At 32.3% G+C, this 72089-nt stretch overlaps 2 protein-coding genes and 4 long non-coding RNA genes across 7 annotated transcripts in view; 1 reads left to right on the forward strand and 5 right to left on the reverse strand.

Annotated features, from left to right (window-relative positions):
- Positions 1–2576: 2576 nt before the first annotated feature.
- LOC127704361 (uncharacterized) lies at positions 2577–9948 on the reverse strand. The gene is made up of 2 exons (XR_007983241.1): positions 9344–9948; positions 2577–3174 (listed from the first exon to the last, which is right to left on the reverse strand). It is a non-coding gene; the product is annotated as an uncharacterized LOC127704361 (long non-coding RNA).
- A 7705-nt stretch (positions 9949–17653) lies between these two features.
- On the reverse strand, positions 17654–21825 carry LOC127704925 (uncharacterized). Its single transcript, XR_007983582.1, has 3 exons — positions 21764–21825; positions 21019–21075; positions 17654–19777 (listed from the first exon to the last, which is right to left on the reverse strand). It is a non-coding gene; the product is annotated as an uncharacterized LOC127704925 (long non-coding RNA).
- A 2387-nt stretch (positions 21826–24212) lies between these two features.
- Positions 24213–30904, reverse strand: LOC127705661 (uncharacterized). The gene is made up of 3 exons (XR_007983926.1): positions 30599–30904; positions 28718–29089; positions 24213–25772 (listed from the first exon to the last, which is right to left on the reverse strand). It is a non-coding gene; the product is annotated as an uncharacterized LOC127705661 (long non-coding RNA).
- An 8292-nt stretch (positions 30905–39196) lies between these two features.
- LOC127706171 (uncharacterized) lies at positions 39197–42483 on the reverse strand. Its single transcript, XR_007984279.1, has 3 exons — positions 42315–42483; positions 40269–40373; positions 39197–39558 (listed from the first exon to the last, which is right to left on the reverse strand). It is a non-coding gene; the product is annotated as an uncharacterized LOC127706171 (long non-coding RNA).
- Positions 42484–52871: 10388 nt separating this feature from the next.
- Positions 52872–63342, reverse strand: LOC127704866 (kelch-like protein 21). 2 transcript variants are annotated; one of them, XM_052209094.1, is made up of 3 exons: positions 63288–63342; positions 61650–61818; positions 52872–54470 (listed from the first exon to the last, which is right to left on the reverse strand). In XM_052209094.1, the coding sequence occupies exons 2-3, from the start codon at positions 61815–61817 to the stop codon at positions 52920–52922; spliced, it is 1719 nt and encodes a 572-aa protein (XP_052065054.1). In that variant the 5' UTR covers position 61818; positions 63288–63342; the 3' UTR covers positions 52872–52919. The 2 variants fall into 2 exon arrangements, with proteins under 2 accessions (XP_052065054.1, XP_052065055.1); XM_052209095.1 differs by having other exon boundaries at positions 63281–63342.
- Positions 63343–63608: 266 nt separating this feature from the next.
- Positions 63609–72089, forward strand: part of LOC127704620 (isocitrate dehydrogenase [NADP] cytoplasmic-like) — an 11863-nt gene continuing 3382 nt past the window's right edge. The window contains exons 1-10 of the mRNA XM_052208738.1: positions 63609–63702; positions 63800–63839; positions 64894–65000; positions 65580–65666; positions 66040–66200; positions 67442–67588; positions 68701–68768; positions 69352–69420; positions 70642–70793; positions 71608–71748. Coding sequence (XP_052064698.1) covers positions 63687–63702; positions 63800–63839; positions 64894–65000; positions 65580–65666; positions 66040–66200; positions 67442–67588; positions 68701–68768; positions 69352–69420; positions 70642–70793; positions 71608–71748 — 988 coding nt within the window. The 5' untranslated portion in view covers positions 63609–63686. The remainder of the gene's footprint in view (positions 63703–63799; positions 63840–64893; positions 65001–65579; positions 65667–66039; positions 66201–67441; positions 67589–68700; positions 68769–69351; positions 69421–70641; positions 70794–71607; positions 71749–72089) is intronic.

The raw sequence follows: 72089 nt of genomic DNA on the forward strand, positions 1-72089 counted from the left end.
GTCAAGGTCATATAAACCAAACAAGAAATACATATACACCTTACAATCATTCAATACACTAAATATAGTTGACCTATTGTTTATAGTTTCTAAGATACAGACTTAACCAAGAAAACTAAACATTGACCAATGAACCAAGAAAATGAGGTCAAGGTCAGATGAACAATGCCAGGCAGACATGTACTACAGCTTGCAATCCTTCCATACAACAAATATAGTTGTCCTATTGCTTATAGTATTAGAAAAACAGACCAAAACACAAAAACTTAACACTGAGCAATGAACCGTGAAAATAAGGTCAAGGTCAAATAAAACCTGCAAGACTGACAGGTACATCATAAAATATTTCCATACACCAAATATAGATGACCTATTGCATAAAGTATTAGAAAAAAAGACCAAAACTCAAAAACTTAACTTTGAACACTGAACCATGAAAATGAGGTCAAGGTCAGAAGACACCTGCCCGCTAGACATGTACACCTTACAATCATTCCATACACCAAATATAGTAGACCTATGGCATACAGTATAAGAAAAACAGACCAAAACACAAAAACTAAACTATAACCACTGAACCATGAAAATAAGGTCAAGGTCAGATGACACCTGCCAGTTGGACATGTACACCTTACAGTCCTTCCATACACCGAATATACTAGACCTATTGCTTATAGTATCTGAGATATGGACTTGACCACCAAAACTTAACCTTGTTCATTGATCCATGAAATGAGGTCGAGGTCAAGTGAAAACTGTGTGACGGGCATGAGGACCTTGCAAGGTACGCACATACCAAATATAGTTGAACTATTGCATATAGTATTAAAAAAAAAGACCAAAACACAAAAACTTAACTATAACCACTGAACCATGAAAATGAGGTCAAAGTCAGATGACACCTGCCAGTTGGACATGTACACCTTACAGTCCTTCCATACACCGAATATACTAGACCTATTGCTTATAGTATCTGAGATATGGACTTGACCACCAAAACTTAACCTTGTTCACTGATCCATGAAATGAGGTCGAGGTCAAGTGAAAACTGTCTGACGAGCATGAGGACCTTGCAAGGTACGCACATACCAAATATAGTTATCCTATTACTTATAAGAGAGAATCTAACATTACAAAAAATCTTAACTTTTTTTTCAAGTAGTCACTGAACCATGAAAATGAGGTCAAGGACATTGGACATGTGACTGACAGAAACTTCGTAACATGAGGCATCCATATACAAAGTATGAAGCATCCAGACCTTCCACCTTCTAAAATATAAAGCTTTTAAGAAGTTAGCTAACGCCGCCGCCGCCGCCGCCGCCGGATCACTATCCCTATGTCGAGCTTTCTGCGACAAAAGTCGCAGGCTCGACAAAAATTGAATAATAATCTTTGTCCCCCAATTTTTTTTAATTTTTTTTTTCAATTCAATTTTTGATTAAATGTTTTAATTTCAACTTCTGACTAATATCTTCATATATAATGATCATGATGATGATGATGGTAATGAATTAGTCTTTAATGTCAAGCGGCAAATATTACATGCATATCGGGATAGGAACATGTTAAGATGATATGAATATGAACCCTGCTTTGTAAGAAGAGATTGATTTTATAAGTGCTTTACAGAAGGTAATTGTCCACAGAGACATTTCACTTTACTTGGACAAATTATTATGACTCTGAGCCGACCAGTCTTTGCTCTTACTCCTATATGCAGCGGATTAATTAGAGCAGTAAATACTAATTTTCAGTTCTTGTTTAAATCTGGCCGGGGATCAAACTAGCATCATCTTGCTTATTATGTTATCACAAGAAAAACCGAGGCAATTGTCGTCTTTGAAAAACATGACAATCTCATGGAATAATTAACTAGAGGCTCTAATGAGGCGGTGTCGCGCCCCCAAAATCTGTGTGCATTTCAACAATGGACTATCCCCAATATTTTTGAATAGATAATAATTTATGACTAAACTTCTTTTTATTGTTGATCTTTTATTGCTGATCATTTTTTTCTGTTTACAGTTTCTTTCCATCTTCTAGTTTGTGCACAAAAGGTAAAGAAGGGTCAAAATCGTCATTGGAGGTAAATTACTCCTACAAAAGACAACTGATTCGTCAGATTTTCTCTAATCTATCTATAGTGGTTTTCAAGATAATATACACAGCTTGCATTTTATCCTTGTGTTCTAACTTAAGCCATGTCGACCATGTTGGTTGGCAGGAGGATTAATTGGACACATTTTTTAAACTAGATACTCCAATGATGATGAAATTTTGTTAAATTTGGCCCAGTAGTTTCAGAGGAGGAGATTTTTGTAAAAGTTAATGAGACATCAATGAAGACGACATACGACGGACGCCAAGTGATAGGAAAAGCTCACATGAGCCCTTCCGCCAGTTGAGCTAAATGGGAGACAAGTTCATCAGTTTATTTCACTACAATTCCTACCAACCTTTGATAAATGGGAATAAATAGGAAATTTCAATAGACTTTAATATGCTAAGTAATGTTAATTTGTTTTAATTTAGCATAAGCAGTTTTACTTTTGTAGGAGTATTCAAACATATAATTGTCAGATGTATGTTTTATTAATTGTATAATGTAAAGCAGAGATATTAAAGTATAATTGGAACCTCAATAGAAACATTGCTTTAGTTTTTAGGAAATATAATGTGCATAGATGCATAGATTATTGTCAGTAATTTGTTGTCGAGACGAATGTTCTACATGTTTAAGGATTCTAGATATTCAGCTATAGTTGCAACTCCTTTGTTCGTATTGCCTTGTTGACCTCCTTCTTTGGTATGACCAATTACCACACCTGTTTTGGAAGTTTGTAGAGTTAGTGCACCTTGGTCTTTCTTTTTAGCTAAGACTAATTTATTATCTTCTTCTCTTAAAAATTGGTATTTTATTCCTTCGACAGTGACTCCACTCGACATAAATGGTGAAAAATCTCTACTTTTAAAAGCTTTTCCAATAGTCGCAGCCTCTGCAGCAGTTATCTTAATGGCCTGTGGTGCGCCATCTGTTGTCCACTTTGAACCATCAAGGCCAATAATACAAGCCTTGTCTGCATTTGCGCTTCCAGTGGAATCTTTTGTATGAGCAATCAAGTTATCTATATAACTATCCCATGACATTTTGCTAAATTGATGAGTTTGGTTCTGAAATATAAATTATTCATTTATTTAACTTACACATATCACTTTGTACATGTTGTTTGTCAACACAATTTATATTATGCACATGATACATCGCCATATACTAATGCATGCAATACAAATAAATAAGGCATGTTTGTCTTTAAAATACCTGTTCTAAATTAAATAAATAGCCTATCCAAAAACCATCTAACATGTGATTGTCGGCAACAAACCAATATGTTTAGGGTTAAATTGGATTTCAAAAATAGAGTAGACTGTACCTGGTAAAAGAAAAATTTGGAAAACCAACCGAAAGTGAATAATATACTTGACAAAAATCTGAACAAATTTTATAAAGTGTAACTCTAAACAGACATAATAATTTATTTGGTTTAGCCATATTGAACCTTAATGCGAAAGTTTTCGACCAACAACCAACGGTTTAGTATGGGCCATTATCACAAAATATTCGACAGTTATTGTGTGCTGTAAAATAAATGGAGAACGTGTCCCCATGGACACAGATGATTTTGTACTTGATCTGAGTTTTAAGGTAACAAGTATTGTGTATAGGATTCATAATGTTTGGTTGGGGCAAACTTAACTTACAGAACGGAAACTAAAAATTTTGCAATTTTTTTATTTATAAAGGGGCATAACTCGATAATGATTAAAGTGACGCTACCAAAATTCAACTTGATCTGTGTTTTGTGGTAAAAAGCATTGTGTATAAGTTTCATAACATTTGGTTGAGGCAACTTAAGTTAGAGAACGGAAACTAAATATTTTGCAATTTTTCCATTTATAAAGGGGCATAACTCTAGAACTGTTAAAGTGATGCTACAAAAATTCAAACTTGATCTGTATTTGGTGATAATAAGCATTGTGTATAAGTTTCATAATATTTGGTTGAGGCAAGCTTAAGTTAGAGAACAGAAACGAAAAATTGAAAAATTTTGCAATTTTTCCATTTATAAAGGGGCATAACTCTTGAAGAGTTAGAGTGACGCTACCAAAATTCAATCTTGATCTGTGATTTTGTGGTAATTAGCATTGTGTTAAAGTTTCATAACATTTGGTTGAGGCAAACTCAAGTTAGAGAACGAAAACCAATTTTGGGACGTACGTACGTACAGACGGACAAGGGTAAAACTTTATGCCCCCTCCGCTACGGCGGGGGCATAATAACTTTTAACGTGTACGCTCAATGTCAAATATTTGGAAGGTTAATTACATCAAAACTATAACTACGGGCTTAACTTAACGTAAACTTAATCACCTTACCCGAGGGAACCTTAAATTTTGTACAATAATTTATAAAATGAAAATAACGATGTATTATTTTAACCGTGCTCACTGTTAGACCCCTTGAATAGGCCCCGACACTTTTTTGAAGGCCAAGTTGACTCCTTGATGTACTGTTGCTAGTTGTGTTTCTCTCTAATTCATTCATACCCAGCATCTCATTTAATTCACAAATAGATCGTTTTGCCCCGGCCCATTCATGGTCATGATGAGGTACACATGGTACATGATTATGTCATATATAAATAAATGAAGAATGTGTCCATGGGACACAGATGGTGCCCCCGCTTACACATGACGTTATAAAGGAACATAACTTCGAGAACTGAAAAAGTGACGCCACCCAAAATCGAACTTGATCTGTTTTTTGTGGTCATTAGCATTGTTTGCAAGTTTCATAACATTTGGTTGAGGCAAACTGAAGTTAGAGAGCGGAAACCAATTTCGGGACATACGTACGGACGGACGAAAGTAAACCTTAATGTCCCCTCGCTACGGCATAAAAAGTACAGCTCAATGAACGGGTGCAAATGGAACTACAGGAAAATTTAGGAAAGGTCGATTTTCTATGAAGTTCTTTTTATAAATATCCCCATATGATATGAATGATGAACTTAAAGAAAGTTGTGTTACTATGTAAACAGAAGTTGCAGATGATAGTGTAATTTATTAATGAACAATGATTACCTTTAACATGTTTAAACCTAACATAATAATAAAAGTGTTTCCGCTAACATATTGACTATGGTAGGGTAGATTTTTAAGTCTTTGGCTCGTTTTTACAGGGTAAACAGTCTGACTTTAACATCTTTAATAGTGCTCGACACTGCTTGTCCAAAAAAGAAAAAATAAACTGCTTCGCTAAGCACAGCTGGATACGCCCGCAGAGGTCCAACCCTGAACAGTTGGGGCAAAAATGGACACAATATTCAAGCTTGATACCGATATATTAAAGGTTTCTGAATAAATGTAGTCAAAGAACTTGAAATTGGTTATATGAATTGAATTTATATTCAATGAAAGATTTCTTGCTGTTGTGCAATACACTGTGCTGTTGCGCAATACTAAGTAAATCTGTTGTCAGACTATAAACAAATAAAGTTCAATTTCTCCTCAATGTCATATTTGAAATTTATGAAAATCAATAGGGAGATTACATCCATAGCTATAAATAATTCACCAAAGTTTCATGAGAACTGATGAAAGCATTTTTCAGTTGTTGTCGAAAAACTGGAAAATCCCCCCTTTTTTAATGAATAAAACCCTATAACTCAGAATTGTAAAATCCAAAATTTTTAAAATTCTAAAGGGAGCTTACATCAACAGATGAAACAATTCACCAAAGTTTCATGAGAACTGCTGAAAGCATTTTTAGTTATTGTCCGTAAACTGGAAAATCCCCCTTTTTTATGAATAATACCCTGTAGCTTGGAAACGTAAAATCTTAAATTCATAAAAATCGAAAGGGAGCTCATGTCAATAGATATAAACAATTCACCAAAATTTTTGTCAAGTTGGTGAAAGCATTCTTGAGATATTGTCGGAAAACTTGAAAATCCCCCCTTTTTAATGAATAAAACCCCAAACACTCGGAAACGGTAAATCTGAAATTTATAAAAAACGAAAGGGAGCTCACGTCAATAGATATAAACAATTCAATAAAGTTTCATGCATATTGGTTAAAGCGTTTTTGAGTTAATGTCCGACATGTTGAAGACGGACGGACGGGACAGACAGACGGACGGTCAACGGTATACCATAATACGTCCCGTAAACGGGCGTATAAAAAAGGGTACGGACGGTTAGCAAAATCAAAAGTATATTTTTATAAGCAAAATTACGTTTCTATCAATAGAATAATACAATGTGATGCTTTACAAAATAACACCTGTTTACAGAAATATTCAAATATTCATATAAATTAATAACATCTTGCTTTGAGGTCAAAATGAAAGAACCATGAAATTGGTGTCAAGGTCAATACCACCTGTCAGATATAAACATTTTTTTTTAATTACGTCCGTATGAAAGGTACTAGGTAAGAAACATGAGAATCACCGACGTCCTTCTTCCCCGTCCCAATGTTCAACGTTTGAACATGTTGAAGAGATTTGTTGTCAAAATTTGTCAGTATATATGAAAAATTCGTAAGGGGTTCCTGTGAACCCTGTGTCTCGCCTACGATTGCTGCTGTCAGTGTAAAAGTGCAATGTTGACTTAAAAAGTGAGTCCATTTATCAGTGAAATACAGAATTAAAATAATCAAACTTTTTCTTAAGATGCTATTTTTTTTTGTCTTGAAGATTAGCTTCTGTCCCAAGTTTCATAACAATCTATGAAGGTTTACAAATTTATCAAAAAAATGTAATCCCAGACTGTCTGTAAATGTTAACTGTAAAAAAACCAAGTCCATCTATCAGAAAAATACCGAAAAGAAAATAAATTTTCAAAAATATGCTTCACATTATATCTCAATCATAAAAAAGTGACTGCCAAAGTTTCATAAAATTCTATGAAGGTTTGACAAAATAATTGATTTGTAACAAACTTCAACCCCGTACTGTATCTACTTGTTAACTGTAAAAAAAAACTATGTCCAATCATCAGTAAAATACGGAAAAATCAAAACAAATATTTTCAACATTTTGCTCTGGATACTGTATTTTGGTCATTAACAAGCCTCTGTCCAAACTTAATAACATTCCATGAAGGTTTGACAAAGTTCTTAATGACTGAAAAATTAAATCTCAAACTGAATCTGAATGTTAACCTTAGGTAAAAAAAAAATAAAGTAAATGTTCAAGTAAGTGGTACATGTATACATTGCACATGGTGTATTTCAAAAACATCTTTTTTGTCGAGCCTGCGACATTTATGTCGCGAAAGCCTAGATTCCGTCGGCGGCGTCAACATTTGGGTCCAGTATGTGGTTAAAGTTTGTTTAGACATCAATAACTTTGTCAAACCTTCATGGAAACTTGTTTATGGTCAAAATATAGTATCCAGACCAAAATTTTGAAAATATTCATTTTCATTTTTCCGTATTTTACTGATAAATGGGCTTAGTTTTTTTTTCTACAGTTAACATTCAGATTCAGTCTGAGGTTAAAGTTTTTCAGCCATCAACAACTTTGTCAAACCTTAATGGATTTTTTGTGAAATTTGGACAGAAGCTTGTTTATGGCCAGAATACAGTATCCACAGCAAAATTTTGAAAATTTCCGTATATTACTGATAAATGGACTTAGTTTTTTTACAGTTTACGGTGTCTGCTGGCAAATATATATAAGTAACTTATTAGAATACTTGTTACTATCAACCCACATCCTTAACAAATATTGAATCGTATACAAAAATATACATGTACCACTGGATCATCCAAATTGATTCCGGCGGATATGACATTAAAATCATCGATAACAAACATGTTTTTTTTGACAAACCGACAATGTCACCAGAAAAATATCAACTAGACAAGAGGCTGTCATAAGCCATGTTTTTCGTATACATTTGGTTTATTGATATCATCGTTAAAGCAATCAAGATATTAGTATATTTTCATATAGTAATTTTAATGATAATGTTAGCAACAAATTAGACATACGAAATGCCTATAAGTTGTAGCAACCACTTGTTCGTTCGAGTATAATTAATACATTCATTCGGTTCCATGGACAAGAGCGTACACAGGAGCCCGATATAATTTAAATTATCATAATAACTTAAAGCTAATACTTTGCATAAATTAGAAATGAACCATACATCGGCAGCTTCTGTCAAAATATTGGCTATGATTGAACATTAGTTTAAACATATACGGACGTAAATTCAATATTTAAAAAAAAAGGGGGTACATCTCTGGAACAGAGAGGCGGGAAGTTCTTGCCTTAGTTTTGTCGACATTTTCCGAAGAAAGAGGGGGTTCCGATCACACCGGGTTCCGAATACCGGAATCCCTCTGTAAATATAATTGTAATACATGTAAAACAACACCAAAAAATCGCACAAAGTGGGACAACGACGGTCAGCACCTGTATTTGGATCAAAACGCGTAAATCAAAAAATATATCTTATTAAAAAGAACTACACACATCATCCTACCTGCAATGATTTACCAGGGTATTTCGCCAATAGTTCTTTTTGGTCAACTTTTGATCAGTTTTAGAGGGTCAAGTTGACAGGGTCTGGTATTCTTAGAAAAATGTCATTTGGAAAGCCTGGCATCTATGAGAAAACGGGAAAATGCAGGCCTTATCACACTAAAAACAGATTTATTGCAAGCCAGGAAGAAAATATTTATCTGTATCCGTGTATTCGGTTTCCACTTAGTGTGTGTTAAAATGTTTCCTTGATCCCAATAAAATATTCGTATATACTAGTACATAGTTTTCTCCCTTTCCACTTCACGAATGTCTGCATGAAAAATGAACTATATATTCGTTAAATACATATCTGTATAGACTAAAGTACATGAATTAAGGAAAGTCTGCAGAATATTTAAACTCTGTTCAGCCATATTGATATTTAAAATTATATAATACTAGACAAAGTCCAATGACCCGAGAATGACGAGAATGCGTCTTGCACAGGTTCATAAAATGGAGCAAAGCATGCACCACTTTTCCTTGATATATTATCTGTCAACATTATAATATAATTAAACACATATACGAATATTATTATTACTAATAATTCTGTTTACTTCTAGGTTTCATCACAAACATTTCCGGGTTCGCCTTGACAATGTGCTCATCGATGACAAATAAATTATTGATCTGACACATATTCACACATTTAATACACAACACAATGTGTAAATAAGAACATTAGTTATGACATTGTAATTAAAAATAAACACTTTACCTGAAAGTATCTGTAAACTTACCAAATTGGTCAAAAACTGCGTTCCAAGATGGACTAAATACGTGTACACACCAACCCTACCTAACTACACATGTGAGACGGAAGTTCAAGATTAATACGATCTGCTGGCCGTATCGGTTGAATGATTTGTTCAAATAAAACCGGAGATTTAAATTCTTTTATATCCGACGCAACGAATAATTGATGAAATATCCTGTCTGTTTGCAATTTAAAAATTTGAATATTTTTCCGTATTTTTGGAAATGATAAAAGGTAAATTTATGTTAACTAATACGTATATTTTATATATATATTTAACCTTCACTGGTACACAAAAGGAGTTAAAACATACAAATACAGGAAACCGCCATTTGACTATTTGAGGGACACAAAGGGAATTTTAATGTACAGTTTTGCATTTTATCCCTTCAAGGACCAAGAGAACGATCAACTGATAGTATCCGAAGAATACAACGATGTTTATGTTCTCAGGTATCACTGTTTGAAACTAACCAATAAATAATATATATGTATATACGAATATATGTCACGTTAATTTTGGCCGTGTATCATATTATTGGGTCAAGGGTTAACAAAGTAAGAGTCAGTAATTACACTTATGATCAAAATTCAGCCGGAATTTTAAAAAAAAAGATTAATCAGAATAAGATGAGATAATTTGTTAGTATAAAATCCAAATTAGACATACAAATTAACAAATGTAACACTGACAAGATAAGGCTAAGATAGTTTCTTTTTTATAATTTGTGCCACAATTAACACGCCTCTCCTCAAATTCGCATAATATTATTTTATTTAGAACAGTGATAAAATGCTGCTACCTGTATGATATATTTATTCAAACACATGTACTAGATTTTTCAAAAGAAGAAAACAAGAGTCCTAAACATATATATATAGAATCATACATGTTAAATCGGGATTTATACCTCTTCAATTTTTTCCAAAGACGAGAACTTTATATATGTCGCTGATATTTACACAAGATACAGCTCCAAAACTTTGAAAGAATTGTATATTCGATAAAGGGAACTTTTCAGTAATTCATGGTTTGAATTTTTCTCTGAAAATGAGATTTTAAAGAATTATAAATTAGGATGTTCTGTAAAGCTAGACTACGATAAGAAATACATAATTGAGGGTATGGATGGGGGGCCTTCATTTCTTTATTCTTTAATTTTTTAGGCCACTTTTCTCTATTCTTTATACTTTTGCCCTTTATTCTCTATTCTTTATATTGTAGCACCTCATTTTTCTCTATTTTTTGTATTGTAGCACCTCATTTTTCTCTATTCTTTATATTGTAGCACCTCATTTTTCTCTATTCTTTATATTGTAGCACCTCATTTTTCTCTATTCTTTATATTGTAGCACCTCATTATTCGCTATTCTTTATTTTTTGTCGATTTTTCTCTATTTTTATATTACTTTTTGCCTATTATTCTCTATTCTGTAAACCCCCATCCACACCCTCATAATTCATTTAACCATTATTTCGCTTTTTTATCATCAGGATAAGGAGCCAAATGTGTTTGGGGGGCGGGGGGGGGGGGGGGCGGGGGGGGAGTGTATTCTGACTCTTTATTTTTAGAGTGTCAATGTTATGATTCAGGAAATGACTGATTAAATTAGTTGTAAGTCACGAATTAGTTACCCCTCTTCCTTCTAACACTAGCTAGTAAAGATGCATTTATAGGTAATATATACTTATTTATAGCCAAAGGAATACATTGTGCCTTGTTATGACCATTTTAGGTAAATTGTCAAGTTGTTGATCATCCATGTGTAAATCCTATTCTTATACTCAAGACAAACAATTATTTATAGGCTAACTTATGTGAGTGCTTATAGTGATATATGGTGTATACATGCTTAACGGCAACGCCTAAACATTAAGTTCGACTTGAAAAGCTTTCGAAAATTTGGAACTTTAATATTCTATTTGAGTTTTTGCATTACTAGTATACCTCTAATCACATAATGATATTCCTTTGGATTTAAATACAGAGAAGTGAGTCAGTTAAATTTTATTTTGATGATATTTGTTCCTGGTTCATTTCAATAGACTGCCGGTAAAAACAAAAATAGATTTGGTGATGATGTTTCTTGTACACTACAAGGTGTATTGGAATATGGTCTTTTGACTCCGAGAGGTGGTTTAAATCCCGAAATGAAATTCATTTAGTCAAAAGACTGCAGCATAGTTTCAAAATAGCAAGACTTCGTTTGTCACGATAAAGTTCACTAGCTAGTTATATATACGCTTATACTGCACTATCAAAAGTCTTTTAGTTATATTCTGAAAAATGATCGTTTATTGAAGTTGTTCCTTATTACTGTAGTGACAGTGAGCCTCACCATATACACACTGTGAACCTAAGTGCAGTTTCGTAATTGTTATCGTACCGTTAAACTGAGGTCATGTCAACTTTTAAACCTTTTCTGGTTTATCTAGAATAAGTCACCAGTATAGACGAATTAAATACTGTACAATACTAGTATACATGAACTTGCTTATAATATTTCAGTTTTTTTCAAAGAAGAAGCTGCAACTTTTGTTTAGTTCACAGTGGCCCTTTATCATGTTTATAACAAATTACTTCTTAAATGAGTTACTGACAATTTCTAAACAATTTTAGAATTTTGCTTAATATTTGAAAATTTTGTATAGATAGACCGAAAATGTACTCACAAAAAAGTCACATGATCGAAGATATCTATTAATTTACTTTATTTGAGTTTAATATTACCGTTATATTAGTATATTTGTACACATCATTCGTATTTTGTTTCAAAGAGTTTTGCTTTTAAAACAATTAAACCAATTTAAACCAAACTTGATGGCAAGACTTTTAAGACCCAGCACCGTCTCGGTGGTTTCGTGGTACCGTGTTCGCCTCCAGTGCGGGATGTCGTGGATTCAAACTCCGGTCGGGGCAAACTTTAAAATTGGTATTTACTGCTTCTCCGCTAGGCAGTATGAACAAAAACTGGTCGGCTCGGAGTCAGAATAATGTGTCCGGGTAGGGTGACATGTCTTCCTGCAGAATGTTACCTTGTGAACTAACACTTTAAAAATACAGCTCAGCTTGTCGGTCTAGTACAAGGCAGGGTCAATTTTCATATTACATTAGTATGTTCTCGTCCTGAATATGATTTACCACATCTTCTTATATCTATTGAAGTTAAACAGCCATCTAGCATCATCATCTTTAAGACCCAGTTTGAATAGAGCTTAGACATATTGTATCGACACCTGTCTATTGTTGAATATATGACAACTTGGACCAAAAAAAGTCGGACCAATTTTAAAATTTAAATACTTTTCCTTATTTATGTAAAAAAATAAAAGGTAAATTTATGTTTACTAATACGTATATTTTATATATTATATTTAACCTTCGCTGGTACACAAAAGGAGTTAAAACATACAAATACAGGAAACCGCTATTTGACTATTTGAGGGACACAAAGGGAATTTTACTGAACAGTTTTGCATGTTATCCCGTTAAAAGAACCAAGAGAACGATCAACTGATAGTATCCGAAGTATACAACGATGAGTGCTGCTGCCTTTTATGTTCTCAGGTATCACTGATCGAAACTAATCAATAAATAAATATATGAATATATGTCACGGTAATTTTGGTCGTGTATCATATTAGAGGGTCAAGGGTTAACAAAGTAAGAGCCAGTAATTACACTGATGATCAAATTCAGCCGGAATATAAAAAAAAAAGTTAAATCAGAATATGATGAGATAATTTATTAGTATAAAATCCAAATTCGACATACAAGACCAAGACAACTCAGACCACTTTTAAGACAACTCGGACCAAGACAACTCAGACCACTTTTAAGACAACTAGGACCACTTAAGCATTTTTAAACTGAATCTAATTTTGCACATTCAAGGATGTACAGTATGAAGCCTATTGCTTATTTACATGGCAATAAATATGATCCGAAATGTCAAAAAGATACCAGACTCATTATTTGTTACGCTAGATATTTTTATATGGGTCTAACCAGTGTTTTAAACTTGTCGGAGTTGTCTTTCAAACTGGTCCGAGATGTCTTTTAAATTACATTGGTCCGAGTTGTCCTGATTTTCTATTTTTGAAGACTGTGTTAGCCTCTATACATGTCTTTAGGTTAACTGCTACTGTGATATCTCATTGACGTATAACTTACATCTCCTTTTATTCATGTAATCATGGCTCGAAAAAGTTATGTCTTAATATCATTTGAATTCGCACTAACAAAAGCTGTATACTTGGAAATTTAAAAAAAAAATGGTTTCGGGAAGAAAAATTTACGGTGAAAATAAATAACAATATGGCATATTTCTGCCAAATTAGGGAATCGTAATTTTTTGACAAGGCTTTGAAGACGCTGGTACGTGTCCAATTTGTGCCAATTAATATACTGTAATAATGTGCCACTTTGTTCTGTCCGATTTCTTGCGGCAGGGATTTCTTGTTATATCTAAATTCTTCAAATTTTTTCTCATTCTGTTCTAGATCTAATGAACTCAAAGATTGTAAAGAAAAAGATGATTTTGATAATACATAAATAAAATGATAATCATAAACTTTCTTCTAATCAAACATTGCTTTCTTTGATGTTAAATATATAAAGATAAGTAGATTTTTTAGTGCTAAGTCAATAATTTGTTATCTAAAATGAATAGTTGAATACTCACTAAGTATGTTAGAATGAAAATGCACGTGTGGTAGATTAAAAAGAATGTTCATGGCTTGAACCTCAACGGAAACGATTTTTAATGTTTAAATTCCAACGTGTTTATTGTTTTTATTTAGCAGAAAACCTTTATGATACGTTTCTAGTTAGGAAAACAAAAATATGGTCCTGTTTCATGCCTCCATACCGAACCTTAACTTGTATGCCTACCCTAATACATTTTATGGACATATATCTAATATAAAAATAAGAAGATATAGTATGATTGCCAATAAGACAACTCTCTACCAGAGACCAAATGACTATTTTAGGTCTGCGTAAGGCCCTCAGCAATAAGCAAACCCCATACCGCATACTAAGCTTAATTAAATCCTGACATCTTTGGTTAAGCACTGTTTAAAGGTAGAACATTTGCTATATGAAATATATAAAAAAAATAACATTATTTTACCTACCTACCTACGCCTTTTCTCCCAGCAGTGAAACAAGTTTATATATATGTGTATTTTTTGCTTAAACACATAATCACAAAATTTTACAGCAGCAATCACATAAGTTATTTCTGCATTATAAGATAATCAATTAACCTCTAACCAAAAAGTGTCAAAATCAGATACTTGTAGCCTCAAAATTGGGAATCTATTTGATCAATAATCAATCTATTAAAAAGCTTAGAGTAAGTAATCTTATTTCATTTTCGTAGATTTAATTCAATTTTTATTTAAATTGAAAAGGAAAAATTGGGGTCGCTGTACTGGTTTTCTTTCTACATAACAAAATAGGAAGTTTACTGTTACAGTATCTTCTTTTATAAAACTAAATTACCGTAGTTATCTCCCCCATTAAGGCAAAGCTTTAACACATTTTTTTCAATCAATCGGACAATTTTCGTGTTTGTAAATAAAGTGCTAAGATACGATCATATAAATGGACATTGTAAAAATATATTGCATTTCTTGTACAAAGAAGGATAACTTCTATAAAAGATAGTTACATGTATGATAATATAAACGGTACCAATTTTACTGCACCGGATGCACATTTCTACAATTAATGTAACTTCAGTGATGCTCGAAGCCAAATATTTGAAAATCCAAAACCTAACACAAACGCTGAAAAAAAGCAAATGGACTAAAAGTAAATCGAAATCCGGACAAGGAGTTGAAGCTAAAGATGCACGAGGGAAAGGCATCCTTTAATTAGATTTTTTTTGAAATAATTTCGTTTTTTTTTTCAAACTGTTCAGACCTTATTCGCATGTACAACACATCTCCTTACATCCATATTATTTTGCATTCCAGTAAAACATTAAAATCATAGTACCTAAATCGAACTTTGAAATTCATTTGACAAAGAGTACCGAAAACCAACTGCACCTGAAGTAGGGATTCATTAAATCTCTGCACGATTGTTCAAAGCAGCAACTTCATTTTGCAAGAGAAACTATGAGTATAGCTATCATGTATATTTTATTTATGTAATAAATAGAACTAAAATACCAAAGTCAGGTAGGCACCTCTTTTATAACATTTTTCAACTTTCAATAAGAACAGTTTGTAATGATGCGTAGACACCTTTCAATAATTTATTGTTCATCTGCCCAACGATTCTAGGTATTCAGCTATTTTTGAAACCCCTTCGTTGACGATGCCTTGTGAACCTCCTTCCTTTGTATGGCCAATCACCACACCTGCTTTAGAACTTTGTAATGTAAGTCCACCATGGTCTTTCTTTTTAGCCAGGACGACTTTTTTATCCATTTCTCTTAAAAATTGATATTTGATTCCTTCAACGGTTACTCCACTGCTGGAAAATGAAGCGAAATCGCCAGATTTAAAAACTTTCCCAATACTAGCAGCCTCTTTTGCAGTTATCTTTAGGGCTTTTTTATGGCCATCTGTTGTCCATTTTGAACCATCTAGTCCTATTATACAAGCTTTGTCTGCATTACTTTTAGAACGGTCAATCAAATTATCTATATAACTATCCCAAGACATTTTATCTTGACTGGGGAAAATTAGTTCCTAAAAATAAAATATTTCATTTTATTTTTAAAGCCATTACTATCAACTGTGTTTGTTAACTGAGGTCATTATGAAAAACTTTCGCAAGACATACTTCTGTTCCATTAGCTTTAATGCGTTCAAAAGCAATTTGTGATATATAGTTTTTCAACCAGACAAATATTTCTTTAAAAAATCAAATTTTTTCACCATTTTAAAATCTGATTTGTTTACATGTCTGTAATTTAATAGTGGACAAAACAGGATATGCATACCATAGTAAATGTACATATTAACAGTAAATTACAAAGTTTTAAATTAAATCTGTATACGTATTTATTCACATTATTGAAAATATGTTTATATGTGAGAAAAATGATCTCAAAATATACTGAAAAGGCGAAGCTTGGTTATAGCATTATATTAAATTTTCTTCACTTGAAAATTAGTTACAAACGAACACATCTCAAACAAGTGACTTGTAATCCGAGAGGTCTTCGGGTATGATTGATTGATTAGTGTTTGCTTTACACCACCTTAGCACAATAGAAGCTATATCGTGACAAGAACTAGTTAAAATATTTATAATAAGTATTTTGGAAAAAAAGTTCCATTGCCTGACAGTCAGCTACATCTGACTGTTGTAAACAGCGTTCGACTTGTCAATCAATATTATTTTCACCTTAGCAGGTTGAAATTAGCGCAATAGTTTGTAAACCTGTTGTTTATTGTATGTGATCGACCTGTCAATGAATATTGTACCTTCACACGAGCAGGCGGAACTTAGCGCAATAGTTGAGCTGTTTGCCGGACAACCGGAAGTAGAAATTTAACCATGGTCGACTGCTCTAATAATGTCGTCCTTTTAAAATCATGCTTTATTACAAATAACAAATATTTTGATATTTAGACAAACCTGGTTTATTTAAAATTGACAGTTATTATAATAAAATAGATTAATTTTGTGTTTTGGATAAATAATGATTTATAAATGACTGGGATGATCTGGTGTAGTCATGACATTTGGCATGATCTGGTGTAGTCATGACATTTGGGATGTCAGAGTGACGTCAAGAGCATTTAAAATTGACAATTTGGATTAAAAAAATACACAATTTTGCATATAAACGTAAAATGTGGTAATATCAAATACGAACAAATGCTACTGGCTCTTCTAAAAAAATGTTTTAATTAAAACCATCATCTTGATATGAAAAGTTTTGTGACAGAATATATTTCAATTTTTACGAAAAGATCTCGAAATGAGGGGATTTTGAATTTTTTTCTCAAAATCTAAAGTTTGTAGGTTTCTAGATTTAGCATAAATGCAAGACATGATTCAAACATCTTACTAATTCATTACAGATCAATGTCTTATTAATACATGAAGGATGCTATTTGATAGAATTTTAATAATTTGTGAGTAATAAAAAGAAACCGACTAATTTTAAAAGTGAAAAAAAAAAAAAAACCTCAGTATACTCATTTGAATATAATTTTGTTAATGTATTTGACATATTTGGCACATTGCACATGCAGATATAAAAAAACAAAAAACCCACATAAAAGCGCTGAGTGTAAACAATTTCAAATGTACGTACTTACAATATATATTGATAAGAAACAGCGGCAATCTCAACCTTACTTTATTCAACTCGGGTTGCTTAATAAGATATTTTAGTCTCTTAAATATAAGTCTAAGACTTGACGCGGACCTCCGGCTTGTCAGAGGATTATCCGCTTACAATATTGACAATTAAGATGACGAGCGGGGTTTTATCAAGTGAAAAAAACACATCGGGTCTATAAATCCTGTTTTCATATTTATGAAAGATACATTTTGTAATAAAAATCAAGCGTTTATCACATCCCAGTTCATTGCTACATAATTATTTAAAAAAATACCAAACCTCTTTGTCAGAGTGAAATACATACCAAGTTGATTTGAATATTAAATAAACTATAAATGCGAAATTAATTTAGTTGTGTTGAATTTGAAAACTAGTAAGAGGTTTTACTTGAAAAGTCTTTAAAACAAGAGACAAAACTATATGTATTTCCAAAATAACTATTTGGAAGATTGAAAAGGGTACAACTGCTAGTGGAGTATCAGTCCCCGAGGGAAACATCCGCTAAGTAGCCATGGTGGACTATCAGTCCCCAAAGGTACCATCCGCTAAGTAGCCATGGTGGACTATATGTCCCCAAGGGTACCATCCACTAAGTAGGCATGGTGGATTATCAGTCCCCAAGGGTACCATCAGTTTTGTTAGCCAGTGTTTCGTTAAGGACTCAGGATCTTCATGAAACATTCTGTCACAACTTTTCAGTTAATAATTATTGTAATTATACTAAGCAGTGTAGACCATGGACAGTTTTAAGAGGCATTAATTATGTACTGTTGGTTATGTTCTCCGGTAATCTTTTGAATTTATGATGCAGGATATTCAAGAAACGCGCCGTACGCATAATGATATTCCGTATCATACTTTGTCGCTACCGCTGACGGTTTATATCAGTTCCGTCCTGAAGACAGTGTTTCGAAAGTGACATGATTTAAATAATGACATATTTGATGTTCAATTTCAAGTATAAAAACGGTATATAAACTATGTTTTTAAAGTTCACCTTACACGTTTTTTTATGAAGTCCCTTTGGTCATATTGATAAATTTCCAAAACTGTTGGTATCAGTCATATCCCTATGCAGGTTACTTTCCTCAAACACGTGTTAGGTGTCGTGATTTTATTTGATTTTAAGCATAAGTGTACATACAAGTTATATCAACTCTAAAAATTAGCAAAACTTGCTACGGTATAAGTTAGTACTGTATGTTTATTAGTGTTTTTGCCGTCTATAACTGCGATGTAGTTGTGTCTTACTTTTTCTCTCTCTATGAAGGCCATCGTTTTTCTACTGATATTGATAAAAAGGGGTGGATGGGGTGGGGGTTAAAAACAAGTTTCACCTTCTCCGTGTTAACGTGAATGCCCCAAGCCAGTTACTTTATCAATGGTTAGCTTTAGTTATTTCTGTCCTCTGAAGAATTAGTCTTGATAACAGAGCTTTAACAGTTCTATTAATTTATTAGAATTAATGAAAATAGTATAAAAACAAGGAGATGAGGTATGACTGCTATTGAGACCAACTGTCAATCAACGGACTGGAGAAAATTGCATCTACCTTACGGCCTTTAGAAACCCATACCATATATCATGCTATCGTAGGTCCCTGCATGGAGAACAAAACGTGAGACAATTCCAAAGAGAAAACTAGCTGCCTGTTTTTTGTTTACCTTAATCTGAATTGTTAATTTAAAATTCATTGAATAATTAAAAAGGTTTTTGAATAAGATTGTCTACATATCTTCTCTGTATTATGAAAGGAAATTCCAATGTCATACAGAAGTAAAAGTACGTATATTAATTGTAGCTAATAGTCGTTTAAACAATGTTCAAATATGAGTACACAATATGTTAATTATGTCAATTGTATCTACTTTTATGTATACAATTATAGTTTTATTGGTTATATGTCTGCATTTCAACTTCCGGTTTTTCCAAATCATCATACGTGTTGGGAGGTTCAAGTTCTAAATATGGTCTCTCAGAAGACGTGTCACTACCAGAAGTATCAACAGGACCATTTTCATTTTCATTGTCTGTATCGTCACGGTATATTTGACTTTGTATACTCTGAATTTCTTCATAAATAGAAATGTGTTGCAAGCTGAAATGAATATATTTTGAAACTTTGTAAAGCAATTATATTGCATTCAACAACACAGTACATTAGTTATTCCTTCTGTTTAAAGTTTAATATACGAAATACAGTTCATTATTAATGCTATTATAGCTTATTTCTTTTGTGGATGACCACAATTTATAAGTAGGAAATCCAATTTACAAGTGGCGAAATAAGTTTGCGAGTTTGAGAGTGAAAATGCGTGCAGCAAACATCTTGTATCAACTAAATGCTTGTTTTGCAATAATGAGTGGAACATTGGAACATATCTAATGCCAAATCATAGGTAGAATGAGTGAGCTCGTTTATTTTTACCGTTTTACAAAATGTACATTTAAACCTGGTTTAAAATGACTTTAACTACACCAGGCATTGCTTGCTGGTTCATAGTTCACATAAACCAGTTGAATGTAATTTGTCATCATCAAAGTACTACATGATATTTAAATGTATGCCTCAACATTTAAATATGTTATATAGATATATATATATACATATATCTGGGTTTTTTTGTGTTTAATTTCTATTCTGTATTTTGTTACTATACATTGTACATCATTTTTAATTGATAATAATCATTGTAATAAATTGTTTGTAATTATACTGCCCTCCTAGGGCGTCTTTGATTGACAATAAAATTATTGTATTGTATTGTATATATGGTTGCTCATTTATACTAATATATATAGTGTATACTGGAGTAAACGTTTTATTTTTTGCGCATTTGATATATGCAATCTAAAAAAAATTTTTGCGCAAACTTTACATTGGCGCTATCGAACGACAAATCGGTGCAATAGAGAACGCCCCTGCAAAAAGTATTATTATTTCGTTAACAGGAAGAACATCAGTCTATAATTTCTCTTTAAATTTTATAAGTGGTTATTGCAGTACAATATAAGTATATTAAATATGAATACATTTTGAATCTAAAAGACAACACTTTTGATATAAGTTTGGTTTTGGTAAGAATGTCTCTTTTATACATTTAAAAAAAAAATTAAATACTAGAAACTTGTGAAACTATATAAATTTTAGTTAACATTAAAGGCTTTTCTTATTCTAGATAAATTCAGGACAGATCTTGCCCCATTCTCTATGTTATGTTTGATTCATAATTTGTGACATTTACAAGAAAAACAAATTCATCATAAAAGCTCATTGACACCCGACTAAATTTATACCAGTGGTTTTTTTTTTCTTCGAAAAATATTTTGGCATATTACCTGTTTTCTTCGTCTTGTTGTTGTTGTTGTGTTACTCCAGTTGTTACGATTTCTTGACTAAAAAATGAAAGTAAAATTACAGTAAAAAAAGATAATATTATTATTATTATACCAGTCAATTTATTGCTAAACACAAAACCATGTAACTATTTTACAATCATACCAGAATAAAATCATTGTCTGCCATTCAATATGCTACCGATACGACCCATCCAAGAATACATTTCAGACTACGAGTCGGTAGCATAGTAGCATGGAAGTAATATTTCAATATTACTTCCATGATAGTAGTAAACGGCAAAGTATAAGATTTGAAAAATGATTGAATATGGTAGGAACTGCTTGAAAACCAACACCAACAAACCCCAAGGCTTTATATCCTTTCAAATGTTACTGGGTTGAATGCTGCATCATAAAGTCTACAAGAAAAGGACTGTGTACATATTTTCCATACACAATTTTACAGTGAAACGCGATATTATGTATCTGATTAAATACAAGTGCTATCATGTACATATTCAGTTGATAGATATTAAATTATACAGTGGATTTATGACATACTTTATGCGGTTAAGATATAAAACTATAACTAAACATTTATAAGGGGAAATTCAGATAATGTAATTTACAATGGCTTACCGTGACCCATTTAGACAAGTTATCTTACTAATTTATAACAAATGAAACTGATACCTGTAATGATATAATTTCTTTATTAGACATATTAAGTAAAACAATACAATACCTTTGCCCAGTGGTATCTACCGAGTCTATAGCAGAGGATGGAACATACCTAACATGTAAAAAGAACAGCACAAAACGAACAGTTTGATGAAATCGTCCATTTTTTTTTTTATATAATCGGTTTAATGGAATTACACCCCCTTTCAAAGATCCTGGATCTGCCTCTGGTTATGAATGCCTACACTTGTGTTTATTAAGATATTGACCACAATGCAGATAAAAAAAAACCATAAAAGCTAGCTGTAGTCCAGTTGTAAAACTCTTTAATTTTTCATACTGCATGGTAAGTCCATTAGTTTCCTGGCAACGGTGGGGCCTTTGAAAATTTTAAACTATACAAAATGGCGAATACGATAACTACCAAACACTAGACTAGACTATACCTATTTTTTGTGTGGTGTAAAGCGGTTCAGTACCAAATATAACGAATAGGTGTAAAGCATTAATTTGGTGATACTAATCATACGTGTTGGATACACAATTTCAGCTACATTTGGTGACCATAATATATTCACAAATCACTAGTGTTAATGATTGTGTTTCTCAAATCGAGCAACATATGCCAAAAATTATATGTTTCACGGTTGATTTTGCATTTTCAACAGTAGAGACATACGATTTTGAGGGCTTGTAGTCACAATACTGCGAACAAAGGAATTCAGTTGGTATGATAGGAGCCATTATTTGTCCCCTGAAATTGCAAAACTGGTAAAATTATTCAAGTACGTTAATTTTATTGATAAATGAGCAAGTGGAATTATATTTTTGACAATTTAGTGCAGAAAAGTAATTTATATGATTTTATAAAGATGTCGAAATTCACATATTTGACCTAAAATGACCATTTTACATATTGTTTTTCCGACAAAAAAGCTTGACCGCTTCTTTCAAGCACTCTTGGCTATATCGAGGCGGCCAGTTTTTTTTTGGAGGGGGGGAGGGGGGTGGAGGAAACCGGAAAACCAGGAGAGAACCACCGACCTTCATCAAGAAAACTAGCAATTCTCGACAACTAAGATAGGAATCATACGCACCTGCCACAAGCGGGATTTGAACTCATTGACAGGCTAGTGATTAATGTAGATGAACTACTTAGACCACTCAGTCACCGTAGCCCAGACACCATAGATATGGACCAAAGCCTTACTCAAATAGATTTAAAATTTACATATTTTCAAATAGATTTTTTCGCAAACTTGACTAAGATCTTAATATAAATTCCGAGATCTCAAAAAGAGGCCATTTTGGCAGTTTTTGCAACCAAATGCAAGAAATTTGAAGGAAATTTGAAGCCCTAATGCAAATATGTTTAACTTAGACAAAAAAAATATATCGATAAGTGGGCCAAAATAGTGGCCTTTTATCATACAATCTTCCTTAATCACAAAAAAAAAACTTTTCTAGACCCCGGCCATTATGTGAAATACATAAGTCCATTTAAAGTTAGATCGGTATGCTGTGACATCTCATTGTTCAATTTGATGAGAAAAAACTGCATCTAGCACACTTCAGACCAATATCTGTGAAACGCAATTACTAATAACATCACAGGATAACCAAACGAACACGAGAGCACAACCTAAACTGAAGTTAACAAAGCTTGATAGTTACTAGAATAGCTGACTTTTGGACGAATGCTAGAGTTGTGGAGTATAATGGTTTTAAATCGAAACTTTAAAACTAAATTATATGATTTATATGGAAACCGTTTTACTATTTATTCTAACTTCAAGATATCTCAAAAACGTTATAAGATATCTCATATAGTATATAAGATATCTTATATAGTTTATAAGATTAAGATATCTTATATAGTTTATAAGATATCGTATATAATTTATAAGATATCTTATATAGTTTATAAGATATCGTATACACTATATAAGATATCTTATAAATATATGAGATATCTTATAAAGTTCTTATATGCTTTATAAGATATCTCATATACTTTAGAAGATTCTCTACTTCAAGATATCTCAAAAACGTTATAAGATATCTCATATAGTATATAAGATATCTTATATAGTTTATAAGATATCTTTTATAGTTTATAAGATATCTTATATAGTTTATAAGATTAAGATATCTTATATAGTTTATATGATATCGTATATAATTTATAAGATATCTTATATAGTTTATAAGATATCGTATACACTATATAAGATATCTTATAAATATATGAGATATCTTATAAAGTTCTTATATACTTTATAAGATATCTCATATACTCATTGACAGGCTAGTGATTAATGTAGATGAACTACTTAGACCAAATAATTCATATACTTTAGAAGATATCTTATAAACTTTAGAAGATATCTTATAAAGTATATGAGATATCTTATAAAGTCTATTAGATATTTTATAAAGTTTATAAGATATCTTATAAAAAACTAGATAATATAAGATATCTTATATATTATATGAGATATCTTGAGGTTCAAATAAATAGTAAAACGGCTTGCCATAGATTTAAATAATGGCAATACTAAAGCTGAGGCTACTTAATAGATTGTGCTTTCCAACAATGAGAGTCCATTAAGTGTGATACTGATCTATAGTGTAATGGTATAATACCGGTATGGTTTTGCATATGCCACTTGTCTGGAAAACCTTTCATCAAACTACATTAAGCTTGACAGCGATTGAAGCCCAATATAACTTTGGAATACTAAAACTTATACGATTGAGCTGTTTTCTAACTGTATGTTTTAAAAACATAAAATGGTTCAACATGTATGAAATAGTTAGCATTCCACGAAAGTATTGCAACCTTAAAAGTAATGTACCGACAATGGTGCGGGTAAAAGTTTGGAAATAGTAATCCACTGTCAGCTGTATTGACACAGACAAGTCTTATATTGTTACTGAACCTATCAGTTTCACTTGATTTAGCTCAAGTAATGTTACGGTAATGGGAGTTTTTGAACAATGTTTCTTGGTTTTGTTTAATACTCTTATAGCTAGAAGAAGTGCCACTAGGGATTACCCAACAAATCTTAAGACACTCTTCATATAAGTCATGATATTAATTCAGCTTTCAAGAATGAACATTTTAGACGAGCTTTTTTTTGCGATGTAGCACTAAATACGTTCGTGTTCCTTGCTTGTAAAATTACCTTTAGCTTGAATGTGAAAATCATAAAATCATTGATACAATTTGCATCAGCAATGTAAAGTTAAGTTTCCTGTAAATAAGCAATTGACCGGACATCACATTAGGTTACACAAGGATAATTCAAGAACGATTTGTATAAATTGTGTAACTATCTTATTTGGATATATACTTCTATGCAAGGAAGAGAGACAAAGGCAGGAAAAGGGTATGTGATGTCTGTACTAGTGTTCAATTGGAAGTGTAATATTACTGAAGATATAAAACTATTTAAAATAAGGGGATATGGTACATTTGTTTTATTTGTGTTTTAACGTTTCGGTCCTGACCTAACTTTTAAGAAATACATTTTTTGTTCTGATTTTTAGCTGACCTTTGATATGCTTTTTGAAGACTTTCAAGTGATCTCGAGATATATTTTCGTGCCACACATTGTCACATAGATATATCAATAATACATCTAATCTTATTTATAAGCAACGGATACGAGTTAATCCTGCATGTACAAGGACACATCAATATTGAATTTGGTTTACAAGTGTATTCGATATCTTAAGGCCTTTACTCTCAGTTCAGAAAGTAATGGATTTAGATAAAAGGTGAAAAGGATGATAAAATCAATAAGTTTGGCGTCTCTTTGGTGTGTAGTTTTGTTGTACCTGTTGAGTTAAATATCGCAGTATATACATATATATTGCAAGCCTACTTTACCCTGCTTTATACTGAATTCATTCTGTGGAATGAAACACTGAAACTCAAAATTTATACTTATCTTGGGATACTCTCTTCATTAGCTGTGTCCGATATACTACAACGTTAATTACACCAATAATTGTAAGAACAGCAAAAGCACCGACCGTTCCATAAATATATGTCAGTTGACTTTTAACTACAAATACAGTAATACAATTGAAAGACGAAATGTAGTAAGTAGTTCTTATACAGTTTTCCGCATACAATAAAAAAAACATGCAAAAATTTGAATCAACGTACTCAACTGATATAGCGTTGTATAGTTATTTATTTAGTATGTTTGTAATAGTTTTGTAAAATTTTGGAACATAAAAAGAACAGATACAAAAAGTAGTAAATTAGATACTTATTTCAAACTAAAAACTTGTTTTTCTAAAGAAATGTATCTATCTTTAAACAATTTTCAATTGAGAAGTGCCATATGTAAAATCAGAATCAGTGCCCATGATCTCAAAATAGAAAGAGACAGGTATAAAACTTTATATATAGAAAGAGATCAAAGGCTTTGTAAGAAATGAACCCTTAATTTGGTTGAAGATGAACAGCATTTTATTACTAGTTGTCCAGCATACAAAGACGATAGGGAGATATTTTTCAAGGAGATAAACAGTATTTGTCCTAATTTTTCATATCTCTCAAATGAGGCAAAATCTGTTTGGTTATTTACTAATGAAAATTTGTCTGTCCTTAAATATTAAGGGAACGAACTATATTATACAATTATGGCCCGTTGAAAAGGTGAATATCCAAAATTGTCAACACGAGAAGGTTATTTCACTGAGGGCGCAGCCCAAAGTGAAATAACTTTTAAGGGTTGACAATTTTGGATATTCATCGCTTCTAAAGGGCCACAATTGTTTTATTATACCGAACTAACAGTGGAAGGGCATTTTGAATCATTGTAAAAGCACTTACCCTTACTTGAGTCAGTAACAAACACAAGTTGACGTTCAAAAATACATGTAATTTGTGTCTTAGAATTCTCGTATGTACAACAAAGGTAGATTCTTTTTGTAAAATATTGATGGCCCTGAAAAGGACCGTTATTAGAGATATCATCGGCACAAGATGCACGTCAAAAGCCTTATTTCCTCTTCTCTTGATCAATGGGCTTCCTGTAACTTGAACGTTGCCATTTTGTTTATTTACGTTTGTGACGTCATTTTCATGAGTACAAATCAACAAACTAAAAAGGTTATTCGCCGGTGAATAATAGGGTTATTCAACGCTGGTGTAATTTTTAAGGGTTATTCGTTCTTCCTTGCAATTGAATGAAAATTAACTGAATTATTCCATGTCACGTGATAACGTTTTACCCAATAGAATTGTTTGAAATATATGTAAGGTATAATAATATTAAATGTCTAGATGTTAGACGAGACGTTAATTAATATATGTAATAACAAGGATAATTGTAAAGATTTTATGGTTCTGGTCCTGCCTGGAATTAGATGTACATGACTTATATAAAATGAAGAAATATATGTAGCTCTATCATGATAACATCTATCTGAACTTTTTATATTTCATTTCAATAAAAAAATGTTTTCTGTTACAAATCACAATGTATTGTTTTGTGTGTATACATGTCATGCTGCCCATCAAGGACCCCTGATTGGAATAATAAATATTCTTATTCTTATGCATTTTATTATATTCATACACCAAATTGAATGTCTAGAATCTCCTGGGTAACCACTTTATGTCTCTACTTTACAGTTGTAATTATATTTTATGCTATGTACGTTTATTTATTTGTATATGTCTCTATACCACTGTACTTTTGGTTTACGAGAATAAAGATACATATATATATATATATATATTTCAATTTAGACTTATTATATATATATATATATATATATATATATATATATATATATATATATATATATATATATATATATATATATATATATATAAGTACCTATAAATAGCAGCACATGACATACAAATCTATGGGAGTGTGGATTAATCAGTACAGAGATTAATTCAATTACACAAATAAAATTATAGATTGCCTAACAATGTAATTTTAACACACTATTTAGTATGTAAATATAAGAATGTTTAAAATATTTACAAAATGATGAAAATAAACGCAATATTTCGCTAGGCTAACTAGCTTTATCAAGCGTGCATCTATCCAGGTGAAATCGGATGTAGATGATAAGAAACTTTTGCAGCTCAATGTATATGTTAAAAAGTTTCTTATCATCTACATCCGATTTCACCTGGATAGATGCACGCTTGATAAAGCTAGTTAGCCTAGCGAAATATTGCGTTTATTTTCATCATTTTGTAAATATTTTAAACATTCTTATATTTACATACTAAATAGTGTGTTAAAATTACATTGTTAGGCAATCTATATAATATAACATCTTCACACGCTTAAAACACATGTCTTATGTCTATCTCTAGATTCGCCTTACGTGACAAGGTAACACTACGACTATTGAAGTTATATTTTAATATAGCGGATGTGGTCGTGTGGTCTAGAGCGCTGGACATGAGGCTAAGCGATTGGTGCTGTAGTGTATCAAAGGTGTGAGTTCGAATCCCGTTGAGGGACAAAAATTTGTCAGCATAAAAGTCTAATTCTAACACTGTTGGGTGTAATTTTCAGACTTATATATATATATATATATATATATATATATATACAGTCGAATTATGCTATGCCATAATCTTGTTTTTGTGGAGAATATTAATATTATAGACAAGACATGCTTTACCAGAGGAGGAAGTAAGTTTGATAGCTATCCATTTCATAAGATAAAACAGCTAAACAATTCTTATTTTTTGAATGATTTGTAATGTTTTTGTTCGCCTTTTAAGAAAAGGAAAGAAAAAATAACAAGGAAAATTAAATTGAAATGATGTAATGAAATTTCAGTTTCGCAGTAATGTAATACCATATTAATTTTTGTATATTGTTTGATATTAGTTAGAAAAGAACCTACAGTATAACAAGGAAATCAAAATATCAAAGATAAAAAAAACCCCATAATAAATGAATGTTGACAATTGCAACCGAAAGGGAAGTATACAAAGTCATAAATGTAGAAGTATACAAACTTTCCATATCATTTCCTCCTTTTGTTTCATTTTCCCAAATGCGGATAGCATCTAAAACTTCTTTTTCTTGAAAGTTAGCTTCTATTATACCAAAATGATTTCGTACTGAACAAGTGTATATACAATCCGAATGATTTGGTGCAGTAGTTAACAACATGGCTGCTTTAAATCCTTCTACAGAGATGACTTTGTTGTAGATAGTCAGATTGACGTATTGTCTGTTTAACGGTGAAGTACTCGGATGCTGAATTGTTTTGCTATTGAATAACCACTTTATTTGAATTGGTTCAGGTTCGGAATAAAAGTAAACATTAAGTCTTATACTTGATTTGTTCAAAACGACTATGTCTGTATACGAGAATACTGGAAGACCTGCAGAAAAATATTATCTATCATAACATACATGTACAAACTGGAAACTTTTATAAAATTAAAAACAGAACAAATTTTTCTTTTACATTTGAATAGGGTCTATAGTTAAAATCATTCGAAACTATGATTTTTTCTACCTCCAAGCATAGATGACGAAGGAAGAATCGGCAGAACATTTCGGAATATGTTTGGATTTTGAATGCCCATCTACTGATTATAGATTAAAGCACCACTGATGAGCCTGAAATAAGATTTGGTAGAACTGTTTGTAATTTTAGGATTATGATGCTCTTCAACTTCGTAATTAATTTGACCATCTAACTGATTCGATTCAAGCACAACTGACGAGTCTTATGTAGACGAAACGTGCGCTTAGCTTACTAAATTATAAGCCGGGTATCTTTAATGATTTAATAACATTCGATCATCATTGAATGATGTAATATTGCATTCTGGTACCATAGTGTTCTTGAATTGGCCTTTCGATCAATATTCTATATATAAATACCGATTTACCGCTATTTAAGATACAAGCAGCTCTCGGCAGTATTTTAAAGCTCTTCTCTTCTTTTGCAATGCGCACTCTGTATATTTACTAAAAGTTCTTAAGGTAACATTTATAATATGTCAATACAAATACCAAATATAAAAATAAGGAGATGTGGTATGATTGCCAATGAGAAAATTATCCACCAAAGTTCAAATGAAGTGGATGTTAGCAATTATAGGCAAACGTACGGCCATCAACAATGATAAAAACCCATACCGTATAATCGGCTATAATAGGCCCCGACATGTATGGGCTATGCGTAAAAATAAATAAATCCGATCATGGAAACTGAAAAAAATGAATAAAATATCTAGAGTCAATGACATTTATGCAACGTTTACGCTAGGAATGAATAGATTTCATATCGCTTATTTGAAATAACTCTTACCAAAGGATGAGGTGGATAAGGATTATGATTTTGCCCCTAAAATTCGTTAAAGTTGTTTTTACACTTTATAAATTTGATGTGTCCGAAGTACTCTTCTGGGTTTGACAATCACCAGGAACACTCAAACCCAAAACTGTGAAAACATAGGATGTCCGTACCGACCTTAAGAGCTGTGAAAACAAAGGATGTCCGTACCGACCTTAAGAGCTGTGAAAACATAGGATGTCCGTACCGACATTATGAGCTAAGCCTGTTTGGATCAGAATAACATAATACATAAAAGTTTAACAAGAATAACAATATGAAAACTGGACAGTACATCAGACTTCTTCAATCACCGAAAAGGTGACATTTATTTTAACCGTGCGGGCTAACACTTCAAATATCATACTCAAGGCGTCAGTCGAATACAAAGCAGCTCACTTACAACTAATCGTCGTGAATATGCATACAGTATGCGCTGCATGTATAAAATTCCTTGATAAAGAAAAATGGAGAAAAAAAAACATAAAATCTTGCATTTGAGAAAAAGAACGATTTCAGTACGAGATAGTTTCATTCATGCTCTTACCATGAACAGTTATTTTTGCAGTTGACTTGTACACTTTCTCTCCAGAGTTCCATTTGCAGCTGTACGTTCCGGTATCTTTGTAATCGCAGAAATTTATTGTCATTGTGGAAACATTGCCATTCATTTTCGAGGAGGGTGATCGAATAAAAATGCTTTTTAGCTTATGAATCCATGAAACTGTCCAACCTGTTTGAATATATATGTCCTTATAAACACATGTCAGTTCCACACTTTCTGACGTATTGCAAACTGCTTCATATGGTACCACAGTGACTACTCGAGCTGATAATATATTATTGCATCACTTTAAAAAATGTAAAAACATACCAAAATGCACAGTAGTATAATTTCTAGAGTAAAATTTCAACTTCAAAACAAAGCGTCAAGGATGAGAACAATCCGAAATTATAGAAATCAAATTAAGCATTCAACGTTTCATGGTCTAAGACTAGCACACTTTTTTCTTTGGTATCGTTTAAATGACATGGACTTATCCATTAGCTTAAAGCCAAACAAAGTTTGGATTGTATACCCAATGTTTTATTAAACAGTCAACTGCGGTAATTTTAAAAACACAGAATATATACATTTTTAATTACAGAGATTCAGAACTTTACACTGTATACTTGAATGAAGGCATTGCAAGTCGTGTTGACATAAGAGATTTTTAAGTAATCGATTTTTATTTGTTCAGCAATATTATAAAAATCTTACAAAGAAGTTCAATGACGATATCTATACTGCCAACTTCATTTCGAATTCTTATTTCATATTTTCCTAGGTGACTTTCTTCCTCTGGAAGAATTGTAGCTGAAACGGAATATAAATTATCTCTTTTAGCCTTAACTGTCCAATATCCCAATTTCCCTCCGACAGACAAAGTCCATGAAATTTCTGGCTTTTGAAAACTATCAATGGTCAATGTTATTTTGGTCGGTTGTCCGAGCTCTGCTTCATACTTGTAGTTTGTGAAATTATCAGCTACTGTGGGCATATCTAGTTAAAACGAGAAAATTAAGTCATATTTATGTTAGGTACACAGACAATTAGCAAAGAGGAAACAATACCAGTAAATACTCATCTACACCCAGTCTCGTAACTGTTTTGATTCTCAAATATTAGCCATTTTTCAATTTATGTTGTACATGATCGAAAATATTTTTAATTGAACTAGACATATATTTTAAGTACCTTTTGTTATATGTTTTATAACGATTATATTCATAAATGTGTTCTTAAACACTCACATTTAACAATTATATATAAACTATCTACACCAGTTCCTGCACTGTTTGCCACTTCACAAGTGTAAAGTCCAGCTTGATCTCTTTGAACTTTTAACAAAGAAAAATGATCATGACTTTCTCTTGCAATGACTTGTTGGTTGAATTTCCAAACCAGATCTTTGGGATGAGTATTTGTTTCATTTAAACACTGGAGCGTCACGTTGTTGTTTTCTGTAACATTTGGTGACGGTTCTGCATACACACGGACTGTCGGAAATACTGCAATAAAAAAGACATTAAATTAGCAATTTTTGATTGAAATAGGATGATGTAACTATTGATGTAACACATTTCTGTTGTCATGCAATGTCCAAGTACTGAACAATTTAAAAAGATTGCTAAGCATTGTTGACATAATATGTAGCTTTAATTAATTTAAGAAGGATCGACATTGTATGTTACTTCATCACAACAAATTCATACATGAACTTTAGCATAACATAAAGCAACGGGACAAAGCTTTTGTTAATGTTTTTTTTATTAATCTCAAAGTCACAGTGAAACCTTTATCTGGTGGCAAAAACTCACGCCTCACACCAGCTTCGATCGGGTTTAACGAATATATGCCAATAACACTACATCAGGATTGTGATATGAAGACGGACACTAATGCGAGGTAAAATCAACAAAAACAGACTAAAAGTCTTCTTTGGATGGTTCTTTGGGTGTTAATTGCACCTTTGAAAATGTGGAAGAAAAGTTTTCTAAATGTTAATTCCTTCTTCAACTGAACAAATCTGTGCAAGATAAACAACGCATATCATTACATAAGAATAAAACGCCAATATTGTTATGAAAACAAACCTTTCACAAAGAACGGCAATGTTGTTTGGAGTTTGAAGAATCCGTTGTCTGCTATACAGGTGAAATTGTCCATATGGTCCTCTTTAGAAGGTATAAATATATACTGAACTACTGTTGTATTCGTAACATTAACAACATCATCTCCATATAGTAAAGATAAAGTAGGTTCTGGTAAACCTCCAATGACGGAACAATTTACTTCCATAGCCATACCTTCAACCCCAGTTATCCTTTTGGAACTATTGTCTCTGTCAATTGTAATGCTGGATGGTTTTTCTGCAAAAATAATTTTGATACTTTTTGTATGTAATGTGGTTTGAATTTTACTCATTATTATATATAAAGCATTGCATGCACTGAGGAAACCTTATATACCACTAAAGAGAAATAGTATGATTGCCATTTTGTTCTTGTATCTCCCAAATGACGTAAACAACTATAGATCTTAAGGTGGTACCCAACACCTTGACTAATATTTATTTGGCTCGTTTAATTTTCATAAATTTTTTACAAAATGTTTACTTTGACCCTTTGACAAAAATTTAAAATTTCAAAAAATTTGAACCAACCACTTTATCAGAAAAATTTCATTGGTTATATAGCAGTTTGACAAACACTAATTTTGATCATTGAGAAGCTTAATATTTCCTTAACAATACAACGTAATTAAAACGTTTAGCTGATTTTCACAGAGTTATCTCCCTGTAGTGTTAGGTACCACCTTAAGGGCATACGATACAGTTACAGGGGAGGTATTGACGTTGCTAACGTAAATTGTTATTTTCACGACGTCAAACTGCGACTTATCGGGAAAAAATGCAGTTTTCGACTGTTTGTTATCATTCAAACTGATTTATCTTGAAAACGAGTTCATGGACCCCTCTTTTTTAAAATGACATTTGGTTTGAAATTGTATGAAGATTATGTGTACCAGTTTTCATGAAAAAGTCAATAATGCAATTTCTTTAAATTTGATAAATATACAGCAAAAAATGACGGGTTTTTTCTACATTCATGAACATTTGATAAATATGAGTTATTTGTAAAAATAAAATGCACAAATATATAGGACATTTGTATAAAACAGAATTTACAAATAATTTAACAAAAAACAGCTTGTGTTTATCTTTTAAAACAAAAAAGTTATGAATTTCTGTCGAAAGGAAAAATACGTCCACAAATCCAAATTTTGAGCAAATATCTGAAATTTCGACCTCATTTACTCAAAAAGTAGCAAATGAAGGTATATTTTTTATTACATATTTGATTAAATCAGGTAAAAAATAGCCTATAAGCAAATTTTCATTTAAATTTCATTATGGGATCAAAACTGTATCGTATGCCCTTAATACGGCCATCTACAAAGGCCAAAACCCATACTGTATAGTCAGTAAGAAATAAAAGACCTCCACATGACAACACGCGAAATAATTATATAAGGAAACCAATGGACTGATTTATGACAAAGCAATAAACGATAAACAAATGTGACGGACAGCAACCAACGTCAACAACTAAATTACAGGTTCTTTACTAGGCAAAAGCAAACAAGGAACGGATTAAACAAGTTTGTAAGCGGCCAACCCTTCCCTAATCAAGCTGGAACAGTGGTGCAACAGACAAACACAAGAACAAACCTTATTAATCAGTTGAAAATGGCTCTACTCACCCTTATAGCTCATTTTAAATGGGCAATATATATATATATAAGTCTAAATTGAAAACAACGTTCAAACCTATGATTGCGTTGGATAAAAACCTCAATTTTTATACGTGTGCATGCAAAACAAATTTCTTGTTAGAGGGGTCTAAATATAGCACAAACAACATTTTCCAATAGACCAAAACAGTGAAAAAGTATATTTTAACAAAACGCATTTGACTAACAGGTCGAACAACAAATGTTCTTAAACCCTGCTGACTGCCATTGGCGATTGCCAAATAAACAGATCACAAGGTGTAATAAATGGATCTTAACTATAAATTTAATACCAAACAGAAAACAATAAACTTGCGGCAAAGATGGTTTACCGCAAACAAAGATGCAAAGATTTTGTACACCATATCCGGATTTCGACAAATAATGTCTCTTCAGTCATGTTAGGAATCAAAACGGTTATTGGAAGGCCACATAATTTACCTCAATTTAGGATAGACTCTTGAATTTTGAGGAGTCAAAATAGGACGAACGGATCATATAAACCCGAAGGCAAATATAATACAAGCCCAAACGAAAAAATATAAACAAGTCTAAATTGAAAACAACGTTCAAACCTATAATTGCGTTGGATAAAAACCGAAATTTTTAAACGTGTGCATGCAAAACAAATTTCTTAATAGAGGGGTCTAAATACAGCACAAACAACATTTTCCAAAAGACCAAAAAAGTGAAAAAGTATATTTTAATAAAACGCATTTGACTAACAGGTCGAACAACGGATGTTTATAAACCCTGCTGACTGCCATTGGCGATTGCCAAATAAATTGATCACCAGATGTAACCAAATGGATCTTAATTATTAATTCAATACCAAACAGAAAACAATAAACTAGCGGTTTTGTGTTTGGTAATAATTCAATAATAAGATCTGTTTTGTTACATCTTGTGATCCGTTTATTTGGCAATCGCCAATGGCAGTCAGCAGGGTTTAAGATTAACAAAATGCATCTTAACTATTAATTCAATACCAAACAGAAAACAATAAACTCTCGGAAAAGATGGTATACCGCAAACAAAAGGTGCAAAAATTAGTACACAAAATCCGGATTTCGACAATTAATGTCTCTTCAGTGATGTTAGGAATCGAAACGGTATTTGGAAGGCCATATAATTTACCTCAATTTAGGATAGAGTCGAAATAGGATTAACGGATCATATAAATCCGAAGGCTAATATAATACAAGCCCAAACGAAAAAATATAAACAAGTCTAAATTGAAAACAACATTCAAACCTATGATTGCGTTGGATAAAAACCGCATTTTTTATACGTGTGCATGCAAAACGAATTTCTTGGTAGAGGGGTCTAAATAAAGCACAAACAACATTATATATCATTTATTTAGTTTCTGAATTTTGTTGAGTAATGATTTGTTATCATAGAAATACTTTACCAGCTAACTTAGTAATGAATGGATGCTCCGTCGTCTTCCCATCCCTAATGGTATCACATTTGAAAAGACCTTGATCGCTTTCAAAAAACATTTTAAAATGTAAATTGTATTGTCTTGTCGCCTCGTCTTTGATAATGGTTATACGATCATCCTTTTGAAACTTGTCATTTGTTTTCATATTTATTCCATACAGCATCAAATATGGTGGTCCACGCCATATTATTGCTCCTGTGTCCGACGAAAACGGACAAATGAAAAGGACTGATGAGTTGACCTTGACGTAGATAATATCAATTGGATCTCCTAAATGTAAATCAAATAAAACTATATTTTGGTTATACTTTTTAAAATATTGAACATTCAAATAAGATTTCCATGAAGCTGACAATTCACAACATCCAATATAGCCTACAAAATGCCAAGTGTATTTAATTTGGTATTGTGTGTAAAACAAGAAAGTATAACTTTTTTCCAAATTTTGACGAAGACATGAAACTTCTTCAGAGAAGTTTTTATTTGAAAATGTTTTTCTTATGATTATTACTTTAAAAAAATATATTCTAATAGTTCAATTGATTTGATTTTACATTCACTTGTTTATCTCCAATTGTTTTTATTGAGAATAACATGTTTAATGCATACTGTAACTCTGCATTTAAATAAATGTGATAGTTGCTTCGAAAAGTGTGCTAGAAGGTTAGTGTTAGTAGGTAATAAAAATAAAATGGTTTTGAATTCACCTTCAGATCGTAATATGGATCCGCTGATCAGTAATATTAGAATGGTTCCACGATGACGCATCATGACAAACTTATCCTTTAAACTAAGAGAAAACAAAAGCAATAAACACATTTTACAGAATACAATTTGACGAAGTTAAACTTTTGAAAATAAAAAATTGAACCACACGTACATTTTTTGCACTAATTACAAATAGTTTCTTCAATATAGTGGGACAACCACTTGATTTATTTAATGTGATTTGTATACTTGTTGTTTAATTTCACTTTTACCAGGAATTTTATTTTTACATCCATATGCAACCAACTTCGTTTCATTCATGACCATTGGTAATTTTGTATAGTTTGTGAAGAATTTTCGACTGACTAAAATTATTATTAGTGGATCCACAACACATCCGATAATCGGCTATTTTGAGTTTTGTGCGAGTTAGGTAATTTGATGTAACCAGTATCAGGAAAGTTTATTGCAAAAACTCAAAACACTAAGTGAAGTTAAATGATAATACATTATCACTTACTCTATATTCAAGGTATAATATTAACTTCCTCTTTCCAAGAATAAAGTGCAAATGTGATAAAAATTCAAAACTAACAGGAAATATTAATTCATAATATTTTGACCTTCATTATTCGATTGTTTCCCCCTATACCATAAACGGAAATTTCAATTGGCATAAAATATATTTAGTGTTAAAAGCCGGATGATAGCATTTAAACAATAGTTTTTTAAACATATATCCCGTTTTAAACCTATCTAGATAGCAACTATGGAGCCGTTCACTACATCTTTAAGAACAGATGACAAGTGCAGGCTCCCAGGGCCATAAAAGTAATTTTAACGCTGACCTGGTAAAAAATGCAATATTACCTTCTTTAGTAAGTAGTACTTGACCAGCTGATTCTGATCCAATCAGTTATGTTCACCATTTTGTAGATTGTATCTAGCTGATCATATTTTTCAGCTTCTCTATACATAGAATTGAGAATGGAAAAGTGGAATGCGCCAAGGAGACAACAACTCGACCAAAGAGTAGAAATCCCAAGGTCACCAATGAGTCTTCAACACAGTGAGAAAATTCCGCACCACGAGAGCGGGATTTAGCTGATCCATAAACAATAATGTATATTTGTTCAGCGAAATGAACACCACACTGAACTCTGAAACATTTATAAATGAATCAAAATTTAAAAAATACACAAGACTAACATAGGCTAAATGTTCCGGAATTAGGACAGACGCTAAAATGTTGCGGGGTTAAAATCTTTTGTGAGGTCTCAACCCTCTACTTTACATCTGGCCAATATGGAATAAACAAACACACAGCAAACGCACAGTTAAACTCAGTTTAGAAGAAGGTCGAGGCCGATGTTAGAATAGGTAGCAGAAAAAAAGTAAGCACAATGACAATGATCAACATGAATTAACAAAGGACTACTAGCAGTTACTCCCATGCTAGCTCCAGACCTCAATTAAACTGATAGAAATACTATATGAAAATCAAGCACAATCCCTCCCGTTAGGGGTTTAGTATCATGAAATCATAAATTAAACGAGAAAAACATAAACCGTATCATGCAAACAACGGATTTTAGAATAAATGTGTTTATTTTCGATGCAAAACCCAATGAATGAATCAGTAAACGCCATTTTTCATGATTGGACAACAGTATCGCTCTACATCCCTTCTGAATAAATATGTTTAAATATATCTATTTTAAGTGTCAAGACTTTACCAACAACAAAAGAAAAACCTAAAAAACAACAAACCGGGAAAACCCGCCATGTCAGGGTATATCTCCTCTATAAGGACTAGATTGACAATTTTAGTTATTTTGCTGATCATTTTTGTTGTTTACAGTTTCTCAGTATGGACTGTTATGTTCGTCAAAAACGCAAAAAGTAGTGTAGTTTTCACGATTATAGTCAAAAACGCAAAGTGGGTATAAATAGCCATTTAGGACAATAACTCCAATAAAGAGTCGATTGACGATTTCAGTCGTGTTTAATTATTCATAGATCAAGTTTTGCTGGTCGTTTTTTTCTTTTTCAAATGTCTCTCTATCTATATATAAAAGGATTTAAGATAAAAGCCAAAACTGCTAGATTTGCTAGAAATTGGTATTTCAGATTGGATAATCTGATTTTTTTTTAGAAATTTGAGAGTAAAAAGATTTTGTGTAAGCATGTTTTACCAGCGGTGGCCTTGTTGTTCATCCGATCTTCACAACACGAGGACGCCAAATGATGGCATTAAATAAGCTCACATGGCCCTTAAGGCTCAGGTGAGCTAGTAATAGACGACCTCATATTTACCATGTAGTAAAGGCACATTTTGTCCACAGTAAAAAACACTTCCAATAGTTGTAGTGACCTTCAATAGCAAAGTCTTGGAAAGACAGGTTTTTTGTTGTTGTAATGGGAATAGTAATGTAAAACTATAAACAACACACTAGTACTTTTATCCATTCAAACAATAGCAATGCAATGAATACAATTATTTTATTAATGCCCGCTGCTTCATTGTATAAATAACAAATGTAAAAATAGAAAAATCTAAACACATAAAGGAAATAGCTAAAACTACATAAAATATTTCGTTGTTTTAAAATTATATGCAAATTCAAAACATCTTAAACTATTCTTTTACCATCAGGATGTTTGTTCATGGATATCAATGTCAAGAAGAGTATCGCTTGCATACGAACTATCATTATCGGAAGTCAAATTTCCCTGCATGCGTCGATTTTCTTTCTTGCTATTAATATCAGACGATATACACGCCATTTTGAATTCATCGAGCACCAAAAGTAAATTCTTATTGGTTTCCTGATTGGTTTAAATGGGTTATATAATTGGGAATGTCTTACAGAAAAGAAAGCACATACACGGAATGTAAAATTATGGGTGTTCGAGACGTGATCGATGAATCATTTGTACAGGATACCGTCCGTATCTTTCTGGAAAGGTTAAACTTGTGCAGGTGTATTTTCGTTTACTTTCATACAGAGTATACCTGAAAAGAAAAATGCATTAATTTTATATGATATTATTAGTGTGTTAGTGACATAATATGATATATACGGGTCAGTAAATTCCATATTGGGTTCGAGCGAAGCTCGTAAGATAATACATACTACTTCATAAATGTGGCATACAACATTTCAAAATTGGTGCTCGAAACACCAAATCCAGTATACGATTTGTTGATTTCTTAGTCTGAGATCGATAATCATACTCAAGTGTTTGTTATTTTTTGCCGCTTATTTCAGGTCTTGATCGAAAGTTTTAAATTCTAAAACATTTTGGCCTCAAGAACGATTGAAGACCGATTATTTATCAAAATGCGTATGAGGAGCTTTAAAAGCAGAAATGCTTAATATAAGATGCAAGAAACTTCTATGAATGAACATTATAAATCCAATTGTTTAAACAATACATCAGGAGTGTTGTCTGTTTTTACTGTATCTATGTAACACTTTTTCGTTAACATCTGGATAAAACCGGACAATTCCTGTAATTTTGTAGACGACATTTTTTTCTGCTTTTCTTTTTGCTAGCTTTCAACTCGTACAGATAATCGATATGTTCGTACTGTGTTCCTTTTTTGTAATGCGTAGCACAATATCAACACTTTCTAAAATTTTCCATTTGATGCCTGTTCTTAAACTATATCTATATCCTCGAGTTTATATCAAGCTAATGAAGAAAAAAAGACTAACTTACCCTTCCTTCTACAAATATAAAGACATATCACAGACATGGTGACCGTGCCAATACATACTGGTATCAAAATTGATAAGAACATCAATTCATTAGGTTGTCTCGTTTCTGATAAAAAGGAATAAAACTATAAGTTTTTCAGTAAAGTAATTGTATGTACATTTAGAAAATAAAACTGCTTTATTACTTATCAAACATAGAATCAAATATTATAGTGGAGGTCTCAAAACAAAAATCATGCATTTGCCATGTTTCAAATTGTATACCTATTACCCCGGGACCTATTACCGCATTTTTACAAACAAACAATATTTGCAATGTTTAAATTTGTAATTTGTCACCGCATCATTATTTTTGCCCGTATCTACTACCACTTGTCGTGTATTCCATATAATTGGTTAGGGGCCTCGGTGGCCAAGTGGTCTAAGTAGTAAGTTCATCTACTGTATCACTAGCCCACTAGCCTGTCAGCACTAAGGTGGTGAGGTTGTCACGGAATAGAAGTTCCTTCATAATTTAAGTTCCAAAAGGAAAAAGTATTCTGGAATATTATTTCCACTGGAATAAATATTACAGTATATATTCCTAACGGAATAAATGATATAGAATATTTGTTCCAATAGGAACAGATATTATGACATTGTTTATAACAAAGCTTCTGGTGGAACATCTGTTAGGCGGAACAAATATACGTTGACAAGTTCAAACCACACACCCTGCCAGGTGCGTTCGACTTTAATCTTAATTGACTAGGATTGTCAGTTTTCCTACCAAAGGTCGGTGATTTTATCCGGGCACTCCGGCTTCCTCGTCCAATAAAATCTGGCCACCACGAAATAGCCAATAGAGCTAACAGTGGCGTTTAACAAAAAAAAAAAACTCAATCATATAACTGGTTATAATTCTTTCATTTCTTACTTTTTGCCATCTCTTACTACGAAGATTATTATTCTCATATATGTATGAATCAAAGCACACTTTAGGTTTTAGACAACACGTAAGCATGGAAACCCAACTACGCAGTATAATTATAACTAAAATTAGGTGATCTAATTGTCACAGATACCCCACCCCCAGCAATACTCTTGAACGGCGAATGTTCAGTAGTGTCAAAATAGCCGATTCTGCGAAGCGGAACATTTACTATCATCGAGACGTATTTTGAAAAAAAAATATACTACTGGCAAAAGTCTAATCAGTAAATATCAAATCAACCAAATAACATTTAGAATTAAAAAAAACCTTTTAATTGCTACTTAAGTTATTATCAGAAAATCAAAACAAATCCATATTTTAAAGACGATATAAGGGGCATAACTCTTAAACGCATTTACCAAAAAACATTAGTAAATGACATTGTACTAAAATCAAAAAAATATTTTGTCAAGTCGTACTCTAATATTCATCCACGAAAAAAAATAAAATAAAAATCATAATTGAAGACATTACTTAAATCGGTAGTAAAAGACACTTTACAACCGACCGGCATCATTTTCTAAAAACCCGACGTATCCGATCATGTACCTTTATATATTTGAAGTGCATATCAGGAAGTGTATATTAATTTATCTTTTTTATTTTGTTTTTAGTTTACCAGTGTTCTGTTTTAGAATATTTGACTTACTAGCCAGATGTGGCGGTTGCAAGTAATTTCTTCTTCTTTAATTTTAAAAATAACATGATATGTTGTTAAAAGGGCTTCTTGAGAACGTTTATAAGCATAGATTGTCTTATTTTCAACAAACCCACACATTTTATTATTCTTTTTGTATCTTTTGTTTCAAGATAGGTGCATACTTTGTTGGCGTGATGTTTATAGCCTATTCCTGGTTTGACGTTTGCAGTTATTTAAATATAAGAAGGCGATCAACAGAAATTTGCTGATTTGACAGTCACCGGAACAGTCATTTTAATAACAAGTGTAGATTCAGAGATATTTTTTTCGGAATTTAAAATGTACACTATTTTATAAATAATACAACTTTATAGGAAAATTAGATAAAGATAGAACATTAATGGTTAGACAGCTTCAGATAATTGAAAACATACCTTTTACGTCAATTTGTATAGTACGAGTATAATTAAATCCAGCCGTACCAACAAAACAGGTGACCAGAAGAACTTTATCACAATATTCTTTAAGAGCTTTATAAGAAAATCGAAACGTCACTTTGTAGAATACAGACTCTCTCTCATAAACGGACTCGTAATTTTCGTCTCTTGAATTCTAGAAATGAAACAAAATAGTATATTTTTCACATATGCCATCACTCAGATATTTTTTATGTTTTACAGTTGCTAGTGGATAATATCTACTGTCTCGGTGTATTGAATTTGCGTGCATTACCATTACATTTGCAAGCAAAAATCATTACGTTTGCGCGCGGCTTTTGGTTTCTTTTGCGCGCATTTATTTTAAAGGTAAACTCAGGTAATATCCCCTGCTCCCAAACGAGGAGGTGGAAGTAGAATTTCGAGCAAGATAAGTCCGTTTTATTATGCACAAGCACTAAATCCTAGAAATGTTTACAGAAAAAAATGATAAAATGTTAAAACATAGCAAATATAAATAGTAAAAGTACTGATTTTGCATGTCGGTAAGTGCCGGAAATCCGAAGCCAATTCCTTAAAGAAATGAAATTGTGTTAACTTTTCCATCCTTTATTTTGAGTTGCTTAATTAACAAATATTTTCAAAAAATAATAATGTATAGTCATATTTATTATGAAAATTAATAAATGATTGTCATAGTTATATGGATTATCTTTATTTTTTCTTATATTACCTGTAAAATACATGCGCGCAAATGTAATCAAAAGCTGCGCGCAAACGTAAACACATTTAATCCCCAAATGCGCGCAAATATAATGCGCCCCTACTGTCTATACCAGTCAAACATTTTCTTTTATATGTTATGTCCATATAACCTTTACTGTTTTTTGTTGTTTTGAATATTAATAGTTGATAATTCAAAACCATTTTGGCAACGATTTCATTATTTTTAATGTCATATTTTCTGATCGGTATGATGATATGATAAAAGCGCCATTCTTGTATTCTGCAAAATTTTATTAATTTACTTCTTGACTCGTACGATTTGAAGCATCACTAGTAACCAATTTCTTCGTGTTAGTGTTATAAAGATTGTCTCGTCAACTAACAATATTTTTTTCAAACGTTCTTTCCTCCCTAAATGGACCATTTTCATCATATTCGTCAGAATGTGTTTATTTGTAGGATATTTTAATACCAATACAAGTAAAATATAATCAATTTCATTTGCATAATTTACTTACTCCAATAAAAAAATGACATGCCGGTTTTGGATACGCCTTCCGTATTGAAACTTGTATAATCTGATTGTTTTCAGTTCTGTCAACATATATCAAATCTTCTGATTTTGGAGGATCTAGAAACAAAAATGAAAGTTAATGAACTATCCTAAGTTTTTTTTAATATAAAGTAAGGAGATGTGGTATGATTGTTAATGAGACAACTTTCCAACAGAAACCAAACGACGTAGATGCGTAGATGTTAGTCTATAAATTTCACTGTACGGCAGTACGGAAAAAGATTAAGAGACTATAACAAGTCTGTCGGCAATACGAAATTCTTAGTTCCTGGTATGAGACAAGAATGTATATACTATTTCATTTTGTTTAAAATCCTCCAAAATACACGCTTTAGTACATTCTCATCATAATAAGACATGTTAAGTTTTTCTAAATACATCCTGTAACATTCCAACTTTTTAAAATAATTTGGTTTCTAAAGTTTTGAACTCGAGTGTGTTCTGCACTGACATTGTTTTTTTTCTTTCCGACCATTTTATTTTCTAGAGGGGGAGAGGGTTCAAAATGAATATTCTACAACACAAAAAACCTCCTCCCACCAGAATATCAAATGGTTGTCCACTATATAGAAGTGTGCAGCCAGACCCAAAATGTTCACAGAATGAATTTCGTAAAGACATTCAAAATTAATTGTCTGTAATATGGCACTTACATAGAAAAGAAGTATTCATTGTTATCAGGTTAGCCAAATAACTCTCAAAGTCAATGTTACATTTGTAGGTTGTATTAGCATCATCACTATCAAATGATTTGATGGTCAACGTGTAATTTATGCCGGTTTCTGTATACAATATTTTTCCTTCGTATTTTGTATCGTTAAAAGAACTATTTCCTACAGCAATATATTGTCCGTAGTTATTTAACCATGCAAAGTAAAAGTTTCCACTAAAGTATGGTCTATACATGTAGCATGACATCACAACATCTTGTCCAAAATAGATTGGTTCGGTTAATAATTGCCAACTAACTGTAAAAGCAAAAATATGTAATACACCTTAAATTAGAGACAACATGAAAATAATATTATCTTCTAAATAAATGTTCATGCATATAATGTTTCAATGTATACTTATACCCGCTGTTTTTTTAACATAACTTTTGAATTATTTTCCTTGTGATGATTCAGGTATATACAGGCCTATAATTGTTCTAACTGGTTTCAGAGGAAGATGTTTTTGAATAAATGTTAACCCTTACGACGACATGTGCTACATGTAATTGACACTTACAAATTTGGCCATACAGGCAAACTATAGAGATGAGTTCAAAGAGCTTTTCGGGAAACATCGGGAAAATGAACATTTGTTCCAGAATTGATGATCTACTCAAAAGCATGTTTCCAAGAAATATTTATCGACTCAAACATGTTAACTTTATGATAATTGTAAATAGATATACGAGCGAATTCTCAATGTGTGAGATGTTGAATTGTTGCTTTCTTCAATTTATTGTTTTATGTTGTTTGAATTGTTGAACATGTAAAATATTGTTTACAGACAATGCCAGCAAAAGATATTATGTTATTATACTATATAGCATTTAGAAACTTACTTTTAGTTCCGTATCCTTTCCCTAATATGAGTAACAATGCAATCAAAGGCAACCGACCCATTCCAAAACAAATCATATCTACAAACATTAAATTAGTTTTTAACATTAGTTGCTCGGTAATTTGAAAGATATTTGTAATTTTTCAGCATTTCTGTTTGCTGCTTGTTTTAAATATTATATATCTTTTTTATTTAATTTGTCCAGGAGTTTTCTTCTTTCTTTTTCGGAGGGATCTTAATCTATGCGATAATTTTCTTTTTTTTTTGTATCTGTTTTTGTTGCGGTCTGTCAAAGTTATAAGTGCTTTGTCTGCATGCCTGCCAAACAAACGTTTCATCCGCCAATTACTTTTCTAAACGCATATTTGGAGGCATTTCTGTATTATACATTATAGATTATGATAATTGTTGAAAAATTAGATCAGATCTCAGATATATCTGCGTGTCTGTTAATTCCAGAAATATAACATGAGAACTTTTTTTCTGACTGATATTCGAAAAATGGAAAAAAATAATTACATCACAGATTCAGAAACTAAGTTTGTGTTGTAAGAGCGTAAATGGAAATATAATACATGAGCGTAACTTATTACCTGAGATATATAAACGCAAAAAAACGGAGCAAAGGGTATCTTGCTGCTGTGAAATGGGAAGTTGACAATTGGAAAGCTGACATCATTACGTTTGTCGTACATCAATTCGTTTTGGTTTTCTCGCATCGGTACTTCATGTTGGTTTATTTCTAAAGCTAAACCTTTATAAATTGTGGGCCTAATACAATGTCTGTAAATGTATCTTTAAGAGGATTGTCATAACGGCAACCCTTTATAGGGATTTTACTGAGTTTTATCCACTTAAATCGAATATCACGTAATCTATAAGCTACAGCAACATATTCTGAATGTAAATAAATATGTACCAAAGTCAAACAGAGGTCTTGCTTAAGTGTCATGACACATGGATTCTCGTTTTGTGATGGCATGAACAGTACGAATTATACTAAAAGAGATGCGCATTTCGTTCGACAAGCTATAGAATCTTAGTGCATGGTTATTATAAAAAAAGAAGATGTGGTATGATTGCCAATGAGAAATTAACAACTATAGGTCACTGTACGGCCTTCAACAATGAGCAAAGCCCATACCGCATAGTCAGCTATAAAAGGCCCCGAAATGACAAATGTAAAAAAAATTCAAACGTGTTTCGTTCTAAGATTGTATAAACTTTTCCATTATAACAATAATACAGTCTTAGAATTTTATCTTGTCGCATGATATTCCTGTGTATAACGTCAATTATGATTAGTAAATACATGATCTGCCACAAAAGTTGCCATTCTCAACAATTTTGGCATTGATTGGATTTGATAAGTATTAACAGTGAACAATTGTAAGCACTGGTATTTATTCTTTGTATCATGTTTGATTATTTGACCTATATCAGATGATTTTTTACAATGACTTGTCTTGCTTGCATTAATCGGGGTTTTTTTTGGAAAGGGGGCGGGGTTAAAATTTGCAAAGTTTTTTTTTGTGTTGTGCTTCGAAGACTGTTGTTTGTCTCTTCGTAATTTCTTTTTTATCATGGTATAGCATGTTTGTCTCTACATTATAACTTTGATTGCGCTTTTGGTATCTTCTTACTTAAAACTTTTACTCAATTCTTTAATAGATATAACGATTTAGTTTGGAAGTTTGAATTTATCGATAGAACTCGTACTACAAACGGGATTTCAGATCACAATTTTCACGGTTTACAAGTAAGATGTTTGAATATTGTTTAATCGGTACTTAAATTGATTTTGTTTTTGATAATTAAAACATAAATAAATATGTATTGCTTAACAGCTAAGAAAACTAATGGTCCTAGATCCTGTCGTTGGTTGTATTTTGGGATTTGCAAAAGGTACTCTTTTTCTTAGACGGCAAATGACGTCTTTACACTAAATCTGTTTGAGGTATACTGATTAATACTTTAGTCTCAGATAACATGATTTATTTATTAGTTGTTATTGGCCTTCTAGTTGGCATTGGAATAGCCTTGTAGTAACTGTGACAATATATATACTCTTTGATCGGCAATTTGTTTTTTACAGTTTGTTCTTATGTTGTGCCGTTACACTACTGATCCGTGTTAGCTGGTTAGGGATAGGCTTACAGCGCTTACGGACATATTCAATAACACCTCATTATATTTCAGCCAGTGGCCTGTGATTCATTGGTTGACTTGTTGCTATCTGTCATATATTTTTTTATCCGTCCAGTGCATTATTTTATTATAAATCAAGCCGTTGGTATTATTTTAAATTTGTTTCACATTTTGTCATGTCGCGGCCTTTTATAGCCGATTATTCACTTTGGTTAATGTTCTTGCTCATTGTTGAAGGCCGTACGGTGACCTATAGTTGCTTTATTCCACGTCGTGTCGGCTCTGATAGATAGTATTCTCATTGACAATCATAGCTCCTTTTTTTTATAAAAATAAAAGTATATTTGTTTTTTGCTGAGAATACATGGTGTATGTATTTCCCTTCTAACTTATTCCCATCGTTCTTAAGACATATAAGGTAATTGATAATGGAATGTATCTATAATGAATATGATACTTAAAATTTCCGCTGCATGACAATCAATCGGCTGAAAATGATCTGCATACATCAGAAAAAATTATGATAGCTAGGTCACCTTATATTGCACATATGTTTTACATGTTTTAAATATTGACATGACAACTATCATGCAATACATCAACGAAAATGAGCACATAGAAAAAGGTATATACAACAAAAATATTTACTTACCGCAAGAACCATTTATTCAGAAATCAGAAGGGTTTAATTGGGAAAATCCTATTTATCTATATATTTCTATATATAGAAAATCTTTGCATTTATATTTATAGAGTCAATCGCTTATTAAATGATATTTTCTACAGATAACATAATTGGAATTGCAAAAATGTCTTATTATTTTTATCAATATTATCATCATCATTATTAGCAGGTAAAATAGAAACTGTAGTTGAGGAAAGCAGAGGGAAACACCATCATTCAAATTATACTTAAATGTTTACAGGGAACAAAAGGGAAATACCAGTTTAAAAAAAGAACTAAGAGGCTTAAAATCCAATACGCGAAACGCGCGTTTCGTCTACATGAAGCTCGTCAGTGGCACTCGAATCAAATATGGTTGGACGGTCATATACTTAATTTACGATAATGAAGGGCATTGACATACTAATGGGCATGCCATCTTGTAATAATATATGTCTAACTGGGGTTGTTGCTTTTCTTAACATGATACAAAATCTAGACCTGTGCCGGTTCAAATCCACATGCTTTGTCGAAAAGGCGTACATTTTCCCCGATGAAGTACAGTATACACCCTATTTTAATACGAGCAGTAGATGGACATTTTAACATTAGATATTAGGTATCCAGATAAATCCCACATATAAATCGCACGTACGTTTCCTTTATCAGGAAAGGATACATTAAATATATAATGCACAACATCAGCATATGTCATTCACAGTATGTAAAAAATGGTAGAAACAATAGAATTATTTACCTATTTGAATATATTTAATCCTATCCATGCATTAGATAATAGGACAGTCTAGGGAAAATCCCTATTTTCTAATGATATAGATAATGTCTAAATTTGAATTTAAAGTCCATCATATTCATAAAAGAGAGGCTATAATTTTCAACAGTAAATAACTTTTTTTAGTATTATCATTATCATCATAACTACAAATGTATTAGATGCCATAAGAACTAACATGGAATCCAATAGAACAGTAGAGAGAAAACATTATATAAGGATCTCATGAAATTAACATTGCATTAAAGGAATGGTGGAGAACTTTAATTTTGAAAGTAAAACATAACCGTTTAACATTGGTTGATAAAAGATATTGCCAGTATCATACACAACATTAGTCATTAGCAAAGCATATTCAACAAGTATAAACAATATGGTATATGCAACAGAAACGATTACCTCCTCGTATATATTTACCAGTATTCGTGTATTACAACGATTTGGGATATGTAGGGAAATTCCCATTATTTCCTAATATTTTTTTTTAATCAAACAGCAATTATACCTTTAAAATGAAATAAAAAATATTATTGTTACATGTATTATTATTATTATTATTACTATTATTATTGTTATTATTGATTTATCAGCTTCAATAGAAACTAATATAGAGGTGGAACGGAAAGGGAAATACCCTTTTACATTTTATACGTCAAATGTTCACCAAAGGGAACATAAGGGAAATACCAGGGTTTCAGGCTTATAATCTAGTTCGACAGCCGCCTATTTCGTCCAGTAAAGACTCGTCAGTGGTGCTAGATTCAATCAGTTGAAACGTCAAATCACTTAGGGAAATACTGATTTAGTTGGTTCTCTTTGAAAGTGGTTCAAACTCTAAATTATTGCGTTTTCGTTCCCCAAGCTACCTTGTTTTCCCCTTAACAGAATTGGAAAGAAATTCCTACGAGTGCAGGATATATCTGGGTACGTGATAATTGATCATATAATATATTCTAAAATGAAATAAGAATATGTTTCTTTTCACTGTTCGGCAACCAGTAATATGCGTACAAAAGAAGCAAGGTTGGGGTCGTTAATATAGAACAAGAAAGAAATACTGTTTTCTTAACTTGTTTTATAGTTTTGACTAGACAACTGCAATGCTTAACTTCAACAAAGATGTTCACCTAGTATGTAGACTTTACATGATATAAACAATAAAACAATTTACCTAGTCGTATATCCTAATTCATGTACTATCCAATATGCATAGTAGGCGATTCGGGACTGTTAAGGGGAAATCCCGCTTGTTTCTAATGACTAATACAAAATCTGGAGACCTGGTTGGTATGCGTGTGTATGTCGCAGCGCCAACTGCCAAGTTGAATAAATCAATTTGACTGTGTCCTGAAGCTGGAATGCATAGTGTATTTGGTATTGGTATCCTCAATCACTTTTCATATGATATATATTTATGAAATAAAATAAATTTGTCCAACATTAAGATTGCTGTCAATATTGTTACATCGATAATAAGGTGCTAGACTCGAAACAAAGTTGAACTTTCAAGATTTAAAGCATATCAGTTCTTTCTAGAATTATAGAATGTTCTTTATATAATCCGTATACTAGTATATAAAGATAGACTTAAGGATGTAGTCAGTTCAGGTTTAGGAAATTGTTGTCAGATATTCGGACTCCTTGTTTTTTTCCCTACGATACAGGGCAAAATACTTTGCTCCATATCACCCACTTTTCTTTTCATAAAAGACTTCAATAGCTCATAAAAGTACATTACCAAAATTAAAGCTGATTCTAGATTTCTTTCTTACGATTTAAGACACAAATAATGCCGATGCTAGACATGTAAAAGTCCAAGTCAGCTTATTCCCGCAATTAAAAAAAAATAATTAACTCGAAAATAAGTTCCATAACCCATCAATATTTTAAGCGTATTTTGTTCCTTAACTAATGCTCTTCTTATTTATAGTATCAATTTTTAATTCTAGATTTTTTTTTAATTTCAACCGACTGCATCCTTAATAATATGATTCATTCCAGTTTTAAACCAAAGGGACATTCAAACTCATAAGTCGAGAATAAACTGACAATGCCATGGCTAAAAAAGGAAAAGACAAACAGACAAACAGACAAACAACAGTACACAAAACACAACATAGAAAACTAAAAACTGAGCAACACGAACCCACCAAAAGCCGGGGTGATTTCATTTAAAATACGTTCCAGTTGCTAAATGGCTTTGCATGGATACTAGATATTTCGGCTTCTGTAACGGATGACCAAAACGATTGCACAATAAACATTACTTATTTCTATACAGACTTTAAAAAGAGTTGTTTTATCAGTAGACCCTCTTTATATTTTTGTCCAGTTCTTGTCATCGCCATTCCATATTGGTGTTTCCTTTGCAATTTGCTTGGTAGATTGTTTAAAAGATACTTAAGATATGGTAATCCATAGATTTCTGAAGTTTTTGATATAATAGAAACTTCAATGGCTGTCATCATTTATAGAGATCTGACATTGGTTAAGTCGTTGTACATTTCCATTGTAAGTGTGTAGTTAACTATTTAGGAAATTCAGTTGGTGTGTATGTAACTCTGCCTGTATCAGAAGCGCTCCTAAATATTACAGGACTACTGCACATAGAGCTATTCGAAGTGACATTGGAAACTATTTTAGAAAATTCGGAACTCTTTAGACGATCCACGTCCATCTGCTTTAAATGCAACATTTCAAACTAAATATTAGCTAAGTATAACATAGCTCTGATCAGTGGTGTATAAAGTGATGATAAAAGTGATAGGATATGTTCAAATGGAGTATACATCTCCAATTTGGTCAGAGAAGGTGTGTTTTTATTTTCAGAATTTCTTTCGAACCTTTGCTGCTTAGTAAACCTCGTGTTTTTTCTTATGCCATCGTTGACCGTTATGAGATATCTGTATTCGAGATGACCATGGATATGTTTAATTTTTAATATACAAAATACCCCAATACAACTTTCCCCTACTAGTTTTTTTACTTACTTGTCAATAGCAAAGCGAACGGTGCCACTATTGAGGAACAAGGAATACTTACACCTTAAGGAGTACCAATAAACAGGGCTTAGTACTGCTAGATTTTACCTTTTTATGTTCTGTTTTTTTTTACCGTTGATCGTATTTGTTTATTTTTGTTCATCATATGGTCTTTCTGCGACTGAAGGTTTTGAAAAGTTTAAAGCTTTTATGGTATCTTATCATCCTTTTTGTGGACCAATTTAATCGGCTCATAATAGTTTAATAGGCAAATGTGAAGAAAGAACAACAAATGCAAGAGATTTAGTAAAAAAAAACATTTCTAGAATTCCCTTTTATTTATGAAAAGTTCGGCGTAATTTGAGTCCGTTATTGCGTTGTGCACTGGTCATTCATACCCCTGAACGGCAATATAATTAAATAACTTTGTGTATTATCGTTCGAAGCGTTTTTCTGGATTTGCATCTGTAAAGCTCAAAACAAAATATTTAAAGACGGTGAAGAAATATTAAAAATTTCAACATGTATGTGACCAAAAAAGGACCTAAAAAGAATAGAACAAATAAATCATATTCAAAAGTACGCCATCAGATCCAATATACCAAAGGAATGGCTAATGTTCCAGATATAGATACCATTTTCGCTTAAACCTTATAACAAACTTTTTAAGGATTTGTTTACGATTGAGAAAACATAATATTTATAAATAGAAAAGATAATACACATGACTTAATTCCCAATACATACCTACTCCAGAGGGCTGAATTCTGAAATTTTATTCTCAGTCACATTAAGCCAATATATAAGAACAACAATTACCAAAACCTTGTTTCTTATATGAAATTCAGATGAGGTATAGACGGCTTATAACTATCTGTTCGATTTTGTACCACTTGCGCGCATTTTTGAAAGTTTTTATGCGTATAAATATAATTTTTAACGATGTTCGGTGTATATGAAGGTAAAGTTTATGAATGGAATAAGGAAAAGGTTTCGGATGGTGGCGACGGGATGGTGTTAGATAACAGCGTGTTCGTCTTTCAATCTAGTAACTAATGTGTCTGTTTGAGATTAAGGCATTGAATCAAAGACAGTTCAAAATTGTTTAAACTCCATCTGAACTGGGTATCTCTTTTATTTGCAGATATCATTTAGTACATAATCGTTAAAATGTAGCCATAGTCGTTCCACACTCAGTTGTGAGGTGATCGCGCATCACTATGGCCTTAGTGAAACAAAAGTGGGATACAGAAATTGGTAGTGTTTCTTGCATTGGTATAACAATTTCGGATTTTAAATCATAAAGCATCATGTCCTTTCGTGTACTGAACGACACCTCCCCGCCGCAAATCAAGATTTTGTCCTCAAAACAGCACGCTCCAAATCCTTTCCTATCAAACTTGGTTATCTTTGATATTGGTCGTGTGCTATCTTTTTCGGAACATTTCAAAACTGTTCCATCCTTACAAATAACTATCATCTGCTCTTTGTAGTTGACCGCTTTGGAATTTAGTCGTGCAAAATCTGGTAACTTATACGAAACTCTGTAGCTTTGCTCTGATTCACAGTTAAAACATTGAATTGTATTGGAAAGTGTGTTATCGGACAGTAAACCGCCAAATAAATATACTTTTTTTCCTACACAAGTGTGAGCTGGTGATCTTACAGGTTCATACAATTTAGTTTTACTGCATATCCATGTATTAGTGGGAGTATTAAATCTCAAAACACTATTCGTGCATCTCTGATCGTCCTTGCCACCAAATACGTAGACATTATCGAAGGCATACATCGCGTGATACTGTCTTTCCACAGGTAAATGTGGGAGCTGAATCCATTCATTCTCTTGGCCATCGAATTTTAAAAAGACAGTTTTCCCGCCAGTTCCTTTATACGGTCCTGGACCGGAACCACCAGATACATAAATGTCTAGGCCGTTAGAACATATGGCAAAATTATAACCAGGGTCAAATGGCAATGGCTTTAAAGAAAACCAAATTTTTTGTGGAAAACTAAACCCCATGACACTGCAGTTATTTCCACCTTCACTGCCTCCAATAACGACTAATACGTCGTCTGCTGGTGTAGCAAAAACACCATCATCTTGCATATTAGAATTGTGACGCGATGTCAAGTCTTCTAACATTCGCAATATATCATGATTTGTAGAAAATTCTTCAATCTTGACAGCCTCTTCGTATATGTCTTTCGCAGACACTCTATTTTGCATCATCGCCTCGCATAGTTCTGGGAAACGTTGAATACGGTTTTCTAAATCCGCAACTATCCAGGAAAACGACACTTGACAAAATAAACCACTTCTATCAACAACATTTATATTATCAGATTCCAAAATAGATATAAGACTATCAACTGTACCTATTTCGTCAAGTTTGGCTTCACTGTTTGCAATTTCGGCAAAATGTTTAAGAATTAAAGATCGTGCTATCTCGGCAAGATCTGCAGTGTAGCCATGATTCTGTGCAATCTGCCAAACATGTACACAGTTTGACTTATCAGCATTTACACTTAGAAACTGCTTGCATATCGTATGGAGAGAATTTATTTGCATCATGTGGGCCACGTGGAGTAGAATGTCAGCGTTGACCATAGTAACCACACTAGGTTCACCGGTATAAATAAACTTTAACAAATCTGAGCAACTGTCTTCATCTAATAGCATATCATCCAGGCAAACGCAACCAGTTTCTGTTTCCTAAAATAATGAATTGCAAAGTTTAATTTGTCATAAAACAGGCATTTAATTTATTAAAAATCAAAGTACCTGATAGTACAAACATACCATTGATTTATAAACGATCAAAATACCTGATAATACAAACACACTATTGATTTATTAACATTCAAAGTACCTGATAGCACAAACATACCATTGACTTATTAACAAACAAAGTACCGAAGAGCACAAACATACTATTGATTTATTAAGTACCAAAATATCTGAAAGGACAAACATGCTATTGATTTATAAGTGCCTGATAGCACAAACTATACCATTGATTTATAAACAACCAAAGTGTCCGATAGCACAAACTATACCATTGATTTATAAACAACCAAAGTGTCCGATAGCACAAACTATACCATTGATTTATAAACAACCAAAGTGTCCGATAGCACAAACTATACCATTGATTTATAAACAACCAAAGTGTCCGATAGCACAAACTATACCATTGATTTATTAACAACCAAAGTACCCGATAGCACAAACTATACCATTGATTTATTAACAACCAAAGTGCCCGATAGCACAAACTATTCTATTGATTTATTAACAACCAAAGTACCCGATAGCACAATCCTATTGATTTATTAACAACCAAAGTACCCGATAGCACAAACTATACCATTGATTTATAAACGATCCAAGTACCCGATAGGACCAATCATACCATTGATTTATAAACGGTCTAATTACCTGATAGGACCAATCATACCATTGATTTATAAACGATCCAAGTACCTGATAGGACCAATCATACCATTGATTTATAAACGGTCTAAGTACCTGATAGGACCAATGATACCATTGATTTATAAACGGTGTAAGTACCTGATAGGACCACTCATACCATTGATTTATAAACGGTGTAAGTACCTGATAGGACCAATGATACCATTGATTTATAAACGGTTTAAGTACCTGATAGGACCAATCATACCATTGATTTATAAACGGTCTAAGTACCTGATAGGACCAATCATACCATTGATTTATAAACGGTCTAAGTACCTGATAGGACCAATCATACCATTGATTTATAAACGGTCTAAGTACCTGGTAGGACCAATCATACCATTGATTTATAAACGGTCTAAGTACCTGATAGGACCAATCATACCATTGATTTATAAACGGTCTAAGTACCTGATAGGACCAATGATACCATTGATTTATAAACGGTCTAAGTACCTGATAAGACCAATGATACCATTGATTTATAAACGGTCTAAGTACCTGATAGGACCAATAATACCATCGATTTATAAACGATCTAAGTACCTGATAGGACCAATGATACCATTGATTTATAAACGGTCTAAGTACTCAATAGCGCAAACATTCCATTGATTTAGTTATAATATTTAAGGAATCTGATAGCATGAACTGATGTAATGGATATAAAGAAATGTGTGGTGTTTCGGTTTAAATGTTTTGCAGCTGTAAGTTGTGGCACTCATTTACAGAACACTGATTCATTTTGTATGTGGTTCGACAGATGGATAAAATACTTGGTAAACGACTATACAAAATTAATAATATGTCATGATATTCTTCAGCGTATTATGAAAAATACCGATAATCATGTTCTGAAGTTACTCCCTTTTTTAATTAGGTCGGACTTTGTTTAGTCACAATGGAGATTAACAGACGTGAACGCAACTTATCGAACGGAAAAAAAATAATTTATAAATTTTGGCGGCCAGTAACATTACACATTTTTTTCATTCGTGAAAGGTAAAACAATGAAATAGTAATGTGTTGGTAACCGATAACTTTTATAACAAAATGTCAAATAAAAGAGACCATTACGTATGCAGCAGTACTTCCCTTGAAACATTAGATATTAAACAGCCCTCCATTAGCTATGGTAGTGGAGCACTCCTTAATGTCAGTTTGTAGAATGGTGTCTAACCGTGCAAAGGGTCACAGATTCGAACCTGTGCTGGTTCAAAGATAATTGTTGAAGGACAATTGATCGTGCTCTAATTTTCCATTTGTTGCTCCAACTAAAAAACCTACGGTGAATCAAAGAGATTAGTAATTGAGTTTATTTAGCATCAATCATAAGAAAATAAAATCTCAGTTTGCAGTTTACTATGGTACCGTGCTTTGCCCTCCGTAAAATATTCGATTTTCAGGATTGTCAAACTTTCAAATAACGGCCGGGTACCAATCTAGGGTGGTCAAGGGTTCGGACCTTGGTCGATTCGGATTCCTAATGATGTGTCCAGATAGGCTGACATGTCTTCCTGCGAACTATTACTATTTGAATTAGCACCTGCTCAGCGTGTCGGTTTAATACAAAGCAGGGTTCATATTCATCATGTTCATATTACATATCAACATGCATTATCTGGTACAGATATGCTTGTTATATTTGCAACTGGACGTTAAACACTAATCCATCCAATAAACAGCCGTGACCTGGGAAACAATAAAAAAATAGTACCCCTGCATAAGAAATACACTATCTCATATTCCCCAAGCATCTTTTTATTTGCTTTGGTTAATTATTTTTTTTTGTAGTTCGGTTCTGGCTTGAAAATGCAAATATTGTTTTGTTGAAATTTGCTGTTATAAAATTTTGGAAATCATTTGAAATTAAGGAATAATTATGCATTGTTCTTATTCCTTGTGCGGTTTGGCTTTTACTTTTAATCAGCTCTTCAAATAAAGGCAACAGTAGTATACCGCTGTTCAAAAGTCATAAATCGATTGAGAGAAAACAAATCCGGGTTACAAACTAAAACCGAGAGAATCACATCAACTATAAGAGGAAAACAAAGGAACAACAGAAACACTGAAGTGCAACAAAAACAAACGCCAACATACATAGAAACGAACTATTTGATAACAACTGCCATATTCCTGACTTAGTACAGGACCCAAAATCAGACTCTTCGCAGATGACAGTATAATCTACCGACAAATTAAATCTCAAAACGACTGCCTCAAGCTTCAAGAAGACCTTGAAGCTGCAATACAATGGGAACAAGATTGGCTTATGTCTTTCCATCCAGACAAGTGTAACATCATGAACATAACGACAAAGAGAAATCCCATCCACTTTTATTACAACATGTATGGACACATTTTAGAATCAGTAAAACATGCTAACTACTTAGGTATCACCATCTCAGCAGACCTAAAATGGAACACCCACATCCAACAAACCGCCGCTAAAGCAAATAAATCCTTATGTTTCATCAGAAGAAACCTTAAAGTCCAATCGCAAAAACTTAAAGAAAGAGCGTACCAAACACTTATAAGACCAAAGTGAGAATACTGTTGTACTGTATGGGACCCATTTACAAACGAAAATATAAAATCACTAGAAAAAGTAAAGAGACGGGCGGCAAGGTATGTGTGCAACAGACATCACAACACTAGCAGTGTGTCTGAGATGCTAGACACCATGAAATGGCAAACATTACAAGAACGCCGACTACGAACAAGGCTTATAATGTTCCACAAAATTGTAAATGAAAATATAGCCATTCCATCGCATAATGTATTACAACAGAGTCAGTCTACTACAAGATCCACCAATAAAGAATCTTACAGACAAATTCAATGCAATAAAGACAGCTATACATTTTCTTTTTTCTGTCAAACCATCAAAGACTGGAACAAATTATCCTCTGAAATTACTAAAAACACTACTACAGAAAATTTCAAGGGTGCACTCACTCACGATGTGCTCCTTAATGAATGACCAAAAACAACATTAAACAAGAAATATTTTGTTAATCTATGTTTTGACAAAAAATTCTTCATATCAATTTATTTGGAAACATTTACCAGGCATGCACCGGAAAGTAAACATCAGTACATTGATGGTTTTCTGTAACGAAAAATATCGCTAAAATGACAACACTACCTGACAGAAATACAGTACAACCACACACAAGTACACTCATCACAGAGAAACGCACAAATAAATAATATAATAGTCGATACAACATGTAAACCGCAGAATAACAACGAACATCTTCCATTAACGACAGACAGCACAGGACATCACAAATATGTAACGAATATATAATCTTGAAATTCATACAATTATTTTCACAATACTAGTCCAAACAATTATCATGATAATGATGGTATTATCATGATCAAGGCTATTTTATAATTATTTGGACTACAAACGATAAGACATAACACATTATCCAACGGAAACCACAACAGAAACATCATAAATAAATACATGAATGTTGGAGGTATAAAATACCGAGACACTTCGTATAGCGATGCAAATTCACACTCGGCATAAAAGTCATATTCGGGAATAAGTCACGTTCGGTACTTAGCAGACAGACAACAGAAAAGTTAAACCACAATCTAAGACGTGGTAAAAATGTCATTAGTTAGTTTAGACACAGACACATCGTTTAGATCAACCAATTCGTGATGGTGTCCATAAAATTTACGGAGTGTCATTTTTAATCTTTCCTCCTCATAACTCTGTTAGAGCAGTTTCTGCATAAAGAGTAAACTCCTGTATATGAAGTCCGTATAGTGTGAACATGCACGAGCATAACGTATCAATTGAGATATGTAAACACCATACGACGGAGCAGAGGGTATGTTACTGCTGAGAAATAGGAAATTGATAATTGGGAAGTTGAAATCATCTCGTTTGTCATAGATTTTAGTGTGAAGTCGTCCATCTGTGTCAATATTGAGGAAAAGATCAAAGTATGAAGCAGTCCTTTTTGTATCAGTAGTATCCTTAATTTCAAGTTCACTGGGATATATGAGATGCAAGTACTGACTGAAATATGGGTTATTCAGTGGTAGGACATCATCAATATATCTGAAAGTAAAGTTAAAGAATTTTGCAAGGTGCTTTTTCTTTTTGTCTTTTAGAAGGTTCTGAATGAATTCTGCTTCATACGAGTACAAAAACAAGTTGGCCAGAAGGGGCGCACAATTAGTACCCATTGGAATACCGACTGTCTGTTGAAATATCAATCCTCCAAACTCAAAGTATATATTGTCGATTAAAAAGTCCAGCATTTTGATAATATCATCGTCAGTGTATTTTCTGATAGAATCAGTGTGGTTCTTCACAAAATAAGAGTTATTATAACCCAAAATAAGAAATTTATATCTACGATTCCCATTTTTATGGAAAAAAGCTTTGTTTAATGAGATGGTTAAGTCGATCTTTCAATTGAGCATGGGGAATAGTAGTGTAAAGCGTAGAAAAATCAAAGGTCTTAATGTTGCTGTAAAATTGCAAAGATTGTGTCAGATCTAAGATTTAGCAGTAGATCTTTAGAATTTTTAAGAATCCACATCTGATTGACACCACTGGTAGAATATATCTCATCACGATATTTTTGAAGGCCATCTTTTACTGTAGAAAGAATAGTAGTCAACACTTTAGAAAGATGTTTAGTCGAACATCTTGATGATCCCGCTATGTATCGTTCTTTTTATGGAGTTTTGTGAAGTTTTGGTATCCAGTATAATGACGGTAGATTTTCTTTGTTTTCTTTGATGTTAATACCAAATGAAAGAAGGACAAATTTGTGATTTTGTAAAATTTCATCCTTTGTAAACGATGTTAAAGAATACGTAGAATATGTAGGATTACCAGTTGTGCTGTTTATTCCAAGCTCTTTTGTGAGACATTGCAAATAATGGTTTTTACATACAAAGACCATATTATCGGAGGCTTTATCTGCTGGAACAACGATGTATTTGTCTTGCAAAGAGGATAAAGCATCCACAACCTCCGGGCTCTTGAATGGGTTAGAAACCCTTGTGCTCATAGTACATCGTAGTTTCTGAATTCGCTTCTGAATGCATGATCGAATAGCTTTGATCCATTCAGACAAAGTGTCCAGTTCTGGTTCGTCTGGTTCGCGCTTTACCCATTTTCTAGCATAGTCCTCAACTGCATCCATCAGTAACCTGAAGTTCTTTTTCCAGTTGATGGCCTGGGGAATTCTATATTTTGGTCCCTTGACTAACAACTCTCTTAGTTGTTCATTGGTAACGATGCCAAGGTCGCCAGTAATAACATGACCAGCTGGACTATAATTGTATTTTGACGATGTACATGAGCAATCCGGAGGTTTGGATTTCACATCTTTGAGGTTAAAGGCCTCTAAAACCCTCTTGTGGTTGAAAATCTTGGATGCAATAGACCTGGTGTAAGTTTATGAAATTATCGTTTGTTTTAGGTTTTGATTTTTTAAATATGTTGGACTCGAGCATCACTGAAGAGACATTAATTGTCGAAATGCGCCTCTAGTGCAGTAAAATTGGTACGATGTTTTTTATATTACCGGGGTTTTTACAATGAAGTTTCTTTATAGGTCTATAATTCATCCTCCTATGACGTTCTTCTTTCGCTTTGTAAACAAAGCCATTTTCTAATCCAATAGAGTATGGGGTGCACATGATTCACGCTGGGAATAGTATACATCAATAAAGTATATAAGTTGATAAGTAATTTCTGTTGCGCAGCTGCAATAGGTACATCATGTTTCATCACGTATTCGTCAAGTGAATAGCAAATGCAGGCGAAAAGGAAATACCATTAACAGAGTGTGTATGACCATTGTTTATAACTATGAAATACGAAATTCACGGATACAATGTCAACAAAAATTTGCAGGCTGCTGAAAAACACGCCCAAAATGTGTCGCACAGCTCTTTGTTAGAATCATGATTCTCTTCCAGAAATAACCCTTATTATAACAAATCCAATTCCGGGAATAGACCTGCGTCGCTGCACGTAACTGATCAAGGTAACATGTATACTGAAGCATAACTGATCATTCCCTAACATTAAGTCGAGAAAACATTGACGAAAATTTTCATTGTACAATTTCTGTAAAATTTTGACTTATATATCGGCAAACAACATGAAGTGGCTGCACGATGGATGTAAAAATTGCTAACCTGCTACAACATTACGAAGCTGCAACCAAATATAAACTCATTCCCATTCATAGAAGCAAAGACAAGTTTGACGACAGTCTTCTACTAAAGGTCTTTCGGACGGACAGACATACTTACAGAGTCGAGCGATTACTAAACTTTCTTTCGCCGTTGGCGACGCAGGTGAAAATTAAACTATCATTGAAATCTTATCAAGATATATTATTTTATTCTCATTATCCTTACCATTAATCCACTATCAAACATGACTTCAAAGAACTCCGACAGGGAGGCTAAGATGACTCTATGGCACTTGAATTCTCTGCCATTTACAGATATTGTAAAATCGGCATATTTATCATCAATCTTAAGATTCCATAAACCTTTAGCTAAATCTGTACTATATGTTGACATGCTGGAAAAAATAACATACTTTACAAATAGTTTTTACAGACTCAAGTTGATGAAAATACACATGAGTGATATTAAATTTTTGATCTTTCAACAAGTTCCACTATTAAACCTTGTAATTATCATATATATATATTGGACGGGCCTAGGGAAAAACCAGCTGTATGTACGAACTATATAACTAAGGTGATTTGGTTGTCCTAGAAAGCTTCGAATGTCAGATTAATCGCCAAATCGGATTCAGAAACTTTTAAAATCGGGAGAGCATGGTTTATATATGATGAAATGTGGTTCAATTTCCACTTTTGTCTAGTTTTACTTGACTCTTTGTTCTTTTAAGCATATTTGGACAAAACAGTTGTCTGATCCCCCTCCCCATTCCCTTGTTCTTGATACACATTTATATTTCTCACATACTTTGTACAGTGTATGGTCCCCTCAGCCTGATTACTCAATATCATGAATTAATTCAGTGATCAATGACGAGATTAGTTTTTAAAATTGTTTTTGTTTTATATGAAATACATTGAAGAAACTGCTAGACTAAAGTAACTAAGTTGCCCTAGTGAAATGTAGATTTGGATTATTGTAAACTTTATATGCACCTAAAACACAAGAGAGATAGAAGGAGAGATAGATTTAAAAACTAAGGGAACATTGAAGATATTCTTATAACAAGCAAGAAAAAAGTATCTTTATCTGACACGTTCTACATACTCGGGATTTGGGGTTGGGGTCGGGGCATTTCGATCTTTTTGTGGTAGGGGTGAGAAGCTGAGACATCCAGTTCCCAACCCTCTTAATGTATTTTGAGTAACAAAAATACAAACCCTATCATATGTTTTTTGCAAAAGCTATACCTATAGCTATCATAGTAAGTTACGCTATTTCATAGACAAATATCTGAAGATTTACAACAGTGGTTTTATAATTGCATCTATGAAAAAAATCGACAGTTTCAGACACTTGAGATTTAATCATCAACCTTATGATATATGTTCTAATGAATTGTGAGGAATATAATAATGAATGAGCATTTTTATCCCTCTCCTGTCTTTATAATAAATCAAACAATTTAAATAAATTTAATGTAAATAAAGAAATTAAACTAACAACATGAACAAAAAACCCTGGAAAAATAGTAAAAATGTAAAAGAAACTTTGGGTATATCAGTAAATTATGTAAATAAGATCTTGGTCATGGGGAACTAAAAATTTGTTTCGATTTACATTACATTGGGTGCTGAACCTAACGAGTAGTTAAGAAATAGATTTTCACGAGTCACATTTTTTTCAACTGAAAGTGAAAGTAGAATTTCAAAACGAAAGTATGACATTGTAAATAATTTTATCGTTAGACACCTATGCGAAATGTCGTTTAAAAATGATAATTAAAAGATCATTGAAATAGTATCAATGTTCAGAACAAACCAATTATAAAATGAAAAACACTGAAAGATATATACGTTTTACCTTTTTGAGTGCTTGTTGATTATTTTATGAGATTATTTCCCTTTGACGGGCTTTGTGTACATGAAGGAATGGGGTGCACACAGGCTTTCGAGGAATGAACGTCTTTCTATTTCTGATTTACAAAAATATTTAAAATCAAAATTTACTATAATTCGCTATTAATTTTCATTAAAATTAATTTACACGACCCAGCACCTTATATCATTTCAATTGTAATATTCAATCTAAAATGCTAAAAAATGATTTATACATTGAATTTCCTTTTGGCACCTCATTAATTTTCTTAAGATCGGAAGTAATACCAGCCAATCACGACAACCAACACGTAGATCAGAGGTCACATCCTGTCTGCTCACGTTTGACAAGCCGGTTCAGTTACAACACAAATATTTAAAGAAAATGGGGAAAATCAAAGGTAAAAAATCTAAATTTCTGTGCAATAGAAGTGGAAATGTGAATATTTTTAGTATGAATCATGGCTCATCTTCTGCATTTTTATTTTTATTTTACAGGCGGTCCAGTGGTCGAAATGAACGGTGATGAGATGACGCGGTGAGTATCAGCTGACTTAACAGAAACACAATCGGTTAAAGGTTTAAAATATAGGACACTTTTTAATATGAAAATTTCAATTAGGATTCTGGCCGTATCCCTGTGCCCTGACTGATAGAAAATCGTGAAAGAAACATATTTTTGAAAGGTAGTCTTTATTATGTAACAGCACTGCCACAGGAATCGGAAATTCTATCAATAATAAGGTATTCAATGGTATAGCCTATAGGGGCTTATATAGTTGCCCAACAATCTTTGAGATGCCCCTATACCTTATTATTGATAGAATTTCCTATTCCTGTGGTAACCAGAGGGGTACAGTGTTGACACCTCCCTGAATGTGTAGTGGCTAGGGCTCTCGGTCATAAAACTTTACCAGGGCTGCCAAGTCTCACGCATTTTCATGCTTATTTGGCAGCATTTTCCTTTGATCTTTACGATTTTGGCCAAATCTCACGCATTTGCATTATTAAAAGTTGGCAGAACTGCTTTACTCAGTACTCGGGAGTACAAAATTTGTGCTTGAAACACCAAATCTAGGATTTTGATTGTTGATTTCTGAGTCTAAGTATGAAAATCCTGCTGGTAATTTTTATGACTGTAGGGCCAGTACTTTGTCCCTATTTGATCATCGGGATACCTAATATCAGATTTTGGCTATTTCAGAAATATGTGCCCCCTATGGAAATTGCTGAAATTTCCTGGTACATTTGAAAATTAATGGGTAAAAAACTTATAAAAAATAACCTGACTCAAGGACAGGGATTTGTATAGTGAGACTATATATAGAACGGTTAGAACCTTCTCCTTTGACCTTTTTTTAAGGTAAAGTATGGTAAATGCTGGACACTTTTATTAATAATGTAGTGGAAGATTTGTCGCCATCATTCATGTGTCATTTGGGAATTTGAAGGTTACAGTTTGAAAATTAAACTAAAAGTTCAGTTCAGTGAAATTTCATGAGTGATTTGAATCATAAAAAAAATAATCTTTAATGTTATGACTTATAATTGCTTAATTTTTTTGTATTTTTTTTTTTGTCTCAAATTTGTAGCATCATCTGGGACTTGATTAAAGAGAAATTGATTTTACCATTTATTGACCTAGAACTACATGAATATGACCTTAGTATACAGAACAGAGATGCAACTGATGATCAAGGTACATAATATATGCATTCTTCTCTCAAGTGGTTGTTGCATTTAATCATTAGTACACAGTTCTATCAAAAGCTACTCATGCAACTCATCAATATTTCTGTTTGAAGACTATAGATATCAGTTTAATATAGCCTTAGGCAAAAATATATTATGAGTGGTTGGTTTGATACTGCATTTACTACGTATTGTTATTTCAGGGGATTGTATTAAATATTTCATCTGAAGACATGTACAGCTGTTTGAGTCTTGTCACTTAATACAAACAAGAAACTTTTGTTTCTCAATAACATTATAACAGCAATATATGATAACCATCTTTGTTTGTCTCAATACTATTTGCCTTCCTAGTCATTATTTTTGGTCTATGTTTCTATGTCCCACAAATTATATTTTTTGTTTTGTTTATAGCATGATTGAGTTTTGAAGACTATTTATATATCTTTATTTTCACATTTTCGTACCTATTTTTGATGTTACTTTTATTTAATTGCATCACTGCTGCAAAATTTAAGACATTGTACATGTTGTGTGGCATGCATATACATTTCTCTAAAAAGTTATGATTGTTTTTTTTTTACAGTCACCATTGATGCTGCTCATGCTATACAGAAATACAATGTTGGAATTAAGTGTGCAACTATTACACCTGATGAGAAAAGAGTTGAGGGTAAGGAATTGATTAATACTATGAATTACAAGTAAGCCATGTTGAAACTCATTCATTTTATGTTTTTGTTTCATAGACAGATATTTTAGACATAAATATTTATATATGTGTGTTCTTTTTAATTAATGAGGATGATGAGTTACCAAAACCAAGGCTAAACCATATGTAAACTAACAACAGGAATTTTATTACAAACCTCCAAGCTTTTGTACCAGACATTGGCAGAGTCAGTCATAAACTGTTGCTTTAGTTTTCTATTTATTGTTTTGATTTGTTTTTCATTGATTCTGGTGATTACAAAATAATGCATGTCTGCTTCTATAATCATGACAATATATATTATACATGTTTAAATAACTCCATTATATTTTAGAATTTAAACTGAAAAAGATGTGGAAATCTCCAAATGGCACAATACGTAATATTCTTGGAGGAACTGTATTTCGTGAGGCTATCATTTGTAAAAACATACCAAGACTAGTTCCCGGTTGGAAGAAAAGTATTGTTATAGGCCGTCATGCTTATGGAGATCAGGTAATCACTAGTATCCAGTTGCGAACTGTATCACAAATAAAATATTTAGTTTGTGAATATTTTTATACAATTTATACAACCAAAAGGTTAATCACCAGTCATTTGAAACTAAATAAAGGAGATTGAGGTTAAGATTCAGGTAACATTTCCTACATGTTCAGAGAGATGAGGCTTACCAATATAAAATAAGGAGATGAGTTACGATTGCCAATGAGATAACAATCCACCAGAGCCCAAATGATGTAAATTTAAGCAACCAAAGGTCACTGCAAGCCCTTCTTACAATGAGCAAAACCCATATATTGTCAGCTTTTAAATGGCCGACATGACAGAATGTGAAACAGTTTAAACAAAAAAACCAACAGCCTGATTTATAACAAAACAATAAAAGAAAACAAATTTGAAAGACAGCAACCAATGACAACCACTCCTGACTTGGAACAGGCACATATAGAATATATGGGTGTTTAACATGCTTGCAAGTGCTCAACCCTCTCCTTAATTACCTGGGACAGTGTTGTGACAGCACAATATGAGAACATACTGTATAAATCAGTTTCAAATGGCTTCAAAGCCAATAACAACTAATAAATGAATCATGTTTTCCTAGACTAAAGTATCAGTCAGTACACATCCATTGGATTTAGTATGAAGACATCATAAACAGTCTAAGAAAGTATGACCTTGTGCAATACCAAAATATACATACATAAAATTGACATGATATAGAACCTCAAGTTTTCATAAATGTAAAGCAATGAATATTTAATAATGTTTTAAAAACAATACTCAAGCCTATGCTTAATAAAAGATTGGGTATTATTAGCTTTCAAGATTAAACTTTTAGCAGTTTGATTTTGAAGAACATGTGGAATGTGTTGACTTAATTCTTACTTTTGAAGGTCTCCAGATTTGGTTTATTTTTAGACAATTATAACAATACCACAAATCATTGACCTGTAGAAAAAAACTGTTCTGTTGTGGTGTCATGTCATAAATGTTACCAAAGAAAAAAAGTGATATTCATATTGCCTCATGTATACTGTCAGATATATATGTAGTGACAGTCTACAGTCTGTGGGGACGAGCCACTAGATATAATTGCCATTAGAAAAATCAGGACTGGTATATTTTTACTACTGTCATGACCATGATGACTGTCATGATATGTAGTGACAAATTTATCCTAAATCTACAATGCTTGTGTTTAGAGATAATGATGATGCCTTTTCTGTTTTCAGTATAAAGCTACAGATTTTGTGGTACCAGGTGCTGGGAAATTAGAGATGAAGTTCACACCATCAAGTGGTGGGGAAGAAATGTGCTACACTGTATTTGATTTCCAAGATGGAGGAGGAGTAGCTCTGGGAATGTACAACACAGATAAGGTAAGATACTGTACACAAAATGTCCTGTGATATGTGTAAATACAAACACTCAAAAATCAGTTGTATTATGCAAAGAAATAGTACATTTTCAAAATGACTACATCAAGGTACATAGCAAAATGTCCCTTAAGATATAATGGCAAGTTCCAGAGCTGAGTCACATATTGCAATTATCTATTTCGTATCATGTACAATCAGACATTTGGATCTATGTTACATGTATAAAATTACTAGTACAAGGTGTATGCAATAGAACCTCAGCCACAATGCACATTATGTGACAAATATAGTTCATGTTCATATAATTACATTAAATGTATGTTTCATTATAATATGATATTTTGATTGGCTTACAGCAATCTCGCGTCATTCTGAAATTAACCATTTCAAAATGAAATGTAACATTCATGATGACACGAGCTTCCGCAATAAAGTGCATAGGTAAATAAAAGAAAAACTTGATAGAAATTGTGTTTTCATGATCCTAGCAAAAAAATGTAATTATAAGTATTGAATGCTTCTTTTAGTAATTTTATAGGGTTGTAAATGCGTTGACCGTGCGCACATTTTTAGAATTTCAGCGCTTCATACAAAATGTACTTCGTTCAACATTTTTACACCCCAATTAATTTACAAAAAGAAGCATTCAATTCTTAAGTATATGCTAGAAACACAATTTATACTCTTTTAACTATATTTTAAACACACCGTCACCGTAATTTAATGTGTCGGAGCACAAGACATATTTACACCTTTTAAACAGCAAGGATATTGGATGATAATGACAAATTATAATACTAAACTGCAAGATCATTATGACTTCCAGCATTAACATTAGACAATTTATATTCAATAATTGTTTCTTATGTCTTTGGAGTTAAATAAAATTACGCACCAACACACAAGAGAATGTTTGGGTGCAAAATATAATTATAGATTTCTTAATGTAAATATACTCCTTAAAACTTTATGCTGTACAATGTATTGAACTAATAATGTTTTTCGTTTTCTATCAAACACTGACAAAGGACATTATTTTAGGTACATTTTATGTCAAGATAGCATCATTTACATGTACATAATTTTCTTAATTTGTTTGGTTTTTTTTTCAGAGTATAACAGACTTTGCCCACTGTTCCTTTAAGTTTGCCTTACAGAAAGAATGGCCATTGTATCTAAGGTAATGTATATATATATATGAAATTATTTTTCATAATAAATCACGCTTTTTACAGTCACATGTATCTAACTTATGGGAGAAGAACAGAAGTACAGGTACATTAAACTCAATGATGCACCAAAAAGCTTAAAATGCAATTTAATCAGTAAGAGAATGGATATGATGAACAAAGTTCATGTCACAGATTTTGAAATGTAAAAAAGTTTTGTTCATTGTTTTATTGCAAGAACTATTTTCTTCTCTACATGTCAAATGCAAGTGGTTCCCATATATATGCCTACAGTTAAAATTTAAAAAGTAAAATTTTATAAATTTTGTGCGTCCGAAGCACTTTTCTAGATTGACCTTCATCTGGAACTCTTAAACCTAAACATTTGAAAGCCAAGGATGTATAAATATCTGAAAAATTCAGGAACTGTATGACCAAAATGGACATTAAAAGAATAGCCAAATGCATCTAAGGTCAACTTTGGCTGAGGGGGTGGTAAAAAAAATGTCCCGCCTTCTCAAACATTATTTATATTAAGTAGTGTTTTATGCTGATGTATAATGTTCTCACTAATATGTTAATTTATTACTTTAGTACAAAGAATACTATCTTGAAGAAATATGATGGAAGATTTAAAGATATATTCCAGGAAATATACGACACGTGAGTAAATATGTACATTTCCCTGACAACCCCTATTAAATTCAATTATGCAATTGTCTCCCTTAGCATTGTTGCAGAGGCAAAATGACATATTATATAGAGTTGTTTCTTTTTTTAAGTTGGTTACAAAGTGAAAATTTATGTTTGCTTTGACAAATATCCTTCTACTTTTGCATTGCAAAATCAACGTAGTTGAAGTTTTTCTCTAAATGTTTGAAGCTTTAATGATTCAAAATAAATACTTCATTGAAAGTAGTTCAGGGAACATTTTATTTATATAACTCAGATAATTTAGGAATTATGCATCATTAAAAATTGGAAATCAGTAAAATTAATGGTAATATGGGCAATTCCTTTTTTTGCTTCAAATAAAAAAGTTAATAATTGAAGGAAATAACTGATAACGAAAAAGATCAAAGTACTGGTCAGATTGAATTTTTAACAAATAAATGTAAAAGCTTGTATTGTACAAGAGTTGTTCCCCTTGGAAAAATAAAAAAATCAACAAATAGATAGTTTGAAGGTGATCAAAAGCCTGTAAATAGATACATTAGAAGGCTACTCTCTATAATCTCTACAAGGTACATTGTAAATAATATTTCATCTTATAATTACTTTAAGGGAACAATTAAATTGTGTCCCTCTTCACTGCCAAATTGCAACTGGACATTTTAAAAAAGCAAGCAATAATCAGCCAATTTTCACTGCCAGTCTTCCACTTTTATAATAATTAAAGGATTTTTTATCAACGTATGAACAGTTTGGCTATATCTGTGTGCAGACTTATATGAGTCAAACATATTTAATTTTTAAAAGAAGCAAGTAAGGGAAGAAAATATATACTAAATAAGTAAACAAACAATCACTCAAAGCTGTAATTTGTTCTATTTGTTAGTAAGAAAATTATCAAACACTAATTGCTTTCCATTGGTAACTCGTGTAACAAAATATTTAAAAAAAGGAGATTTTTCAATAATATTAGCAGTCTCTTCTTGCAAAAAACATTTAAAAGAATAAAAAAATTACAGATATTATTTTGTGTATTTATATGTTTAATGCATTAAAGACAGGGTTATATATTTTATATATAATTGTTAAAAATTCATGTATATGCAAAACAAATCATTTACAAGTGGAAATCATTCATGCTAATTTAGTATTTTACTATTCCGAGTCTAAAAGAAAAATTGTTTAAAATCTTGTTTTATTTTATCTTGACAGTCAGTATAAGAAACAGTTTGACGATAAGAAGATATGGTATGAACACAGACTGATAGATGACATGGTGGCTTATGCCATGAAATCAGAAGGAGGCTTTGTTTGGGCTTGTAAAAATTATGATGGTGATGTGCAATCTGATTCCGTAGCCCAAGGTAAGTTCTATTCCTGTTCTGTTTTCACAAGAAACAAAATAATGTGGAGCATAATAATGTGGTGTAAAACAATGTATTTTTGTGCCAAATTGTGCAGTAAATGCCTTGATATTCAAATATAAGGTAATGACTTTAAAAAGGCATTTAAGATGTCACATTTACTTTTATTTGAAAAGATAGTTATCTGCATTGCTTAGCTGTTCTTTACATCTTTGAATAAATAACAAACATTGCATTGTAGAGATTTTAGGAACTTCAAGTTTGAACCTTATAACATTGTAATGTAAATATAAAAACTCATCAAAAATACCAGGCTTATAATTTTCTATGCCAGATGTGTGTTTCACTTACATAAGACTTGTCAGTGACTATCAAATAAAAAAAGACCAAATCAAGCATAAAAAATATGATATATCATATATAAATTTTCTGTTCAGATACTGAGGATTTCAAAAAAAGTAAGCTGGAAATAGTTCTATTTCAGAAAAAATATATAGGTGAAGGCACTTTTATTCAATTCGATGTTTGGTTAGAATTTATAGTGAACTGATGCAGTGCAATAAATAAATCAACAACAAAAAGTGTTGTGTGGACATTTTAACAATCCTCTACATTATATCTGAAAACAATCCTTATTAAGTTTCCCATCGTTTATAAATTTCAAAAATAGAAAGTTTGATTAGCAATCAAATCCAACAACACTAACAATTACATTGAATGAAGTCTATAAATAATGGATTGCAATAATTGAAATTTGTGAACTGTTATATACCATGTATACATATTAGTGTACCACATATTTATTTATTTCCAGGATTTGGATCACTAGGAATGATGACCAGTGTATTAATATGCCCTGATGGCAAAACTATTGAATCAGAAGCTGCTCATGGTACTGTCACTAGACATTACAGATTCCATCAACAGAACAAAGAGACATCAACTAATTCTGTTGGTAAGAATTCTTCACTGTTTAGACAATTCACACTTATTGCTACAATAAATGGTTGTTTAAAAAAATCCAAAATATTTAAAGATGAAATAATAAAAACATTATAAACACCAAATTGCAAACTTATAACATATATATGTATTATTTTTAATATGAATATTGAAATAATTTCAACAAAATGTAAACTGTTTATTATTTTATGTCATTTCCAAATCAAAAGTAGTCATACAAAAATATATGGTTGTGTCTTTGCAGTAAAAAAAATTTTCTTTGGTTCTGTACATTGTTCTTTATATGTATTTCTACTCCTGATGAGTCAAAATTTTGTTTGTCCTGAACCAAAT

This window comes from Mytilus californianus, unplaced genomic scaffold (assembly GCF_021869535.1).
Source record: "Mytilus californianus isolate M0D057914Y unplaced genomic scaffold, xbMytCali1.0.p SCAF_6, whole genome shotgun sequence".
Taxonomy (NCBI): domain Eukaryota; kingdom Metazoa; phylum Mollusca; class Bivalvia; order Mytilida; family Mytilidae; genus Mytilus; species Mytilus californianus.

What these genes read in the sequence shown, in the direction of transcription:
- LOC127704866 (XM_052209094.1), bottom strand. Translation starts at nt 61,817, where the DNA reads ATGTCAACATATAGTACAGATTTAGCTAAAGGTTTATGGAATCTTAAG. An exon ending in TGTTTGATAGTGGATTAATG is followed by an intron (nt 54,471 to 61,649) that starts GTAAGGATAATG and finishes TCATTATTTTAG; the next exon opens with GAAACAGAAACTGGTTGCGT.